Source organism: Salmo salar, chromosome 20 (assembly GCF_965601325.2).
Source record: "Salmo salar chromosome 20, fSalSal1, whole genome shotgun sequence".
NCBI classification, from domain to species: Eukaryota; Metazoa; Chordata; class Actinopteri; order Salmoniformes; family Salmonidae; genus Salmo; species Salmo salar.
This window is the reverse complement of record NC_138310.1, coordinates 96,288,734-96,360,822: the sequence shown is the minus strand read 5'-3', so window position 1 is coordinate 96,360,822 and position 72,089 is coordinate 96,288,734. Positions and strand designations below refer to the sequence as shown.

Below are 72,089 nucleotides of genomic sequence, written 5' to 3'. Positions count from 1 at the left end.
GGCCAAATCATGTGATTGTATTATTTTGAGGTCAAAATCATTCAGAATGGTTTTAAATACTTTTAAATGGTACACACATAACATATCTATCTATGTGAGATACATACTGAAGCCCCATGTCACTGGGATAAAGCATTTCTGATTTATGAGTGTTTTTATGTGTGTTTGGGCATTGGCCAGATCTGTGGGCCTGGTATAATTGTGGGTTACTAGGCCAAAAAAAAAGGGGGACAGAGCAGCCAACCTCCAGAGAGGCTGACTGCTCTGCCCCCCTTAAGGACAGTGGAACTACGGACCTCCAGGCCTCTAGGCCTTCACTCACTATCCGGGGAACACCCATCTCTCCGGGCATGAGAGTAGAGCTTACTCCCTCAAACTACTATGCCCGGATAGGGAGCACCCCATAGGCGGTCCCATACCCCCCTCTCACACACCCCCCACCCGGGATGTTCCACAAGAGGGCGCCACTGGACATTTTAAACATCAATGTAAGTTAGTGACAGAGCTTTCTTGAAAAATGACTAAGTCCAAAAATTCTCAGAAATTGCACTATGTCCAGCTGTGGGCCTGGTATTATTTTGGGTTACCAGGTAGTGATAGCCTTCACCCACTCTCCGGGGAACACCCCTCTCTATGGGCATGACCTCCAGTGGGGGATACCCCCCACCACAAGCTCTTACACCATCCGAACCAGGGCACCCACCACCATCCGAACCAGGGCACCCACCACCATCCGAACCAGGGCACCCACCACCATCCGAACCAGGGCACCCACCACCATCCGAACCAGGGCACCCACCACCATCCGAACCAGGGCACCCACCACCATCCGAACCAGGGCACCCACCACCATCCGAACCAGGGCACCCACCACCATGCGAACCAGGGCACCCACCACCATCCGAACCAGGGCACCCACCACCATCCGAACCAGGGCACCCACCACCATCCGAACCAGGGCACCCACTCTTAAGCACCCTTCCTCGGACACTAAAGCATATAGCCCCGCTGTTACGAACCGCGTGCACCTGGTGATCCAAAACGGCCTTCGTGCACCTGGTCACCCTGCAGCTTACCACTCAGAGACTAAGTCCACACCAGGATTACCAGGTGCTGGTGGTACTTTGCACCCGGGTACCCACCTTCTTTAGTCTGCTTGCCCACTCTCTCTCTGGGCCTCCGGACTCTGCCTCCTGGCCCTTCTCTGTGCACCTGGTAACCAGTTAGAAATAACGGGGGAGGTGGAGGAAGACGCCTTCTGTCCCAAAAAAGCTTGGTTCGAAGGCTACATACCCGCCGGAGATCCCTTACCCCTTGTTACTGGGGCCGACGAGCATCTTTCTGGGGAGATCGGCATGAATCGAGCCCAGCCTCATTTCACACCCTAGCCCGACCTACCCAGCCCTGCCCTTAGAACCAATCTTTACCCCGAAGTTACGGATCTGACTCATCAACTTTCCTTAACATGCATTGTTCTAACATGCCAGAGGATGTTGCCCTTGGAGACCTGCTGCGGATATGGGTACGGCCCGACGTGAGATTTACACCCTCTCTTACGGATTTTCAAGGGCCAGCAAGAGCTCACCGGACGCCGCCGGAACTGCAACTCTTTCCAGGGCTTGGGCCCCTCTCTCGGGTTTCCCGCCCAGCTTCCGTGCTCACCGCGGTGATCGGACAACCGATTTGCACGTCAGGACCGCCCAGGCATAGTTCATCATCTTTCGGGTCCTATCGCACACGCTCACGCTCCACCTCCCCGACAGAGCGGGCGAGACGGGCCGGTGGTGCGCCCAACCCCGTAGGGCCGGGATCCCACCTCAGCCAGCGCGCGCCGGCCCTCACTTTCATTGCGCCACGGGGTGTGTCGGAGAAAACACTCTGACTTGCGCGTGCGTTAGTCTCCTTGGTCCGTGTTTCAAGGGTTGGGAGTTGGGGAGGTTGCCCTCCTTTCCTCCGCCCTTCGCCAGAGCGAGAGGTCATAGTTCAAAGACAGGTAGGTTTAACTTTATGGGGGCCTCCGGGTGCTCCTCTGCCGCCGTCGCCGAAGCGCCGGTGGGGCCGGGGAGACATTAAACCCCCGCCTGCGCCGGGGCGCAGAGCGGTTGACTGGGTTCCCAGTGCCGCGCGAGGATACTGGGTGATACTCAAGCCGCTTAAAAATGTGAGACCATTTCGGGAAGTCCCGGTTCACCGGACACCCCCAGTCCCCCTCGGTAGCGGCCTACACACCCACCCATCGGTGCGTCATCTAGCCGTGCCTAACGGGGAAAGGGGATGGAGCCAGTCGGGCGCATCCCAGGCAAAAAGGAACTGCGGGGAACCGGGCTAGGACCAGTTCACCCGCGCCGAGGGAAGGGAGAGGCGGGAGGCGTGAGCCCCCTACCCTACCCGACCCACAGCAGAGTTTGGTTTGTGTCGGGAGTGGGTAATTTGCACCCCTGCTGCCTTCCTTGGATGTGGTAGCCATTTCTCAGGATCCCTCTCCGGAATCGAACCCATAACTGATTTAATGAGCCATTCGCAGTTTCACTGTACCGGCCGTGTGTACTTAGACTTGCATGGCTTAATCTTTGAGACAAGCATATGCTACTGGCAGGATCAACCAGGTAGCCACTCACAACATAGAGGTTGTACCCGGGCACACTAAGCGGAGAACAGCCAGGGACCACTCCTATCCCGTGAGGGGAGGAGGCCCTAGGTCAATCCACCGTGCGCCCAGCGGGAGGCCCTGAACTGCCCGTGGCCGGAGCCACAGGTGCCGGGGCACCGCTTAATCAGGTATCTTGTCTTAGCTGGAGGGTTAATTCGGAACGCCATCAACGTGGATAAAAGACAGGGTTTGAGAAATACATGTGTTTCTGGCGCCGGTACGGTATGGGTGAACGTCATCCGCAGGCATCGCTACCTGGGTAGTCCACTCCCCACCAATGTAGGGCCACTGAGACAGACGGGCCGGCTAGATCTCGCACGAACGGAGCGCGGCTGAAGCTTGACATTAAGACGGGGATAACCGTCTCCGACAGGGGCTCCCCCGATAGAGGCAATTCCACGTGGGGCGGGAGGAACCGTCCGTCTGAACACCGACCAATGGCCGGCCGACAGGGGCCCTCCCAGGTGGAAACAGATTGCAAATCGGTCAGAAGATGTAAAACAGGCTCGACAACAGAGGACAACCATGGATACGCAACGTGTTGGAAGCTAGGGACGGACACATTCATGGGACAAGAACCATGGTCATGGAGGACCCAAACCCACAAGGTGATAGCTGGGATAGACCACCTGTCCAGGACAGAGCTCAATATCCTCCCACCACCAAGCTGGGAAAATCGGATCAATACTTAGGACCAATCGGGCGCCGGAGGGATATGGTCCAAAGTACCCACGGTTCTGAGGGGCTTGTAACCCTCAAAAGTGTCCATAAAGCACTCCCTATTCGGCCTGAGTAGTAACGACCAATCAGGCGCAGAAGGGATATGAACCAAAGGAACCATGGTTATGAGGGACAAGCAACCCTCAAAAATGTCCATAAATCACTCCCTATTCGGCCAGAGTAGTAATCATCAATCGGTCGCCGAAGTGATAAGGACCGAACTACCATGGTTCCGAGGGGCTTGTAACCCTCAAAAGTGTCCATAAAGCTCTCCCTATTCGGCATGAGTAGTAATCATCAATCGGTCGCCGAAGGGATAAGGACCGAACTACCATGGTTCCGAGGGGCTTGTAACCCTCAAAAGTGTCCATAAAGCTCTCCCTATTCGGCATGAGTAGTAATCATCAATCGGTCGCCGAAGGGATAAGGACCGAACTACCATGGTTCCGAGGGGCTTGTAACCCTCAAAAGTGTCCATAAAGCACTCCCTATTCGGCCAGAGTAGCAACCACCTATGGGTCGCCGACGGAATGTGGTTCTCCAGTTGTCAAAAACCAGGTTTCTCAAATCGCGCCGGTACCTGTCTGCCCCACACGGCCACGAGTGTGTAAAAATAACTCTCACTCACACAGTTTCAAGGCTATTCCCGATGTCACGGTAGGACACTTTAAACTTGAATAAATCGAAAAGTACAACTCCAATCAGGATGGGGGTTTTTTTGCACGAAAGGGCACACGTAGACGAACATTTCCATCTAATTTAAACCGTTTTTCCATAACAATTTATAATAGAAAATCGAGTTTTAAGTTTGCGAAAAAAAGTTCCGTTTACCGAAAAAATATGTTCCTATGGAAGCGAAATTTTCTGACCCGGGGCTAATTGTTGCCCATCACGAGAGAGGGTATGAGCCAAAATTTGGGACCTCTAGCCCCTCAGGAAGTATTTTTAATCATTATTTGAAAATTTCAGATTTTGGTCAAAAAAGTTACAAAGTGCCAACTTTTCAGTTCGCTTCAGAGACTAAGTCCAAACGTGCACCTGGTTTTATTCTGGGTTACCAGGACAATTTTTGAAAAACGGTTTTAAATACTTATAGAGGGTATATGGACCTCCATACCCACCCTTAGAGCACCATCCTAATGGCCCAACTCAATGAGATACAGCAAGAGGGAATTATATAGCTTTTCAAAAAATCTTCAGAAAAATGACTATGTTTTTCTTCTCAGAAATTGCACTAAGTCCAAACGGGCACCTGGTTTTATTCTGGGTTACCAGGACAATTTTTGAAAAACGGTTTTAAATACTTATAGAGGGCATATGGACCTCCATACCCACCCTTAGAGCACCATCCTAAGGGCCCAACTCAATGAGATACAGCAAGAGGGAATTATATAGCTTTTCAAAAAATCTTCAGAAAAATGACTATGTTTTTCTTCTCAGAAATTGCACTAAGTCCAAACGGGCACCTGGTTTTATTCTGGGTTACCAGGACCAATTTTTTAAAAAGGTTTTAAATACTTTTAAAGGCCATCACCACCCCCAGGACACATGTTTCAGCACCCCACTGCTGTCCCATGTCAGTGGGATAAGTACATTTAAAAAGTCGCTTGATGGCGCCATAGATCAATTTATGGAGGGGTGACATTTTTAAAGGGTATACAGACCTACATGCCCACTCTGAGACCACCATAGGGGGGTTAGGGAGACCCCATAGGGGGGACCCACACCCCCCACCAAGGTCACCTGGTAACCCAATACAATTCAATGACAGAGTCATACTTCTCTCTCATTGCACTAAGTCCAGCATGTGTACCTGGTGATTGAACTGGTTACCAAGGCTTACTCTCTCTACCCTGCCTGCCCACCTGCCTGCCCTCTATCTCGGCCTGTCTCTTCAGCTCAGTGCACCTGGTACCCCATAACACCCTGGTATTTCAGACCCTCAGGCCTCCATACATTCTCAACCGTGACCAAATGACACACAAAGACATGGGTGAATTTCAAATAAATGTTCTTTATTTATCAGTGAATCATGGGTTGATTTGTCCCTCAATTAGTGACCGCGCTCGGCTGGCGTTACGAGGCAAATCATGGTACCGGTAGTACCGTGCCTGCGTTTCCAGAGAATGACACATATGGTCAGCCACAGTTCCCCGGTCTGTAACCGAGCCTTGATTAAAGTTCAATGTAGCAACGCTTCGTCGAATTGTACCGAAGGTGACTTTACTTCCAATGCCAAACTCTGCAAATATCTGGCCCACATACTCACAGAGATTGCCGTACGGTTGACCGCAGGACGTGAAAAAGAAGAGTGTTGTGTCTGAGGTGATTCCACTCAGATTAGGCCTGATCTGATGGAATCGTTTAAGCCAAGTGTATTCCTGCTCAGATAGAACAACTCTGCACTCACCGAAGCTATAGTTCGTTTTGTGGCTTGAAATGCACATCTGATAACCCCCACTTTCCGGGGTTACTTCAGTAAATTCCCTCTCACTGAAGGTGGTGACTGGGGATCGTCGAGTGCCATTAAAGATGGCCAACCGGCTGGACATGAGAGCCGCAAACCTACGTCTATCAGCGCAGGTGGCTCGGACCTCCAGCCTACTGAGAACCGAAGGAATAGCTTGATTACTTAGCTCAACAAACCGGCTTAACTCCGCAGCGCTGAGCACCTCGTCCCTGCACCGTTTGCGGAATTTTGCCCTGTGTGTTGCCTGGCTCTGCCGCGAATCCCTGTCCATCTTTGCCAAGCAGAGTAACAACTTTCGAATTCCACTGGCTTTAGCCTGCAGACCTTTTGGCCGGAACTGAATAAGATAATTCAGGAAACTTCGAACATCAGCTCGGTACATTTTTAACGTGGATGGTGCCAAACAACGGTCTTCACATTCACCATACCACTCATACACACGTCTGTAGTTATCCAGAGAACACAGTCCTTCATCGGCCTTGCCCTCTGACATATAGCGGAGGAATTGTCGTACTCTGGATAGACTGGTGCGACTATTGTCAATTCGTTTAACTGAAGGGTTTTTACCAATAGCAAAGTGTTCATATTCAGTCAAAATTCCATTCCTCCAACCTTCAATTCTGGAGGACACACCGCCGCCTTCATCACTCTCGCTCTCCGTGGAAGTCACCATGACGCAGCCTTGCTCCCTCGGTTCCGAGCATGGTTCACCACCGATCTGACTGGTTGACTGCACCGGCGCAGTCGCCGCCGCCTGCTCACTCTCGTCCCACAGCTGCTGATCCACCACCGCGGACTGCTCACCCTTGTCTACCAGCTGCTGCTCCACGGACAACTCACTTTCAACACACTGGAAATACCCAGGGTTCTCCCAGGGCTCCAGCTGCGGTGCAACACCGTTGTTAGGCTGCATACACTGCCATGATTCGGGCTGCTGTCTCTCAGTTGAACGCCGGCTAGATTGCATAGCACGCTTCCATTCTGTAGTAGCAGGCTTAAGTGCATGGACAGACTTGAAATGTCGGTCTATCCGCACGATATTCCGCTTGGAACAAAGCCCACAATCACGTTTTAGTCTACTGTTCATAGCTTCTCTCTCCTGCGTGCGTGTATGTCTCTTTGTTTGCTCCACCAAACAACGACCTAACCCTAACTAGGGCTTAATGAGCCCCAGGTGTGGGCCAATATCAGACCAATTGGACTGATTGGAAATTTGACCATAAAGATCACCTCGTTGCCTCTTTGTTCGTCAAAGCCCAGTTGGCCATGGGGGTAGCGGCTGTGGCTTACGATCTGACGATCGGTGTTCGAGCCCCGCTGGGGATCACACCGTTTTTTTCCACCGAGAGCCTGGGAACCTAAAGACCCAAGGCCCTAATGCCCTTTGACGGCCCTAATGCCCTCTGACGGCCCAAATGCCCTTTGACGGCCCAAATCCTTAGGGCATAATGCCAAGGCCAGACAGCCATGCCCTGGTACTTTCATAGGCTTCCAGGGCCTCTTTGTTCGTCAAAGCCCAGTTGGCCATGGGGGTAGCGGCTGTGGCTTACGATCTGACGATCGGTGTTCGAGCCCCGCTGGGGATCACACCGTTTTTTTCCACCGAGAGCCTGGGAACCTAAAGACCCAAGGCCCTAATGCCCTTTGACGGCCCAAATGCCCTTTGACGGCCCAAATCCTTTACTTTCATAGGCTTCCAGGGCTATACACACTTGTCAATATGCCTGAAAAGAGGCACTCTGATACGGATTCAGAGATTAGTGTACTGCCCTTGAAGGCCCAAACCCATAGGCCCTAATGCCCTTTGACGGCCCAAATCCTTAGGGCATAATGCCAAGGCCAGACAGCCATGCCCTGGTACTTTCATAGGCTTCCAGGGCTATACACACTTGTCAATATGCCTGAAAAGAGGCACTCTGATACGGATTCAGAGATTAGTGTACTGCCCTTGAAGGCCCAAACCCATAGGCCCTAATGCCCTTTGACGGCCCAAATCCTTAGGGCATAATGCCAAGGCCAGACAGCCATGCCCTGGTACTTTCATAGGCTTCCAGGGCTATACACACTTGTCAATATGCCTGAAAAGAGGCACTCTGATACGGATTCAGAGATTAGTGTACTGCCCTTGAAGGCCCAAACCCATAGGCCCTAATGCCCTTTGACGGCCCAAATCCTTAGGGCATAATGCCAAGGCCAGACAGCCATGCCCTGGTACTTTCATAGGCTTCCAGGGCTATACACACTTGTCAATATGCCTGAAAAGAGGCACTCTGATACGGATTCAGAGATTAGTGTACAGGGCAGGCGCGGAAGGGATATGGTCCAAAGTACCCACGGTTCTGAGGGGCTTGTAACCCTCAAAAGTGTCCATAAAGCTCTCCCTATTCGGCATGAGTAGTAATCATCAATCGGTCGCCGAAGGGATAAGGACCGAACTACCATGGTTCCGAGGGACAAGCAACCCTCAGAAGTGTCCGTTTCGCATTTATTATATCGGACTAGTAGTTTGCCACTATCCCCGAGCTTCTAGGCCATGGAAGTCGTGTTGTCAAAAACCAGGTTTATGATTTCGCGCCGGTACCTGTCTGCCCCACACGGCTACGAGTGTGTAAAAATAACTGTCACTCACACAGTTTCAAGGCTATTCCCGATGTCACGGTAGGACACTTTAAACTTGAATAAATCGAAAAGTACAACTCCAATCAGGATGGGGGTTTTTTTGCACGAAAGGGCACACGTAGACGAACATTTCCATCTAATTTAAACCGTTTTTCCATAACAATTTATAATAGAAAATCGAGTTTTAAGTTTGCGAAAAAAAGTTCCGTTTACCGAAAAAATAGGTTCCTATAGAAGCGACATTTTCTAACCCGGGGCTAATTGTTGCCCATCACGAGAGAGGGTATGAGCCGAAGTCTGGGACCTCTAGCCCCCCGGGAAGTATTTTTAATCATTATTTGAAAATTTCAGATTTTGGTCAAAAAAGTTACAAAGTGCCAACTTTTCAGTTCGCTTCAGAGACTAAGTCCAAACGTGCACCTGGTTTTATTCTGGGTTACCAGGACAATTTTTGAAAAACGGTTTTAAATACTTATAGAGGGTATATGGACCTCCATACCCACCCTTAGAGCACCATCCTAAGGGCCCAACTCAATGAGATACAGCAAGAGGGAATTATATAGCTTTTCAAAAAATCTTCAGAAAAATGACTATGTTTTTCTTCTCAGAAATTGCACTAAGTCCAAACGGGCACCTGGTTTTATTCTGGGTTACCAGGACCAATTTTTTAAAAAGGTTTTAAATACTTTTAAAGGCCATCACCACCCCCAGGACACCTGTTTCAGCAGCCCACTGCTGTCCCATGTCATTGGGATAAGTACATTTAAAAAGTCGCTTGATGGCGCCATAGATCAATTTATGGAGCTTTCAAATAAGGTCAAAATCATTCAGAATGGTTTTAAATACTTTTAAATGGTACACACATAACATATCTATCTATGTGAGATACATACTGAAGCCCCATGTCACTGGGATAAAGCATTTCTGATTTATGAGTGTTTTTATGTGTGTTTGGGCATTGGCCACAGCTGTGGGCCTTGTGTTATTTTGGGGTCAAAAGTCTTCAGAATGGTTTTAAATACTTTTAAATGGTACACACATAACATATCTATCTATGTGAGATACATACTGAAGCCCCATGTCACTGGGATAAAGCATTTCTGATTTATGAGGGTTTTCATGTGTTTTTAAGTTACCAGGCCAAATCATGTGATTGTATTATTTTGAGGTCAAAATCATTCAGAATGGTTTTAAATACTTTTAAATGGTACACACATAACATATCTATCTATGTGAGATACATACTGAAGCCCCATGTCACTGGGATAAAGCATTTCTGATTTATGAGTGTTTTTATGTGTGTTTGGGCATTGGCCACAGCTGTGGGCCTTGTGTTATTTTGGGGTCAAAAGTCTTCAGAATGGTTTTAAATACTTTTAAATGGTACACACATAACATATCTATCTATGTGAGATACATACTGAAGCCCCATGTCACTGGGATAAAGCATTTCTGATTTATGAGTGTTTTTATGTGTGTTTGGGCATTGGCCAGATCTGTGGGCCTGGTATAATTGTGGGTTACTAGGCCAAAAAAAAAGGGGGACAGAGCAGCCAACCTCCAGAGAGGCTGACTGCTCTGCCCCCCTTAAGGACAGTGGAACTACGGACCTCCAGGCCTCTAGGCCTTCACTCACTATCCGGGGAACACCCATCTCTCCGGGCATGAGAGTAGAGCTTACTCCCTCAAACTACTATGCCCGGATAGGGAGCACCCTATAGGCGGTCCCATACCCCCCTCTCACACACCCCCCACCCGGGATGTTCCACAAGAGGGCGCCACTGGACATTTTAAACATCAATGTAAGTTAGTGACAGAGCTTTCTTGAAAAATGACTAAGTCCAAAAATTCTCAGAAATTGCACTATGTCCAGCTGTGGGCCTGGTATTATTTTGGGTTACCAGGTAGTGATAGCCTTCACCCACTCTCCGGGGAACACCCCTCTCTATGGGCATGACCTCCAGTGGGGGATACCCCCCACCACAAGCTCTTACACCATCCGAACCAGGGCACCCACCACCATCCGAACCAGGGCACCCACCACCATCCGAACCAGGGCACCCACCACCATCCGAACCAGGGCACCCACCACCATCCGAACCAGGGCACCCACCACCATCCGAACCAGGGCACCCACCACCATCCGAACCAGGGCACCCACCACCATCCGAACCAGGGCACCCACCACCATCCGAACCAGGGCACCCACCACCATCCGAACCAGGGCACCCACTCTTAAGCACCCTTCCTCGGACACTAAAGCATATAGCCCCGCTGTTACGAACCGCGTGCACCTGGTGATCCAAAACGGCCTTCGTGCACCTGGTCACCCTGCAGCTTACCACTCAGAGACTAAGTCCACACCAGGATTACCAGGTGCTGGTGGTACTTTGCACCCGGGTACCCACCTTCTTTAGTCTGCTTGCCCACTCTCTCTCTGGGCCTCCGGACTCTGCCTCCTGGCCCTTCTCTGTGCACCTGGTAACCAGTTAGAAATAAGGGGGGAGGTGGAGGAAGACGCCTTCCGTCCCAAAAAAGCTTGGTTCGAAGGCTACATACCCGCCGGAGATCCCTTACCCCTTGTTACTGGGGCCGACGAGCATCTTTCTGGGGAGATCGGCATGAATCGAGCCCAGCCTCATTTCACACCCTAGCCCGACCTACCCAGCCCTGCCCTTAGAACCAATCTTTACCCCGAAGTTACGGATCTGACTCATCAACTTTCCTTAACATGCATTGTTCTAACATGCCAGAGGATGTTGCCCTTGGAGACCTGCTGCGGATATGGGTACGGCCCGACGTGAGATTTACACCCTCTCTTACGGATTTTCAAGGGCCAGCAAGAGCTCACCGGACGCCGCCGGAACTGCAACTCTTTCCAGGGCTTGGGCCCCTCTCTCGGGTTTCCCGCCCAGCTTCCGTGCTCACCGCGGTGATCGGACAACCGATTTGCACGTCAGGACCGCCCAGGCATAGTTCATCATCTTTCGGGTCCTATCGCACACGCTCACGCTCCACCTCCCCGACAGAGCGGGCGAGACGGGCCGGTGGTGCGCCCAACCCCGTAGGGCCGGGATCCCACCTCAGCCAGCGCGCGCCGGCCCTCACTTTCATTGCGCCACGGGGTGTGTCGGAGAAAACACTCTGACTTGCGCGTGCGTTAGTCTCCTTGGTCCGTGTTTCAAGGGTTGGGAGTTGGGGAGGTTGCCCTCCTTTCCTCCGCCCTTCGCCAGAGCGAGAGGTCATAGTTCAAAGACAGGTAGGTTTAACTTTATGGGGGCCTCCGGGTGCTCCTCTGCCGCCGTCGCCGAAGCGCCGGTGGGGCCGGGGAGACATTAAACCCCCGCCTGCGCCGGGGCGCAGAGCGGTTGACTGGGTTCCCAGTGCCGCGCGAGGATACTGGGTGATACTCAAGCCGCTTAAAAATGTGAGACCATTTCGGGAAGTCCCGGTTCACCGGACACCCCCAGTCCCCCTCGGTAGCGGCCTACACACCCACCCATCGGTGCGTCATCTAGCCGTGCCTAACGGGGAAAGGGGATGGAGCCAGTCGGGCGCATCCCAGGCAAAAAGGAACTGCGGGGAACCGGGCTAGGACCAGTTCACCCGCGCCGAGGGAAGGGAGAGGCGGGAGGCGTGAGCCCCCTACCCTACCCGACCCACAGCAGAGTTTGGTTTGTGTCGGGAGTGGGTAATTTGCACCCCTGCTGCCTTCCTTGGATGTGGTAGCCATTTCTCAGGATCCCTCTCCGGAATCGAACCCATAACTGATTTAATGAGCCATTCGCAGTTTCACTGTACCGGCCGTGTGTACTTAGACTTGCATGGCTTAATCTTTGAGACAAGCATATGCTACTGGCAGGATCAACCAGGTAGCCACTCACAACATAGAGGTTGTACCCGGGCACACTAAGCGGAGAACAGCCAGGGACCACTCCTATCCCGTGAGGGGAGGAGGCCCTAGGTCAATCCACCGTGCGCCCAGCGGGAGGCCCTGAACTGCCCGTGGCCGGAGCCACAGGTGCCGGGGCACCGCTTAATCAGGTATCTTGTCTTAGCTGGAGGGTTAATTCGGAACGCCATCAACGTGGATAAAAGACAGGGTTTGAGAAATACATGTGTTTCTGGCGCCGGTACGGTATGGGTGAACGTCATCCGCAGGCATCGCTACCTGGGTAGTCCACTCCCCACCAATGTAGGGCCACTGAGACAGACGGGCCGGCTAGATCTCGCACGAACGGAGCGCGGCTGAAGCTTGACATTAAGACGGGGATAACCGTCTCCGACAGGGGCTCCCCCGATAGAGGCAATTCCACGTGGGGCGGGAGGAACCGTCCGTCTGAACACCGACCAATGGCCGGCCGACAGGGGCCCTCCCAGGTGGAAACAGATTGCAAATCGGTCAGAAGATGTAAAACAGGCTCGACAACAGAGGACAACCATGGATACGCAACGTGTTGGAAGCTAGGGACGGACACATTCATGGGACAAGAACCATGGTCATGGAGGACCCAAACCCACAAGGTGATAGCTGGGATAGAGCACCTGTCCAGGACAGAGCTCAATATCCTCCCACCACCAAGCTGGGAAAATCGGATCAATACTTAGGACCAATCGGACGCCGGAGGGATATGGTCCAAAGTACCCACGGTTCTGAGGGGCTTGTAACCCTCAAAAGTGTCCATAAAGCACTCCCTATTCGGCCTGAGTAGTAACGACCAATCAGGCGCAGAAGGGATATGAACCAAAGGAACCATGGTTATGAGGGACAAGCAACCCTCAAAAATGTCCATAAAGCACTCCCTATTCGGCCAGAGTAGCAACCACCTATGGGTCGCCGACGGAATGTGGTTCTCCAGTTGTCAAAAACCAGGTTTCTCAAATCGCGCCGGTACCTGTCTGCCCCACACGGTCACGAGTGTGTAAAAATAACTGTCACTCACACAGTTTCAAGGCTATTCCCGATGTCACGGTAGGACACTTTAAACTTGAATAAATCGAAAAGTACAACTCCAATCAGGATGGGGGTTTTTTTGCACGAAAGGGCACACGTAGACGAACATTTCCATCTAATTTAAACCGTTTTTCCATAACAATTTATAATAGAAAATCGAGTTTTAAGTTTGCGAAAAAAAGTTCCGTTTACCGAAAAAATAGGTTCCTATGGAAGCGAAATTTTCTAACCCGGGGCTAATTGTTGCCCATCACGAGAGAGGGTATGAGCCAAAATTTGGGACCTCTAGCCCCTCAGGAAGTATTTTTAATCATTATTTGAAAATTTCAGATTTTGGTCAAAAAAGTTACAAAGTGCCAACTTTTCAGTTCGCTTCAGAGACTAAGTCCAAACGTGCACCTGGTTTTATTCTGGGTTACCAGGACAATTTTTGAAAAACGGTTTTAAATACTTATAGAGGGTATATGGACCTCCATACCCACCCTTAGAGCACCATCCTAAGGGCCCAACTCAATGAGATACAGCAAGAGGGAATTATATAGCTTTTCAAAAAATCTTCAGAAAAATGACTATGTTTTTCTTCTCAGAAATTGCACTAAGTCCAAACGGGCACCTGGTTTTATTCTGGGTTACCAGGACCAATTTTTTAAAAAGGTTTTAAATACTTTTAAAGGCCATCACCACACCCCCAGGACACCTGTTTCAGCACCCCACTGCTGTCCCATGTCAGTGGGATAAGTACATTTAAAAAGTCGCTTGATGGCGCCATAGATCAATTTATGGAGCTTTCAAATAATTCTCTGAAAAATGACTAAGTCCAAAAGTCTCACAAAAACGGCTATGTTTCACCTCTCAGAAATTGCACTATGTTTTATGTTTGGGTTACCAGGACCAATTTTTTAAAAAGGTTTTAAATACTTTTAAAGGCCATCACCACCCCCAGGACACATGTTTCAGCACCCCACTGCTGTCCCATGTCAGTGGGATAAGTACATTTAAAAAGTCGCTTGATGGCGACATAGATCAATTTATGGAGGGGTGACATTTTTAAAGGGTATACAGACCTACATGCCCACTCTGAGACCACCATAGGGGGGTTAGGGTGACCCCATAGGGGGGACCCACACCCCCCACCAAGGTCACCTGGTAACCCAATGCAATTCAATGACAGAGTCATACTTCTCTCTCATTGCACTAAGTCCAGCATGTGTACCTGGTGATTGAACTGGTTACCAAGGCTTACTCTCTCTACCCTGCCTGCCCACCTGCCTGCCCTCTATCTCGGCCTGTCTCTTCAGCTCAGTGCACCTGGTACCCCATAACACCCTGGTATTTCAGACCCTCAGGCCTCCATACATTCTCAACCGTGACCAAATGACACACAAAGACATGGGTGAATTTCAAATAAATGTTCTTTATTTATCAGTGAATCATGGGTTGATTTGTCCCTCAATTAGTGACCGCGCTCGGCTGGCGTTACGAGGCAAATCATGGTACCGGTAGTACCGTGCCTGCCTTTCCAGAGAATGACACATATGGTCAGCCACAGTTCCCCGGTCTGTAACCGAGCCTTGATTAAAGTTCAATGTAGCAACGCTTCGTCGAATTGTACCGAAGGTGACTTTACTTCCAATGCCAAACTCTGCAAATATCTGGCCCACATACTCACAGAGATTGCCGTACGGTTGACCGCAGGACGTGAAAAAGAAGAGTGTTGTGTCTGATTTGATTCCACTCAGATTAGGCCTGATATGATGGAATCGTTTAAGCCAAGTGTATTCCTGCTCAGATAGAACAACTCTGCACTCACCGAAGCTATAGTTCGTTTTGAGGCTTGAAATGCACATCTGATAACCCCCACTTTCCGGGGTTACTTCAGTAAATTCCCTCTCACTGAAGGTGGTGACTGGGGATCGTCGAGTGCCATTAAAGATGGCCAACCGGCTGGACATGAGAGCCGCAAACCTACGTCTATCAGCGCAGGTGGCTCGGACCTCCAGCCTACTGAGAACCGAAGGAATAGCTTGATTACTTAGCTCAACAAACCGGCTTAACTCCGCAGCGCTGAGCACCTCGTCCCTGCAGCGTTTGCGGGATTTTGCCCTGTGTGTTGCCTGGCTCTGCCGCGAATCCCTGTCCATCTTTGCCAAGCAGAGTAACACCTTTCGAATTCCACTGGCTTTAGCCTGCAGACCTTTTGGCCGGGAACTGAATAAGATAATTCAGGAAACTTCGAACATCAGCTCGGTACATTTTTAACGTGGATGGTGCCAAACAACGGTCTTCACATTGACCATACCACTCAGACACACGTCTGTAGTTATCCAGAGAACACAGTCCTTCATCGGCCTTGCCCTCTGACATATAGCGGAGGAATTGTCGTACTCGGGATAGACTGGTGCGACTATTGTCAATTCGTTTAACTGAAGGGTTTTTACCCATAGCAAAGTGTTCGTATTCAGTCAAAATTCCATTCCTCCAACCTTCAATTCTGGACGACACACCGCCCCCTTCATCACTCGCGCTCTCCGTGGAAGTCACCATGACGCAGCCTTGCTCCCTCGGTTCCGAGCATGGTTCACCACCGATCTGACTGGTTGACTGCACCGGGGCAGTCGCCGCCGCCTGCTCACTCTCGTCCCACAGCTGCTGATCCACCACCGCGGACTGCTCACCCTCGTCTACCAGCTGCTGCTCCACGGACAACTCACTTTCAACACACTGCAAATACCCAGGGTTCTCCCAGGGCTCCAGCCGCGGTGCAACACCGTTGTTAGGCTGCATACACTGCCATGATTCGGGCTGCTGTCTCTCAGTTGAACGCCGGCTAGATTGCATAGCACGCTTCCATTCTGTAGTAGCAGGCTTAAGTGCATGGACAGACTTGAAATGTCGGTCTATCCGCACGATATTCCGCTTGGAACAATGCCCACAATCACGTTTTAGTCTGCTGTTCATAGCTTCTCTCTCCTGCCTTCCTGCGTGCGTGTGTGTCTCTTTGTTTGCTCCACCAAACAACAACCTAACCCTAACCCCTAACCCTAACCCCTAACCCCAACCACTCTAACCACTCTAACCCTAAACCTAACCTTAACCCTAACCTTAACCACTCTAACCACTACCTTAACCCTAACCTTAACCATCCCTTAACCCGACGGACGGACGGACGGTTCTAAGCCCAACCAACGCAACCCAGGGCACGTCTACAAGTGGGCAACCATGGGGTCTGCAACTTTGGCCGGGTGCGCCCGGACCACTCTGGCCAGTGGTCCGGGCTGTGGAGTGCACCCAATGCTGTGGAGTGCACCCATTCCCTTTCCCCCCCCTTCGGCTTCCACGTGTCAGAGATGGAAGTGGATCAACTGACTCAAAACTAGAACCCTAACCCTAACCCTAACCCTAACCCTAGAAACCCCATTCCCACATTGGGTACGGGGCCGGAACCCAAGAGGCTACCAATCATCAGCACCTATTCACACATAAACCAACACATACACTCAAGACTGAAAAGCGCATTTTCTAACACACAACAGGCCTTCCCCCCACTACAACCATTCCGACCGATCTCAGCATACAGGAGGAACCCCAATCTGAAGGATCTCCTAGTCAATGCAACATTTTCAAACAGGCCCTCTCCCCCAGTACCCACTGAAAGCCACTACTACAGACAACTGACAAACATACAGAACCCATACGCACACACCGATAGCCAAATCACACAACTGATGAACACACACAGCACTAACATAGTCTATGCAATCACCTGCGCATTATGCAGAAAAATCTATGTGGGGGAAACTGGATCGACAATTCTAACACGTCTCAAACAACATCTATATACAATCACCAATAATAAACTGTCCACACATTTAGTTACACACTTCCAAACACACCATATTATACACCTCAATATCACTGGGCTAGAAACTGTCTCTACCTGGACCATAGCCCAGAGAAAGGCCGCAGAATCCAAGTGGATAGCCAACCTTAGATCTCTGGCTCCACTTGGATTAAATGGCAAAATATAAGTAGGGAAACCATTCATACATCTCACATATTCACACACACAACCCTCCCAATAAACACCAGACTGGAAACAATAACAGAGATCACAATAGGCCAGTGCAACACAGGGTAAAAAACCACCAAAAAATAGAATTTATCATAACCCTAACCCCTAACCCCTGACCCTGACCCTAACCCCTAACCCTAATCAATCCCAACAGTTTCCTGTCTGAACCTTCCCCAATACTAACCTCTCCACACACCAGATACCTCTTACCCACCCCACTTGTCTCCAAAAAATAGGGTTCCTTCAGAGCCCACTGTGAGACTCTCCCCTCTGCCTTCACCTAGACACTCTACCCCAACATCCCCAGCCACCCCCCCATTCTTGTACCAGCCAACTAGACATAATATGACAAACAGAAAAATGTATGACTGGAAAATAAAATCTCTCAAACCGATTGCCATCATTGGAGATTCAAACTTGAAAAGAATACCCTACCATCCGTACAAACACATCCAAATTGACAGTTATCCTGGAGCACAGTTCCACCACATTACTGGGGTATTGGCAAAATCTACCCCAAATCCTAACACCAAGGTGGTTGTGCTGTCTCTGGGCCTGAACAACAAAGATCAAACACAGAAACAAACACCCATAGGACAACTACAATCACTTCACAGTAAAGCAACAGTGATGTATCCCAATGCAACCATTTACTTCCCCATCATTAACTACTCTCCCCACCTGTCAGAGAAACAACAAACCATGTTGAAATATATTAATTCACACATCGCCACACACTACAACCCTCTACTAGAAATCCACCATTTAGATTTTCACACAGAGAAAGACAACATACACTGGACACCAGATACAGGGGCAAAAATACTCCAACATTGGATGGAACAGCTAAAATAGTGGGGGAGGGTATGCCTATATCACAGCCCCTCCACCAAGACACAAACATCCTTAATCTTTCATCCACATTTCACTTATCACCTTCTGAGACTCGGCTGCTGGAGAAGGGACTCACTTTTATCCCCACACCACTGCATTCTGACAATGGGGACCTCCAGAGGGACATCTACAGGTATCATAGAGCTCTGAAGCTTTTGGACCACTTTGATTATACATCTGATTACCAAACCCTACCATTCACAGCTCCATCCAGATGGGAACCAAAATCACAGACAATATCAGCACCAATTAGGAAACTCATTAAAACCAACACACACATCATCAGAGAATTCCATACCGCCACCATAACTTCACAACAGAATATCACAGTAGAAGAAAGACGAGCCATAGCTAAATTAAGGAAACACAAACATATAACCATAAAACCAGCAGACAAAGGCTCAAAGATAATTATTATGGACAACCAACAGTACCTCTTTGAAGCCCACCGCCAACTCTCTAACACACAACACTATACTTCTATCCCTGCTTCTACACAGATCCAGACACAAATAAAAATTAGACAGATAATATCAGATCTTTATAAAAATAAATACATTACATATAGACAAAAGGAATATCTAGATGGGCCAGACTTACCCAGACAGAGACTCTTCTATCTCCTCCCTAAGATACATCAAACACCAGATACCTGGACAGTCCCTTTTGAGGTCCCGAAGGGAAGACCTATTGTGTCGGACTGTGGGAGTGAGTCCTCGCCAGCAGCGGAGTTTATTGACTACTTCCTCAACCCCATTTCACAAAGGCACCCCAGCTACCTGAAGGACACATACCACTTCATAGACGCTCTTCACAACATTCCAGTCCCAGCAAATGCATACCTATTCACCATAGATATAGACTCTCTCTACACTAACATAGATATCTTGTCAGGTTTAACAGCGGTGAAATCTGCACTCCGGAGATACCCAGATCCAGACAGATCAGACTCACATCTCCTACAGCTTCTAGAACTTGGATTAAGAAACAATGACTTCACATTCAATAATAAACACTACTTACAGATTCATGGGACGGCGATGGGTAAAAAGTTTGCCCCAGCCTATGCTAATATTTATATGGCGGACTGGGAGTTGACAGCCTTAGATAAATGCCCATTGCGTCCCATGTTTTATAGACGATACCTGGATGATATCTTCGGAGTGTGGGAACATGATCTGTAACATTTCAAAACATTCATTGAAATACTCAATAACCATCATCCGACCATAACTGTTAAATATGTAATTCACCCACATACAATCAACTTCCTGGATACAACAATATTCTTTCCAGATACTGACACACACATATTCTCTTTACAAACAAAAGTATACTTTAAAGACACAGACACACATGCCTTACTTCACAAGTCCAGTTATCACCCAAAACATACATTCACTGGTATTGTAAAATCACAACTCATTCGATTCCATAGACTATGTACACAACAGAAAGACTTTCATCTAGCCACACAGACTCTTTTTAGTGCACTGAGGAAGAGGGGATATTCAAAGAGATCACTGAGGTACATTAAGGCTAATACACTGGCGGGCTTCCCCCAGAACAGATTGCCTGATCCTCCGTACCCCACCTCTAACACTAACCTTAACCTTAACCCAAACCTTAACCTTAACCCTAACCTTAACCCTAACCCTAACCTTAACCCTAACCTTAACCTTAACCTTCATAACGCTCCCATTAGAACTCTGGACCAGGTACTGACTCCTGACCTGGGCGAACAGCCCACGCCTATCCTTATCCCTTTCCCGATTCTGGGTCCGTATCCCTATCCCCCCCATCCTATCCCTGTCCTCCACCCTCAGACCTTTCCCAGACCCCCTGCTCCCACTCCCCCAACAGACACAGAACCCCACATTATACCCATTATCAGCACCTTCTCTGACGTAAACAGACTCCTTCACTCCAGACTGAAAGCCGCTTTCACCCAAACACAACGCACACTTCCCCCACTTCAGGAATTCAGACTCATATCAGCTTTCCGCAGAAACCCCAATTTAAGGGATCTCTTAATTTTTGCAAAATTTTCCAATAAACCCACTCCTAAACTACCCATTGAACAACAGTATTATAGACAACTTTCACACATTCAAAATCCAAATGCACAAACCTCCAGTCCGATCTCACAACTCATGACCACTCAAAGCACTAATATTGTCTATGCCATAACATGCACACTATGCCATAACATTTATATAGGAGAAACCGGTCACACAGTCTTGACACGCCTGGAACAGCACCTCTATACAATTGGAAAAAACATATTACAAACACACCTGGTCCAACATTTTCAAACCCACCCAACAACCTCCCTCCGCATTACCGGTCTGGAGATGAAATCCACCTGGACCACAGGCCAGAGGAAAGCGGCCGAATCCAGGTGGATTTCAAAACGTAATGCTTTGGCTCCACTGGGTATGAACATGAAAGAATAATAGAAAACACTAATAGTGGGAGGGGGTGGGGACCTAATTAAGGGGGCTGGAGGGGCCACTGGAACGAGGAGGAGGTTAAAATAATAAAAAAGAAGCATTTGATTGCTGAACCTGGTGGTGTCTATTTTTGTATTTTGTGCTGAATTTTATTATATTATACATTTTAACACGACAGGTGATTCCTTCATCTTATTTACCTGATTATTTATTCAACTATTTAAAAAATAAATGTTTTTTTCTTATCTAATTGATCTGGTATGCATGTTCAACAGTCACTCTTGGATCAACTTAATCGAAAGATTTTAGAGCAATGTAATTACTTACCTGAGATCAGTAAACTTAGGTTTCACACATTGCCACGGGACCCAGTACATTGGACACCTGAAACAGGAAATACCATCTTAAACTTTTGGTTGGATAATTTAAACATGTAAGGGGAGAACAGTGCTTTGATACAGCTCCATATTCAAATATTACTAATCTCTCACACTCATATATGCTTTCTGAGATAGAAAGAAATGTATTGGAACGGGGATTGTCTTTTATCCCCACTCCCGGAATTTTAGACCGGATGGAGCTTCGTAGGGACCTACACACATATCATAGAAGGCTGAAATTGTTGGATCATTTTAATTATGATACTGACATTCCTTTTGTACCGTTTACAGATCCCTCAGTTTGGGAACCCAGAATACAATCAATATCTCAATCCATCCAAACATTGATTAGGAAGGATCTCGAGGCATTTAGGTGCTTCCGACCTGGGCAGGTAACTGGGGGGAATATGACGGTATTGGAGTCAGAAACCATCAAATTGTTGGGGTCAAACCGGAATATAGTTATTAAGCCGGCAGATAAAGGATCACAGATTGTAATCATGGATAGAGTACAGTACTTATTGGAGGCTAATAGACAACTGAATAACCCAAAAAATTATGTCGCATTAGATCACTCTATTCAATCTGAGACCAAAAACATGATTAAGATGATATTGTTGGAATTGCTTGAAAAAAAGTTTATTATTCCAAAGCAATATACCTATCTTCTGGGCCCAGATGTACCAAGACCGCGACAATTCTATCTCCTCCCAAAAATCCATAAACCTTTGGAAGAGTGGTCGGTGCCATTTCAGATCCCGAGTGGACGCCCAATTGTTAGTGACTGTGGATCGGAATCATACCGAATTGCTGAATATATTGATTATTTCATCAATCCACTATCACAGAAGCATGCTTCCTATGTAAAAGACACATATGATTTTGTTGGTAAACTTAAAGGTCTTGAACTACCATTGGGGGCGTTCTTATTTTCAATAGACATCAACTCACTATATACAAATATTGATACCCCTTTGGGACTGCGGGCAGTTAAACGGGCCTTTGATAGGTTTCCTGACCCTCAGCGCCCGGATAAAGAAATCTTAGAGTTGCTGGAGTTGAGTTTATTGAGGAATGATTTTAATTTTAATGATAAGTTTTACCTTCAGATCCATGGAACGGCCATGGGGAAGAAGTTTGCTCCAGCCTTTGCCAACCTATATATGTGTTTTTGGGAGGAGACAGTGTTTGTGAAGTGTCAGACCCTTCCCTCTTTGTATCTTAGGTATTTGGATGACATCTTTGGGATTTGGGTGAATTCTATGAGGGAGTTTGAGTGTTTCTTGGAATCCCTAAATACACATCATCCTGCAATTACAATATCCCACAATATACAAAGAGAAAAACTAGAGTTTTTAGACACTCAGGTTTTCTGTGTACCTTCGGAGGGGCAGACTAAATCATTGGCTACTAAAGTCTTCTTTAAGGAGACAGATAGGCATGCTTTGCTACATAAGGCAAGTTATCATCCAAAACATACCTTTAGAGGGATAATTAAATCCCAGTTGATCCGGTTCAACAGAATTTGTACATTGGGTGAGCATGTGGAGGACTCAACAACCATTCTCTTTGGAGCTTTGGGGCCACGGGGATATTCAAAACGTTTCCTTAGGGAGATAAAAGCAGAGGTAGGAAAATTATTTGGAAGGGAAGAGGGTTACAACGAAACAGCAGAAACACATAATCTGATACCATTTGTTGCTACATACTCTGGGAGTCTGGGTGGACTTAGCAGGACGTTGAGGTCTAACTTCCGGGAAGCGCAACAAGCGGTGGAGGGGCTGTTGAATTGTAGAATAATCTCAGCATATAGGAAAAATAAAAACCTTGGGGATAAATTAGTCCACTCTGCCTTCCGGCAGAAAGAGGTACCTAACAAATTGGAAAAATACCTGGAGAGACCAAAATATATTACTAATGCCTTCTCGGGTTTGGGGTTTCCTATAAGACAGAGAATCGAATTGTCAACGACAAACTTGATTTATGTAATCAAGTGCAAATTGTGCCAAAAAATGTATATAGGAGAAACCAAGAATGCACTACAGGCTAGACTAAAACAACACCTATACAATATGGCAAAAGGTAATAAGAGCACGGGGTTGTATTTACATTTTAGCCTTCATGCCAGTGATAATTTGAAAATCTTTGGTCTGGAGACAAACGGGGGCTGGTCTAGGAAACAACGACAGGGGATGGAAAGAATTTGGATTGGGCGCCTCCAAACAATAGATCCCAAGGGCCTGAATGAAAAATATTAAATTTATTCTGGCTTACTTACCTGATGAGAGGTGCCATCTCCAGTGGGATTGGATGAGTGGGGTTTCGCTTAGGGATGGGATGGTGGGGGGCTGTGGGAGAACCGCCCAAGATAAATGTTCGTTTATCAAATAATTTAATTATTTATTTATTTTTACATATATTTTCTAGCACTTATGATCAATATTATGGCACTTATTTTATTTATAGGATTATATTTATGTTATTATTATTTATTTAGTGTGGTGTGGTTTTATCTTTCTATATATACCCCCATAGCACTTATTTTGAGTTTAAAGCACTTGCATATTTAGTGGGGTGTTTGTTTATCTATTTATTTATTTATCAAAGCACTTATTTTTATATGTACGTCTTCTTTTTTTTATTGTTTATTTATGATTTACGTTTATTTTTATATGTTTTTTTAACATTTATGATGATATTTATTGTATGTACATTAATTTTCTGCATCTTTTAGTGTGGCGTGGTTTTATTTGACTTTCTTTGGTATATATTTTTTGAGCACTTATCTTAATTCAATAGCACTTATTTTTACACTCAGTGTGGGACGTCGATCCGTCTATTGTGGTCTTGCCTTTGTGTAGTAGCACTTATTATTGCCCTGTATCGGTACTTTTTATTTGTGTGTTTGTCGGGCGGTTCCCCACTCCTGAAATTCTACTCCTCGAAATCCTGATTCCCTATCCTAGACCCTTATATTCAACCCTAATTCTAAAATCCTAATTATCTACCCTAATTTATAGATCCTCATGCCTAACCTTAACCCCTAGACCCTAGATCTAAACCTGATTCTTGGATTGATCCTAACTTTAACCCCAACCCCTGGTTATTAGGTCCCAACCCTTATTTTTCCATTTTCACCTCAATCTCTGCACCTTTCTTACCTAACCCCTACCCGAACCCTCATATCCCTTTATCTAATCCTCATACCCCTCTAGTTCTGATCTTAACCTTTATATCCCCTTATCTAACCCTAACCTTTACACCTGCTTACCTAATCCTAACCTTGATACCCCGTTATCTAACCCTAACCCTTATACTCCCTTATAATCCTAACCTTAACCTTTTGTATCCCTTTATGTAACCTTTATATCCCCTTAGCTCTAACCTTAACCTTATACCCCTTATCTAACCCTAACCCTTATACCTGCTTATCTAACCCTAACCTTGATACCCCCTTACCTACCCTAACCTTTACATCCCCTTATCTAACCCTCAGTTTACCCTTTATATTTCTTTATTAAACCTTTACATCCCCTTAGTTCTAACCTTAACCCTTATACCCTTTTATCTAACCTTAACCTTTATACCTTCTTATCTAACCCTAACCCTTATACCCCCTTATCTAACTTTCATACCCCCTCATCTAATTCTAACCCTTATACCCTCTTGACCCTTATATCACCCCGTTTGGCCCTAACTCTTGGAGCTGGTGTGCCGAACTTCAACCCCTGTATGTCTATGACCATCCTAATTTCAGGCTGGTGGTCTTGACCTTGGGTTTTGGCTTCTATCCCTTAGGGATTGCATCTTGGGTTGCAAACCTAGGTTTTATCTTCCGGGTAATCTGTTTATAAATATTTGTTATTTTCCTTCTTCCCCCCCCCCCCGCTCTTTTTTTCTTTTTTCCCTCCCCTGTTCTTAATTAAGGTATTTTATACTAGGTTTTTACCATTTATTTAAAGTTTTGCCTGTGCCAGTGCATATCAGATTCGTCTGTTTTTTTTCAAACCTAACCCTAACCCTAACCTTCCTAGAACAACAAACTTGGACATTGACCCCCTCCGGAACCACAATCCTGTTTCCTCCTCTTGTTCCCCTTCCGAGCAGCAGACAATTCTCATCCCCCTAGTTACTACATTCTCACATAGGATCAGACCGTTACATCAGGCGTTCAAACACCATTTTTCCATCACCCAACAGGCACACACCCCCCTCCAGCCGTATAGAAGGAACATTTAGGAGGAACAAGAGTCTCCAAGACATCCTCATCCAAGCTAAATACAGTACCAAGCCCCCACAACCACCCAAACCCTACACGGCCCACTTCAGACAAAGAAAATTCATTTCAAACTCATACAGCAAGACCTCCACTCCAGTTTTAGACTCCATTTCACTCTACACTCCAAATGTCATATATATAATCACGTGCACATTTAGCAAAAAACACTACATTGGGGAAACCCAGTATACAATAGAAAATAGACTTAAACAACATCTATACAATATCAAACGGGCCCATCTACATACAGAACTAGTCACTAATTTCCAGGATCACCCCGTCACCTACCTTTAATATATCAGGATTACAGTCGTGTTCTGGGTGGACCAGTGGGCGGCGAAAGGCAGTGGAACGTAGGTGGATAAGAGACCTACAAACAATTACACCCAGCGGTCTGAATGAGCGGTTTTAACGGATCAGATAGGATCCATGGAAAGGGACAGCACTTGTTTACAGGGTTCTCAAGGAGCTGGAAGAAGGATGCACCATAAAACAAAAAACACAATAAATAAAGTTTGTGTGGTTTTTCTTATATTCAACAGGTGCATGCTTATTTATAATAGTTTTATTCCTTTTGTTTGTATGTATTTGAATTTGTTTTTACAACTCAGCACTTGACCATATAGCACTTTTATAGATAAATGGGCTTATAACTGTGCATATGTACTAATAAAGCATCTATCCCCTGATCCCTTGTATATTTTAACACCTTAGTCCCTTCATGGTCCTAGATAACCACTCAGACTATCCTTTTTAGAAGCAATATTAACCTACTTACGTTTTGTAAAGGTTTTTAGGAGTCAATCTAGTGGATTTTAACAGTAGAATTTATTCAGATTGGAGGGGTACACAGCAATAGGCCTGCGCACCACAAGACAAATCAGTCTCTTTTTAACCCTGCTTCAATTTAAAACCCAACCTTACCCCTAACCCCTAACCCTAACCCCTACCCTAACCTTAACCATCCCTTAACCCGACGGACGGACGGTTCTAAGCCCAACCAACGCAACCCAGGGCACTTCTACCAGTGGGCAACCATGAGGTCTACAACTTTGGCCGGGTGCGCCCGGACCCCTCTGGCCAGCGCGTCAATGCTGTGGAGTGCACCCATTCCCTTTCCCCCCCTTCGGCTTCCACGTGTCAGAGATGGAAGTGGATCAACCGACTCAAAACTAGAAACCAAACCAATAGCCCATCACCGTGGCATTGCTGGCCGCTGGGTCTGGACGCATCAAGCCATTGACCTTCTACCCTGGAATTTTATCCGGGATGTTATTACAATTTTATAACGTTTTTTATCTTTTTAGATAATTTCATCTGGCCTTTTTATAGGGGTGTATTTTCATCCTTATTTAGGAATGATGGGTTGGTGAAAAAGGTTCAAATTAGTTATTAGGTTTATCATATAAAACATATCTTAGGCAACTTAAAATTCACTCCATATGGACTCCTCAGGATATCACTTCTGGAATCTTCAAAAACCTCTACTTTTTTAACCTGGAAATCTACTACAACGGACGACACTTCTAGATCCACTCACTCTCAAGCTTTCACCACTCCCAATTTTTTGGAAACAGATCCTTATTTTTCACCAAGGATCCATGATTCAACCACCATATACTGTTTTCTCAACGGATTTTGGAAGAAAATATCACTGGATACAGCGCAAAAAGTTTTTCCGGATCCGTACTTCTTATTCCTCAATGTGGACTTCAACACAGCAAAATGGGACACTCAACCGCAATTACGGGAAACCAAATTCAACTGAACGCGACAAATACCAACCCCGCTAAAATACATCGACAAAGTCGATAAAAAACATCCTTTTTAAATATAATAAAGGGAACACCTCTCTGGGACGCCAACCTACAATTACCTCTGCAAAAAAGAAATCAGGACCAAGATCTTAGCATCACTAAAGAAAAAATGCCATGCACACAAACTCTCTCTGCACATCGCACCCTACTGTAATGCGACCTCGAAGTGACGCTACTCCAATAGCGGAGGGAAAATAGTCCAACTATATTAGAAAGACCCATAACCAGACGAGTTGGATAACATACACCTCAAACTATAAATCCATTATATACCAACAGATGTCCACCTTACCACCCACCCCCTCTGGTACAACAGTATTCAACATTAGGGATTGGAGCCGAATATCCCTAAACCAGAGAAGACCATTCCTACGTTTACATACCAGTCAATAACACAGCAGGGATAAAACACACCATTATCACAGGAGGACCTAATAACCTTCCACACATCACAGGACCTTCTGGAATGGATTATTCTAACCCTTGGGACTTCTAGTCTTATCCAAAATTCACCTTGAACTCCCCGGATACCCACAACGAAAACAGTACCCCAAAATGTAAGAGGCTACCACCCTAGATAATTCCCCATAGGAATCAATGGAGGAGGTTTCTACCAACACAAACGGGCTACAGGCCCTACACCTTGAAAAAAAACGGAGCAATCCCATTGGATGACAAGGGCCATACCTCTCACATGTACAGTGCATGCACGCCTCAGGGACCAATAGGATTCGACCAAACCTGGTGACCACACCCCCCTCCTCTCCTATAAAAGAAGAGCATCCCTCAATATCAGCACCATTCGGTCGAAAAACTTTTTTGAAGACGCTTCTACTGGAAGAACAGGCAACTTGGATCTTTCAACCTTCAGCGAATACACCATACTCTGGACCACCACCTTTCAACATACCACCAGGCTCCAGCCCCATTCTACACCCAGAACTTGGACAACTCCAACCTACTTTAGGAACTTCCAGACCACAGAGCCTCCACCTCCACGACACTCACCCTCATACACACATACACACAAACGATTTTTTTTGTCAAAAGAAACGTTTTTTTACCGTACTACGACCTAGTGCATATTTTTGGCACAGTTTTACTTTTTATCTCCCTGCTACCTGAAGAAGCCGAGTAAGGCAGAAACGCGTCGTGGCTGGGATACCTCTAGATCCGTTGTGTAGCTGTAAGGAAGGCAGGATCCACATGGACGTCGGAGGTATCTCCTTTTGGCTACTTATTTTACTTTGTACTTTTCTCTCCCCTTACTTTGAGTTTTACACAGGGACACACAGCATGGAAAATCCACGACATAGCTGGGACTCTAAGGTCCACCTCGTACCACGAAACAGGCCCAGAAGTTTCGACGGGGCAGAAAGATTAATTTAAGCCCTCTACATCTTTTAAGAGGAGACGCATAGAGGGGCCGGCAGAAAAAAGTTTCGACCGGTAACCGAGTCTCACTGCGGATACGTCGCATCCATTACGCTCATAGCCATATTTCCAGGCTACAACACACCTAGAAACCCATCCCACACCGGATGAATCTTACCCCTACCTGGACCAAAATTTTTACCAACACCACCTAAGGAAAAATATTTCCCCAACAAAACGAAACCTTTCCAAGAAAGCGGCAAACCCCCACCATACCCGGGGACCCAGAGACCCGGCCATACCCCGACCAGGGTGGCACAGGGAGGGCTCCTTTTGGGGAAACAAACCCTCCTAACCTACCCCCACATCATACCCTGACCAGGGTGATTGAGGGAGGGGAGCAGAGGTAGAGTGTTAAGGTGGCCTCAACTTTCATTTCCATCCCATACCCAGACCAGGGTGGTATGGAATGAAAATCAGCAGGAGCAGGTTACAACTCCCCAACCATCTACTTCCATATACTCTTCAAAGTCAACAAAATTATAACAATCATTATGACCTACAACTCATCAAGCTGCCGGGTGGCGACCAGAATTAAGAAGAGGCTACTCTCATAGCAACTACTTCCTCTCCACACACCCATCCTGACCTACAAATGAAATACCAACCTGAGGGATTCCTAGGTACGCAGCCGTCTCCAAAGCTCCCACAAAGAACCAAAGAATCTCAACGGGTGACAAATATTTCACCAACTTACAGAGACTGATGAGACTGAGCAATACCATTACAACACCCCAACATCATCTAAAAATTGGATGGAAGAAATAAAAAAAGACCTCCCCAGTTGGCAACAGGACCCCACAGCAAATGTAGGCAACCACCTCTAAAGCTCCAACAAGAAACCAAAGAATCTCACCGGGACCTACAGGCCTAGGAGGGTCCTCCTAAAAATGTCTAAACAACAAAGCCTCCTGGAAACACACTACACCTACAGAACCCATACTCCACACCTCATAAAAAAATCTCTCTACTTGGGGTTACCATGACCATGGACCCCTGGATGAATAGGATAATATAAATATTGACCTATAACATCCTCTCACCAACCTACCATCTTCAGAAAACATTTTTGTAAACTTCTTTTTGGACATACCCACCTACACCCCCAACGGACGAGAAGTATTTTTTCTCCAACAACTCTGGGGACCCTGACCTTGGGGACGCACAACTCTGGGGACCCCGCAGCGATTGCTCTTCTAAGCAAAATAGGCCCTTCCACTCCCCGAAGGAAATCGCAGGGTAAAGTGGATAGACTGGACTCCTTCGGGACCTCTCCGAGACCCGTTGTGCAGACCGACAGGCCAACAATCTCAACCCCGCCAAATGAGGGCTCACGTACCGCGCTGGACGACTACCTACCCCAGTTTAGAATTGGATTGGTAGTATGTCCAGTAGCGCGTGTTTACTTCGTGTGGGTAGAGTTCTTTTAAGTTAACCTCTATGGGCTAGGTGGGACGCTAGCGTGCCACCCGTGGTGCACTCCATCAACAGCAGGTGCATTTCAAGAGCGGCAAATTTGAATCCAAATAAATGTCAAAATTCAAATTTTTCAAACATACAACTATTTTACACCCTTTGAAAGATAAACATCTCCTTAATCTAACCACGTTTTACGATTTCAAAAAGGTTTTACGGCGAAAGCATAAATTTAGAGTATGTTAGGACAGTACATTTACAAGAGTTGTGTGTAATGTTTTGTCAATTCAAAGACAGGGTCACCAAAACCATAAAACCAGCTAAAATGATGCACTAACCTTTTACAATCTCCATCAGATGACACTCCTAGGACATTATGTTAGACAATGCATGCATTTTTAGTTCTATCAAGTTCATATTTATATCCAAAAACAGCGTTTTACTATGGCATTGATGTTGAGGAAATCGTTTCCCTCCAATAACCGGCAGTCAAGTCAGCGTCACAAATTAAATAATTAAAATTAGAAAACATTGGTAAAATATTATATTGTCATTTAAAGATTTATATCTCTTGAACGCAATCAACTTGCCAGATTTAAAAATAACCTTACTGGGAAATCACACTTTGCAATAATCTGAGCACTGCGCCCAGAAAAATACGCGTTGCGATACAGACTAGACGTCATGCTGGGGAGATCTAAAATCGAAAATACTATGTAAATAATCCATTACCTTTGATTCTCTTCATCAGATGTCACTTCCAGGTATCACAGGTCCATAACGAATGTAGTTTTGTTCAAAAAAGCTCATCATTTATGTCCAAAAATCTCCGTCTTGTTAGCACATGATCTAAGCCAGCCGGACTTCTCGTCATGAACGAGGGGAAAAAATATATTTACGTTCGTTCAAACATGTCAAACGTTGTATAGCATAAATCATTAGGGCCTTTTTTAACCAGAACATGAATAATATTCAAGGTGGACGAATGCATACTCTTTTATAACGTATTGGAACGAGGGTACCCAACATGAACTCGCGCGCCAGGTGTCTAATGGGACATCATCGTTCCATGGCTCTTGTTCGGTCAGATCTCCCTCCAGAAGACTCAAAACACTTTGTAAAGGCTGGTGACATCTAGTGGAAGCAATAGGAAGTGCCAAAATATTCCTCAGCCCCTGTGTTTTTCAATGGGATAGGTTTAAAGGCAATACAACACATCAGGTATCCACTTCCTGTCAGAAAATGTCTCAGGGTTTTGCCTGCCAAATGAGTTCTGTTATACTCACAGACACCATTCAAACAGTTTTAGAAAATTTAGGGTGTTTTCTATCCATATGTAATAAGTATATGCATATTCTAGTTACTGGGTAGGAGTGGTAACCAGATTAAATCGGGTATGTTTTTTTATCCAGCCGTGTCAATACTGCCCCCTAGCCCTATTAAGGTAAAATGGTGCTTTGGGAGGTGGGCGGTGCCGCTGGAATTATCCCCGGGCCGGGAGATCCCTGGGGTGCCCAGATGATGTCTGGCGGAGCGTTTCATCCCACAGAACAATTTTTCACTGGGGGAGACCTCGCCCCGCCGTACTCCGCCTGGACAACCGAAACACTTTTTGACCTTTCTGACTACGAAGGATCAGATGGGGAGTAACTCCTAGGTTGAACTATGCTTTCCACTTCCGTTGACAAACAGACCTTGAAAAGACTCACTAACCTTAACCCTTACCCTAACCACTCTAACCCTAAACCTAACCTTAACCACTCTAACCCCTACCCTAACCTTAACCCTAACCATCCCTTAACCCGACGGACGGTTCTAAGCCCAACCAACACAACCCAGGGCACTTCTACCAGTGGGCAACAATGGGGTCTACAACTTTGGCCGGGTGCGCCCGGACCCCTCTGGCCAGCGCTTCAATGCTGTGGAGTGCACCCATTCCCCCCCCCCCCCCCCCCCTTCGGCTTCCACGTGTCAGAGATGGAAGTGGATCAACCGACTCAAAACTAGAAACCTAACCCTAACCCCTACCATGGTAATAACCTATACTGTTGGTTCATGTCTAAACAGACCAGGGTAATAACCTATAATGTTGGTATATGTCTAAACAGACCATAATAACCTATAATGTTGGTATATGTCTAAACAGACAATAATAACCTATAATGTTGGTATATGTCTAAACAGACCAAAATAATAACCTATACTGTTGGTTCATGTCTAAACAGACCATAATAATAAGCTATAATGTTGGTATATGTCTAAACAGACCATAATAATAACCTATACTGTTGGTATATGCCTAAACAGACCAGGGTAATAACCTATACTGTTGGTATATGTCTAAACACCCAATGGACAGGTAATAAAGTATACATGGCTACATGAGCAAATATATTGGTAATTACTTTAAAGTGGGTCAGTTTCTTGACTCAAAACAGAATCATTGTTTCCCTCTAGTGTCCGGATGCAGACCCTGTGTACTGACATTTCAACAACAAAAATATTTCATTCAAAATCATTGGACTTAAAGTTTTTTATTGAATCACTTTTTTCCCCCAAACATGTACACAGAATGTATTTTAAATGATACAGTATATATATATACACACACATACATACACTTCAGTGTATAGAATGATCTAAAAAGTTGAGGGGACACGGCAGCTGGACGTCTGAGCCATACATCTGCAAATGGGCAAAGTCACTGGTAGACTAACAGTGGAGCGGATTGGAGCATCACACCAGTGCTTGGCCTTGTAGCAAAGCAGGTCGGGAGAGAAGAGGGGTTGTGCAGGAGCTACCAGGATACTGACTGGCTGAGCTGAAGAGTTAACATGGAGAGCAGCAACAGGTAGAGAAAAGGGGAGAGAAGAGGTGCAGCAGTGCAAAAATAACAACAGAACAAGGATCAGCTTTGTTGAATGTGAAGACCAACATACATGTAGAGCATGTGTCTAAACCATCTGACTAGTAGGAATTAACAGCACCGTGCAGAGTGAGACGAGCCAAATAACCAGGTTCATGTTTTCTCCTGAAGATGGAATCATAGCTACATTTTCTACTGTAAAAAACAAGACTTTAATAAAACTATGTACCAATACTGTAGTACATACTGCTCTCACTCCCAACCAGACACTATAAACTGAACAGTATAGATATACTGCTCTCACTCCCAACCAGACATTATAAACTGAACAGTATAGATATACTGCTCTCACTCCCAACCAGAGACTATAAACTGAACAGTATAGATATACTGCTCTCACTCCCCCAGACACTATAAACTGAACAGTATAGATATACTGCTCTCACTTCCCCAGACACTATAAACTGAACAGTATAGATATACTGCTCTCACTTCCCCAGACACTATAAACTGAACAGTATAGATATACTGCTCTCACTCCCAACCAGACATTATAAACTGAACAGTATAGATATACTGCTCTCACTTCCCCAGACACTATAAACTGAACAGTATAGATATACTGCTCTCACTCCCCCAGACACTATAAACTGAACAGTATAGATATACTGCTCTCACTCCCCCAGACACTATAAACTGAACAGTATAGATACACTGCTCTCACTTCCCCAGACACTATAAACTGAACAGTATAGATATACTGCTCTCACTCCCCCAGACAATATAAACTGAACAGTATAGATATACTGCTCTCACTCCCAACCAGACATTATAAACTGAACAGTATAGATATACTGCTCTCACTCCCAACCAGACATTATAAACTGAACAGTATAGATATACTGCTCTCACTCCCAACCAGACATTATAAACTGAACAGTATAGATATACTGCTCTCACTCCCCCAGACACTATAAACTGAACAGTATAGATATACTGCTCTCACTCCCAACCAGACACTATAAACTGAACAGTATAGATATACTGCTCTCACTCCCCCAGACACTATAAACTGAACAGTATAGATATACTGCTCTCACTCCCCCAGACACTATAAACTGAACAGTATAGATATACTGCTCTCACTCCCCCAGAGACTATAAACTGAACAGTATAGATATACTGCTCTCACTCCCCCAGAGACTATAAACTGAACAGTATAGATATACTGCTCTCACTCCCCCAGACACTATAAACTGAACAGTATAGATATACTGCTCTCACTCCCCCAGAGACTATAAACTGAACAGTAGGTCAACCAACAGTATGTTTTACAGTAGCAGAACAGTTTTACTGCTGTGACAGTGCGGATCATTCCAGTTCTTTGGTCCAAACCAGCTCCATACAGTATCAAAACTGTACCATGGAGTCTGCTGAGGGGAGGAGAGCTCATCATGATGGCTGGAACGGCATCAACCACGTTACCCTAATCAACCATTATGATACAGTATGATTAGGGTCAGAGTCAGTATTGAGCCATCCTCCCCACATACAGTATGGTTAAGGTTAGGTACAGTATGATTAACCAGTCTAATCACTACAAACCCAGCAGCTCCAAAATGGATGCTTCAACACCATCCTGGCAGGGGTGGTTGGTTATCAATAGCCAGGAATTGGCCACGACCCTACCATGTTGTCTCTTCCTACCTACCATGTTGTCTCTTCATACCTACCATGTCTCTTCCTACCTTCAATACCATGACCCTACCATGTTGTCTCTTCCTACCTTAAATACCACGACCCTACCATGTTGTCTCTTCCTACCTACCATGTTGTCTCTTCCTACCTTCAATACCATTACCCTACCATTTCTCTTCCTACCTTAAATACCATGACCCTACCATTTCTCTTCCTACCTTAAATACCATTACCCTACCATTTCTCTTCCTACCTTAAATACCATTACCCTACCATTTCTCTTCCTACCTTAAATACCATTACCCTACCATTTCTCTTCCTACCTTAAATACCATTACCCTACCATTTCTCTTCCTACCTTAAATACCATTACCCTACCATTTCTCTTCCTACCTTAAATACCATTACCCTACCATTTCTCTTCCTACCTTAAATACCATTACCCTACCATTTCTCTTCCTACCTTAAATACCATTACCCTACCATGTCTCTTCCTACCTTCAATACCATGACCCTACCATGTTGTCTACTCTGAAAGAAACAGGAGGGATTATCGGAAGTGGACACAATTCACTTCCCATTTCTTCCCCTTAACAATGACCCTTTGATTTCTGCAGAGCAGTAAGGTGACAGTCATATGGTGAAAGCTCCATCACTACAGTGCTGATCTACAAAGATCAAAGAGTTTGGGCCAAGGGGAAGGGAGCTGCTCAGGACTGGCTGGGTGAGAGAGATCCCATGGAGCACCGTATGGACCAGTAGATAAGGGCATGTTGTTGTGGAAGGGCTGGAGGGAGTGGTGGCTGTTGTTGTGGAAGGGCTGGAGGGAGTGGTGGCTGTTGTTGTGGAAGGGCTGGAGGGAGTGGTGGCTGTTGTTGTGGAAGGGCTGGAGGGAGTGGTGGCTGTTGTTGTGGAAGGGCTGGAGGGAGTGGTGGCTGTTGTTGTGGAAGGGCTGGAGGGAGTGGTGGCTGTTGTTGTGGAAGGGCTGGAGGGAGTGGTGGCTGTTGTTGTGGAAGGGCTGGAGGGAGTGGTGGCTGTTGTTGTGGAAGGGCTGGAGGGAGTGGTGGCTGTTGTTGTGGAAGGGCTGGAGGGAGTGGTGGCTGTTGTTGTGGAAGGGCTGGAGGGAGTGGTGGCTGTTGTTGTGGAAGGGCTGGAGGGAGTGGTGGCTGTTGTTGTGGAAGGGCTGGAGGGAGTGGTGGCTGTTGTTGTGGAAGGGCTGGAGGGAGTGGTGGCTGTTGTTGTGGAAGGGCTGGAGGGAGTGGTGGCTGTTGTTGTGGAAGGGCTGGAGGGAGTGGTGGCTGTTGTTGTGGAAGGGCTGGAGGGAGTGGTGGCTGTTGTTGTGGAAGGGCTGGAGGGAGTGGTGGCTGTTGTTGGCCAGGGTCAGGGGTCAGACTGAGTGACTTGGGCTTGGCCTCTACATCATCCCCATCTGCATCAGGGAGTTGGCGTACGCCATGGGCTTCACATTCGGATGAGGCTGTGGAGGGGAGAGAGACCGAGACAGAGACAGAGAGAGAGACAGAGACAGAGAGCGCGAGAGAGAGGTTCATGAGAGTAAGGAGATGTACTGACCACAGCAGTGAACTGGGTTAGTATGGACTGGCTCACAGTAAGGACATATCATTATATAATAGATGTACTGACCACAGCAGTGAACTGGGTTAGTATGGACTGGCTCACAGTAAGGACATATCATTATATAATAGATGTACTGACCACAGCAGTGAACTGGGTTAGTATGGACTGGCTCACAGTAAGGACATATCATTATATAATAGATGTACTGACCACAGCAGTGAACTGGGTTAGTATGGACTGGCTCACAGTAAGGACATATCATTATATAATAGATGTACTGACCACAGCAGTGAACTGGGTTAGTATGGACTGGCTCACAGTAAGGACATATCATTATATAATAGATGTACTGACCACAGCAGTGAACTGGGTTAGTATGGACTGGCTCACAGTAAGGACATATCATTATATAATAGATGTACTGACCACAGCAGTGAACTGGGTTAGTATGGACTGGCTCACAGTAAGGACATATCATTATATAATAGATGTACTGACCACAGCAGTGAATTGGTGAAACTGTGATTTGAGGTCTGATCCACTGAGATGGATGTACGCCCCTTTGTTACACATCTGATCACTTTGGTGGTGGTGGGGGTTGGGGGGGACGAGAGGGAAGGAGAGAGTGGAAGGGTGAGAGGTGAATGGGAGGGAGAGAGAGAGGAAGGGAGGGGAAGAGAGGAAGAGAGAGGAGGAAGAGAATACTGTTACTGTCATCTTAAACTAAGGCTTTAGAGGGGGGTGACATTTGAAAGTCTTACAATACATGTTATTATTTTAAATATGGCAATGCAGATGGAATCACTAAAGTTGGATTGAATAGTGAGTCTGTTGCCATAGTTACCAGTAGTTGGGCGCTGAGAAGACTGTGATGCACTTCCCTGAGTGTGTGACCTCATAACCCTCTGCCTTGACCTCGTGACTGCGGACGATATAATCCAGATTGTTCTGGTCTAGGAACCGCTCGGTGACGTCAGGCCCAAACTGACAGCTCACACCTCGCTTAGAGACACACCGGCCATTCTGAGACAGATGGAGGGGAGGAGAGAAAATATTCAGGATTATCATTTAAGTAGATAACTGTACTGCATGATGTCATCTATTTGAAGCAGATTATTGTTGATGACAGTGTATTTCGAGTGTGGTGCTGGACACCAAACCTGTGGCTGTGGATCTGACCAGAGAAGATCACACATAGGACCTGAAGAAAACAACAAACAAGCTTATTCCTAGGTACAGGACAATAAAGATATTGATAAAGATATTGATTCATTGATTGATTTTACCAGAGTCTGGGGGCTGTCTGTTCCTGTCGATCTTCCTCAGATCATCCAACGTCACGCCGTCCTCACTGAAGAGCCCCCCGTGCATCACCTGGCACAGACAACACAACTATAGAACCTACCATGTCCAGGTATACCACTGGAAGCCTAACAGGGAACCTACCATGTCCAGGTGTACCACTGGAAGCCTAACAGGGAACCTACCATGTCCAGGTGTACCACTGGAAGCCTAACAGGGAACCTACCATGTCCAGGTGTACCACTGGAAGCCTAACAGGGAACCTACCATGTCCAGGTGTACCACTGGAAGCCTAACAGGGAACCTACCATGTCCAGGTGTACCATTGGAAGCCTAACAGGGAACCTACCATGTCCAGGTATACCACTGGAAGCCTAACAGGGAACCTACCATGTCCAGGTGTACCACTGGAAGCCTAACAGGGAACCTACCATGTCCAGGTGTACCACTGGAAGCCTAACAGGGAACCTACCATGTCCAGGTATACCACTGGAAGCCTAACAGGGAACCTACCATGTCCAGGTATACCACTGGAAGCCTAACAGGGAACCTACCATGTCCAGGTATACCACTGGAAGCCTAACAGGGAACCTACCATGTCCAGTTGTACCACTGGAAGCCTAACAGGGAACCTACCATGTCCAGGTGTACCACTGGAAGCCTAACAGGGAACCTACCATGTCCAGGTGTACCACTGGAAGCCTAACAGGGAACCTACCATGTCCAGGTGTACCACTGGAAGCCTAACAGGGAACCTACCATGTCCAGTTGTACCACTGGAAGCCTAACAGGGAACCTACCATGTCCAGTTGTACCACTGGAAGCCTAACAGGGAACCTACCATGTCCAGGTGTACCACTGGAAGCCTAACAGGGAACCTACCATGTCCAGGTATACCACTGGAAGCCTAACAGGGAACCTACCATGTCCAGGTATACCACTGGAAGCCTAACAGGGAACCTACCATGTCCAGGTGTACCACTGGAAGCCTAACAGGGAACCTACCATGTCCAGGTGTACCACTGGAAGCCTAACAGGGAACCTACCATGTCCAGGTGTACCACTGGAAGCCTAACAGGGAACCTACCATGTCCAGTTGTACCACTGGAAGCCTAACAGGGAACCTACCATGTCCAGTTGTACCATTGGAAGCCTAACAGGGAACCTACCATGTCTAGTTGTACCACTGGAAGCCTAACAGGGAACCTACCATGTCCAGTTGTACCATTGGAAGCCTAACAGGGAACCTACCATGTCCAGTTGTACCACTGGAAGCCTAACAGGGAACCTACCATGTCCTGTTGTACCACTGGAAGCCTAACAGGGAACCTACCATGTCCAGTTGTACCACTGGAAGCCTAACAGGGAACCTACCATGTCCAGTTGTACCACTGGAAGCCTAACAGGGAACCTACCATGTCCAGTTGTACCACTGGAAGCCTAACAGGGAACCTACCATGTCCAGTTGTACCACTGGAAGCCTAACAGGGAACCTACCATGTCCAGTTGTACCACTGGAAGCCTAACAGGGAACCTACCATGTCCAGTTGTACCACTGGAAGCCTAACAGGGAACCTACCATGTCCAGTTGTACCACTGGAAGCCTAACAGGGAACCTTCCATGACTGTTGTTGTTGTTACACTGTGCCAGAGATCAGGTGTCGGAGGTTAGAGGTCAAGGTTACCTACCAGGGGAGAATCTCAACTGCATACTCCTCACCTCCTTTTCAATAGAGAGGTTCAGAGGGACCACTGGCTTTCTCATCTAATGGGTTTTGAGGAGGAGGCGAGTAGAGAGGATGCGAGGAGTATGCAATTGAGATTCTTCCCAGGACTTGTGAGAAAACAACTGCTTCAAAGGGGGTGTGACAGTTATCAAAACTTCTGTGAAGGACTCCTATCCTCGATGAGGGGAGGACTTCTGCCCTTCGCCTACTAACAAATTGACACTCTTCTTGACTATTGGACTACTATTTGTTTCCGGGTCACGGAGGAGAGACGGACGGACCTTTGCCCAAATGAGAAAAGGCCCAGGACTTTGCCATTGATGCATTGTGCCAAAGGTTAGGGGTCAGAGGTTAAAGGTCAGGGTAATGCTGCTTTCACAACATCTCGTAAATACCAGCATACGACTGGGAAAAATCCACTTGAACGGCCCTCCAACTGGTGATTACTAGTGAGAAACTCCTATCATCCAACAAGTTTACTACTTGCAGCTCTTCGATGTCATTTGTCAACAAAAAAGACAGCAAGCATGGTGGCATCTTCAGCAGTTGTTTATGGTAAGAACAAAATACAGATGGTTGATACATTTATTGTTATTTCTTTCTTCTGATTTAGAAAGCAGCTTGAGATATACTTATGGTTAAAGCTAAATTGTAATTATTTAATGCCTTACCTCCCTACTCTTCTACATTTGCACACACTGTACATAGATTGTTCTATTGTGTTATTGACTGTCCGTTTGTTTATGTGTAACTCTGTGTTGTTTTTGTCGCACTGCTCTGCTTTATCTTGGCCAGGTTGCAGTTGTAAATGAGAACTTGTTCTCAACTGGCCTACCTGGTTAAATAAAGGTGAAATTAATTAATGAATTGTAAAAAACAAGCAAAACAATCACAAGCCTTCATGTTTGACAGTATTTCCCCGGGCTCCCGAGTGGCGCAGCGGTCTAAGGCACTGCATCTCAGTGCAAGAGGCGTCACTACAGTCCCTGGTTAGAATCCAGGCTGTATCACATCCTCCCGTGATTGGGAGTCCCATAGGGCGGCGCACAATTGTCCCAGTGTCGTCCGGGTTAGGCCATCATTGTAAATAAGAATTTGTTCTTAACTGACTTGCCTAGTTAAATAAAGGTTAAATAAAAAAATAAAATGAGGGTTGTCAACCTTGGCTCTATGGCAATAAAGTACCCATAAAAACACTGAAATACCATGGTATCGGCCCCTTTTTAAAATGTTGTTTTTAAAAAGATGTCAAAAGGAGACAGCTAAAAAGGAGCGCTATCGTAAGCTTGCCTGCTATGGGAGGGACGAGAGGAATCATGACAAAATATATTTTGGAGCCAAATCTGTTTATTTGCGCAAGTGGCCTCACTGGCTGTGCGTTGAGTGATGGGTTGTAAATCATCAAGGGCCCGGCTGCAGAGCACACAACTCTGCTGTCCCCAGAACTGGATCATTATTCAATGATATGCATTTTTATCTAATCTTCCTCTCTTATTAGGCCTAGGCATCTGTATGTTGTAGGTAGGTTGTAGCCTACATTGTTAATAATGGAAATAGGCCTACTATACACGTTGTTCCTTCATAAGCTTTGCTCAGCTTTAAGTTCTTTGGACAAATCATTCCAGATGTCTTCATATTGTTTGCTCAATTTCACTTCTTGTTACCTGTAATATTTGTAATTCAAAATAAAGCTGTGAGAGAGGCTTGCCAAAAGACTGACTTTCAGAATTGTTCCTATTTGAAAGCGGCAACTTTAGGAAAATACCTTTAACTTGTCTTAATGCTTTTGATAGGCCATTTAAAATTAGCACGATTTGGCTTTTGGCCGTTTGGTTAGGGTTAGGGTGGAGGAGGAGGGATGCATGATTAACTGTAAGGTTTGTTCAAACTACTCGTTCGATTTTTCTATCTTGCTATTGTTTGTTGTACCCCTCATTATTACCTTAGGCCTATCATGTTTTTAGGTTATTCAAAAACAACTTCAACTAAAGAGCCCAAAAGTCTATTAGAAAAATTGTTTGCCGGCATGCATAAAAACTTCCCTCATATTCATATCAAATGGAGAGAAAATACAAAATGTAGCGTTTAAAATAATAACACATCAGCAAAAAAAAATAAATGTATCTGTCCGAGATCATCCGACATCATAGAAAAAGACTTCTGACTGGGCATTCTGCTCTGCTTTAGGGAACAGTTTAGCTCCGCCTACATTGTTCTCCGGAATTCTGTAAAAGACTTACGCCATATTTATTCAAATAGGTTATGCAGGTTATAGCAAAGGAATAAGCCACTTGACATGGCCCTGCTGTGGGCTGCCTGGCCAGCTCTTTAATGTGCGGTGCCAGACAAGTTGAAATACGCTATACACCGTCTGTCACATCACGATATCGGACAGTCATCTTCGATATCCGATATCGTAATATGGCCCAACCCTATTTCCCAGTTGAAAACGTGAATGTACCAACTCGTATTTCCGACATTCCCACTTGGTTATGAACGCAGCATCACCTACCAGGACTTGCCGTTGATGCACTGGGCTAGAGATTAGGGGTCACAGGTCAGGGTTACCTACCAGGACTTTGCCATTGATGCACTGGGCTAGAGGCAGCCACTGGAAGACCTCACTGAAGAGCGTGAACATCTGAGCGGTGTACTTGGCCTTCACCTCCCCCTCAAAACCATACATCTGGTTCATGTTGTCAGTCTCGTGGTTACCTAGTTACACAGGAACATATGGACATTAGTTAAAAATACAATTTACCCTTCTCTAAGCCCCGCCCCAGAATTTTGGGCAAAATTAAAAATGGCAATGCTCTGATGGATACCAACTGTCGTCGAGTCCGACACCTCAGACAAGCTCACATTTCAAACCCTTGGAAGCACAGGAGGGCAAAAACAGAGTTTTCATCCCAAAATAAATGGTTTAAAAATGGCTAAATAATTGAACAGTGCATATAGTTAAATACATAAAATACAGCCTGTTGAAGCGTTTTTTTTTAATCCTAAATGATACTGTTGAATTGTTTGTTAGCTAGCTGGTCAGCTAGCTCTCACTGAAAACAATGCCAGTGCTAGTAGCTAGCTAGCCATAGTTAATATAACTTGTTTTTCTCCAAATGCATGTTAGCTAGCTAAATTGGCTTTATTAGGAATAGAACTTTCATCTGCTGTCGACATGGACAAACAATTTAAGAGAAGCTCCAAAATGAGTTAGTCGTTTGACTGCAGTGCATTGAGCCATCCAGTGGCTAGCCACACTACAAACTTAATTTGACCAGGTTCCCGTGAAGTAATTGTAATGACAGTCCACCACAACATACCCAAGAGTCTCCTGATCGGCAAGGGGTAATCTGTGTTTCATTTCATTGTGTATTAAAAACACCATTTGAGATCATTGTGAGGGGTTTTCTCCAGTGGTTTGAAAGGGGAATTGGGTTTCCTGGGAAAATGTTGACCAAGGTTGCAACAGTAACCAAGGGGGGCAGGGCTTAGGGAAGGGTCAATTACACATGGGAATAGAAGACTGGACACTGACATACAACACTTTTTATCAACTTTAATGTAAGAGCAGGTAGAATGAGTCAGGGAGCAGTATACTGACCACTGAGGAGGTAGGAGGAGTCAGGGAGCAGCATACTGACCACTGAGCAGGTAGAAGGAGTCAGGGAGCAGCAAGGTAGGAGTCAGGGAGAAGCAAGGTAGAAGGAGTCAGGGAGCAGCAAGGTAGAGGAGTCAGGGAGCAGCATACTGACCACTGAGGAGGTAGAAGGAGTCAGGGAGCAGCAAGTTAGGAGTCAGGGAGAAGCAAGGTAGAAGGAGTCAGGGAGCAGCAAGGTAGAGGAGTCAGGGAGCAGCATACTGACCACTGAGGAGGTAGAAGGAGTCAGGGAGCAGCAAGGTAGGAGTCAGGGAGAAGCAAGGTAGAAGGAGTCAGGGAGCAGCAAGGTAGAAGGAGTCAGGGAGCAGCATACTGACCACTGAGCAGGTAGAAGGAGTCAGGGAGCAGCATACTGACCACTGAGGAGGTAGGAGGAGTCAGGGAGCAGCATACTGACCACTGAGCAGGTAGAAGGAGTCAGGGAGCAGCAAGGTAGGAGTCAGGGAGAAGCAAGGTAGAAGGAGTCAGGGAGCAGCAAGGTAGAAGGAGTCAGGGAGCAGCATACTGACCACTGAGGAGGTAGAAGGATTCAGGGAGCAGCATACTGACCACTGAGCAGGTAGAAGGAATCAGGGAGCAGCAAGGTAGAAGGAATCAGGGAGCAGCACACTGACCACTGAGCAGGTAGAAGGAGTCAGGGAGCAGCATACTGACCACTGAGCAGGTAGAAGGAATCAGGGAGCAGCAAGGTATAAGGAGTCAGGGAGCAGCACACTGACCACTGAGCAGGTAGAAGGAATCAGGGAGCAGCATACTGACCACTGAGGAGGTAGAAGGGATCAGGGAGCAGCATACTGACCACTGAGCAGGTAGAAGGAGTCAGGGAGCAGCATACTGACCACTGAGGAGGTAGAAGGAATCAGGGAGCAGCATACTGACCACCGAGGAGGTAGAAGGAATCAGGGAGGAGCACCCTTTAATGGTTCAAACAGCCGACCAATCAGCCTGTTACAATTGCTTAGTAAACTTTTGGAAATAATTGTGTTTGATCAAATAAAGTTATTTTACAGAAAACAAAATAATAACACTTTCAGCATGCTTATAGGGAAGGGCACTCCACATGCTCGGCACTGACACAAATGACTGATGATTGGGTGAAAGAAATGTATAGAAGATAGGGGAGCTGTTCTGTTAGACTTCAGTGCAGTTTTTGAGGTCATTGATCATAAGCTATTGCTGAATTTTGTTTTTAGGTGTTATGGATTGCGAGTTACCCATCTAATAGAACACTGAGGGTTTTGTTTAATGGAAGCCTCTCTCATGGAAATTTGAGTGTGGTGTACCGCAGGGCAGCTGGTTAGGGCCATTATTTTTTTTTCTATTTTTATTAATGACCTTCCACTGACCTTGAATAAAGCCTGTGTGTTTATGTACGCTGATGACTCAACAGTATACACGTTGGCTGCAACAGTCAAATAAACAGACACTTAACATAGAGCTCCAGTCCATTTTAGAATGGGTACCTAGCAATAGGCCAGATGTGTAGCAAACTCACCAGAAGTGGTATTAATAAAGCCTCACTTGAAAAAGCCAAACCTTGACACAGAAAATATTAAAAAATAATAATAAATAATACATCCGCCTGTATCGAATCTCCCATTACTCTGAACTTTTTTTTGAAAAAGCTGTTGAGCAGCAACTCACTGCCTTCCTGAAGACAAACAATGTATAAAAACGCTTCAGTCTGGTTTTAGACCCATTATAGCACTGAGACTGCACTCGTGAAGGTGGTCAATTACCTTTTAATGGCATCAGATCAAAGCTCTGCATCTGTCCTCGTGCTCCCAGACCTTAGTGCTGCTTAGTGATACCATCCATCAACACATTCTTTTGGAGATATTGGAAACCCAAATTGGTCTACACGGACAAGATCTGGCCTGGTTTAGATCTTATCTATCGGAAGGTCGCAGTTGTAAATGAGAACTTGTTCTCAACTGGCCTAACTGGTTAAAGAAAAGGTGAAAAAAAAGATGTTTGCCTCTGATGAGCCTCTGAGAAATTAACTTTAAATTTCGGTGTTCCTCAAGGTTCCGTTTTAGGACCACTATTGTTTTCACTATATATTTTACCTCTTAGTGATGTCATTCGGAAACATAATATTAACTTTCACTGCTGTGCGGACGATACACAGCTATACTTTTCGATGAAACATGGTGAAGCCCTGTTCCCCTCTCTCCACTGGGATTCTCTGCCTCTAACCCTATTATGGGGGCTGAGTCACTGGCTTACTGGTGTTCTTCCATGCCGTCCCTAGGAGGGGTGCGTCACTTGAGTGGGTTGAGTCACTGACGTGATCTTCCTGTCCGGGTTGGCGCCCCCCCTTGGGTTGTGCCGGGGCGGATATCTTCATGGGCTATACTCGGCCTTGTCTCAGGGTAGTAAGTTGGAGGTTGAAGATATCCCTCTAGTGGTGTGGGGGCTGTGCTTTGGCAAAGTGGGTGGGGTTATATTTATATCCTGCCTGGTTGGCACTGTCCAAGGGTATCGTCGAACAGGGCCACAGTGTCTCCCGACACCTCCTGTCTCAGCCTCCAGTATTTATGCTGCAATAGTTTATGTGTCGGGGGGCTAGGGTCAGTCTGTTATATCTGGAGTATTTTTCCTGTCTTATCCAGTGTCCTGTGTGAATTTAAGTATGCTCCTGCTAATTCTCTCTCTCGCTCTCTTTCAGAGGACCTGAGCCCTAGGACCATGCCTCAGGACTACCTGGCCTGATGACTCCTCGCTGTCCCCAGTCCACCTGGTCGTGCTGCTGCTCCAGTTTCAACTGTCCTGCCTGCAGCTATGGAACCCTGACCTGGTACTTTGTCCTGGATCTGCTGTTTTCGACTCACTCTCTCTACCGCACCTGCTGTCTCTAACTCTGAATGATCATCTATGAAAAGCCAACTGACATTTACTCCTGAGGTGCTGACCTGTTGCACCCTATACAACCACTGTGATTATTATTATTTGACCCTGCTGGTCCTCTATGAACATTTGAACATCTTGGCCATGTACTGTTATAATCTCCACCCGGCACAGCCAGAAGAGGACTGGCCACCCCTCAGAGCCTGGTTCCTCTCTAGGTTTCCTCCTAGGTTCCAGCCTTTCATGGGAGTTTTTCCTAGCCACCGTGCTTCTACACCTGCATTGCTTGCCGTTTGGGGATTTAGGCTGGGTTTCTGTATAGCACTTTGTGACATCGGCTGATGTAAAAAGGGCTTTATAAATACATTTGATTGGTGCTAAATATCTCAAACGAAAAGTATAATGTTTGGGACAAATCACTCGCGCAACACTAAACCTCGTTTAGATCTATTATTGAATAATGTGGTGATTGATCAAGTTGAGGAGACTATACTGCTGGGTGTAATCCTAGATAGCAAGCTGTCATTGTCAAAACATATAGACTCAATGGTGGCTAAAATGGGAAAGAAGGACATAGGTAAATTGCAGTTGGTCCAGAATAAAGCAGCACCTATCACACTTAGATGCACACAGAGGGAAAGTAACATGCATGTCAGTCTCTGCTGGCTTTAAAGTTGAGGACAGATTGACTGCATCACTATTGGTCTTTGTGCGAGGTATTGATGTATCTAAAGGTACCGAACTGTCTGTTCACGCAATTGGCACATACAGTACCAGTCAAAGGTTTGGACACACCTACTCATTCAAGGGTTCTTCTTTATTTGTACTATTTTCTATATTGTAGAATAATAGTGAAGACATCAAAACTATGAAATAACACATGGAATCATGTAGTAACTAAAAAAAAAGTTAAACAAATCTAAATATATTTTAGATTCTTCAAAGATGCCACCCTTTGCCTTGATGACAGCGTCGCACACTCTTGGCATTCTCTCAACCAGCTTCATGAGGAATGCTTTTCCAACAGTCTTGAAGGAGTTTCCACATATGCTGAGCACTTGTTGGCTGCTTTTCCTTCACTTTGCTTTCCAACTCATCCCAAACCATCTCAAATGGGTTGAGGTCGGGTGATTGTGGATTCCAGGTCATCTGATAAAGCACTCCATCACTCTCTTGGTCAAATAGCGCTTACACAGCTTAGAGGTGTGTCTGGTCACTGTCCTGTTGAAAAACAAATTATAGTCCCACTAAGCGCAAACCTGATGGGATGATGTATCGCTGCAGAATGCTGTGGTAGCCATGCTGGTTAAGAGAGCCTTGAATAAAAAAAAATTGTATTTGTTTTTTTTTTAAATCACTGACAGTGTCACCACAAAACACCCCCACACCATCACACCTCCTCCATGCTTCACGGTGGGAACCACACATGCAGAGATCATCTGTTCACCTACTCTCACAAACACACGCAGGTTGGAACCAAAAATCTCTAATTTGGACTCATCAAACCAAAGGACAGATTTCCACTGGTCTCGTGTTTCTTGGCCCAAGCAAGTCTCTTCTAATTGGGGTCCTTTAGTAGTGGTTTCTTTGCAGCAACTCGACCATGAAGGCCTGATTCACGCAGTCTTCTCCGAACAGTTGAAGTTGAGATGTGTCCGTTACTTGAACTCTATGAAGCATTTATTTTGGCTGCAATTTCTGAGGCTGGTAACTCTAAAGAACTTATCCTCTGCAGCAGAGGTAATTCTGTGTCTTCCTTTCCTATGGCGGTCCTCATGAGAGCCAGTTTCATCATAGCGCTTGATGGTTTTTGCGACTGAACTTCAAGAAACGTTCAAAGTTCTTGAAATTGTCCAGATTAACTGACCTTAACGTAATGATGGACTGTCGTTTCTCTTTGCTTATTTGAGCTGTTCTTGCCATAATATGTACTTGGTATTTTACCAAATAGGGATATCTTCTGTATACCACCCCTACCTTGTCACAACACAACTGATTGGCTCAAACACATTAAGAAGGAAAGAAATTGCACAAATTAACTTTTTGAAACTGGTTGAGAGAATGCCAAGAGTGTGCAAAGCTGTCATCAAGGCAAAGAGTGGCAACTTTGAAGAATCTAAATGAATAGGTGTGTCCAAACTTTTGACTGGTACTGTAGTTTTGACACTAATCGGTACAACAAGACATACAACCAGATGTCTCTTCACAGTCGCCAGGTTCAGAACAGAGGCTGGGAAATGCACCATTTTTAAATAGAGCCATGAATATATGGAACTCTGCCAGCCCAGGTAACGCAAGCTAGCAATAAAAACAGATAAAAAAAAACTGATAAAAGAACACCTTACGGCACAAAGGGGACTTTAGAGAGACAGCCATTTTATATTCACTATCGTTCAAAAGTTTGGGGTCACTTTGCTTTTCTTTCAAAAACAAGGACATTTAAAAAATGTTGTCCATTAAAATAACATCAAATTGATCAAAAATAACAGTGCTGACATTGTTAATGTTATAAATGACTATTGCAGCTGGAAACGGCAGATTTTTTATGGAATATCTACATAGGCGTAGAGGCCCATTATCAGCAACCATCACTCCTGTGTTCCAATGGCATGTTGTGTTAGCAAATCCAAGTTTATCATTTTAAAAAGGCTAATTGATCATTAGAAAACCCTTTTGCAATTATGTTAGCATTGAAAACTGTTGTTCTAATTAAATCATATCACCTCCACCCTACCTGACACCCTAGACCCACTCCAATTTGCTTACCGACCCAATAGGTCCACAGACGACGCAATCTCCATCACACTGCCCTAACCCATCTGGACAAGAGGAATACATATGTAAGAATGCTGTTCATCGATTACAGCTCAGCATTTAACACCATAGTACCCTCCAAACTCGTCATTAAGCTCGAGACCCTGGGTCTTGACCCCACCCTGTGCAACTGGGTCCTGGACTTCCTGACGGGCAGCCCCCAGGTGGTGAGGGTAGGTAACAACATCTCCAACCCGCTGATCCTCAACACTGGGTCCCCACAAGGGTGCGTTCTCAGCCCTCTTCTGTACTCCCTGTTCACCCACGACTGCGTGGCCATGCACACCTTCAACTCAATCATCAAGTTTGCAGACGACACTACAGTGGTAGGCTTGATTACCAACAACGACGAGACGGCCTACAGGGAGGAGGTGAGGGCGCTCGGAGTGTGGTGTCAGGAAAATAACCTCGCACTCAATGTCAACAAAACAAGAGATTATCGTGGACTTCAGGAAACAGCAGAGGGAGCAGCCCCCCATCTACATTGACGGGACAGTAGTGGAGAGGGTGGAGAGTTAAGTTCCTCGGCGTACACATCACGGACAAACTGAAATGGTCCACACACACAGACAGCGTGGCGCCTCTTCAACCTCAGGAGGCTGAAGAAATTCGGCTTGTCACCAAAAACACACAAACTTTTACAGATGCACAACCGAGAGCATCCTGTCGGGCTGTATCACCGCCTGGTACGGCAGCTGCTCCGCCCATAACCGGAAGGCTCTCCAGAGGGTGGTGAGGTCTGCCCAACACATCACCGGGGGCAAACTACCTGCCCTCCAGGACACCTACACCACCCGATGTCACAGGAAGGCCAAAAAGATCATCAAGGACAGCAACCACCCGAGCCACTGCCTGTTCACCCCGCTATCATCCAGAAGGCGAGGTCAATACAGGTGCATCAAAGCTGGGACCGAGAGACTGAAAAACAGCTTCTATCTCAAGGCCATCAGACTGTTAAACAGCCATCACTAACATTGAGTGGCTGCTGCCAACATACTGACTCAACTCAAGCCACTTTAATATTGATAAATAAATTGATGTAATCAATTTCACTTGCCACTTTATATTAGATAATGTTTACATAACCTACATTATTCATCTCATATGTATATACTGTACACCATACCATCTACTGCATCTTGCCATCTTGATGTAATTAGATGTATCATTAGCCACTAAACAATGCCACTTCATATAATGTTTTCATAACCTACATTACTCATCTCATATGTATATACTGTACTCCATACCATCTATTACATCTTGCCTATGCCGTTCGGCCATCACTCATTTATATATTTTTATGTACATATTCGTATTCATTCCTTTACACTTGTGTGTACAAGGTAGTTGTTGTGGAATTGGTAGATTACTTGTTAGATATTACTGCATAGTCGGAACTAGAAGCACAAGCATTTCGCTACACTCGCATTAACACCTGCTAACCATGTGTATGTGACAAATAAAATTTGAAGAAGCAATAAAACTGTCCTTCTTTAGACTAGTTGAGTATCTGGAGCATCAGCATTTGTGGGTTCGATTTCAGGCTGAAAATGGCCAGGAACAAAGAACTTTCTTCTGAAACTCATCAGTCTATTCTTGTTCTGAGAAATGAAGGCTATTTCATGCGATAAATTGCCAAGGAACTGAAGATCTCACACAATGCTGTGTACTACTCCCTTCACAGAACAGAACAAACTGGCTCAAACCAGAATAGAAAGAGGAGTGAGAGGCCCCGATGTACAACTGAGCGAGAGGACAAGTACATTAGAGTGTCTAGTTTGAGAAACAGACGCCTCACAAGTCCTCAACTGGCAGCTTCATTAATTAGTACCCGCAAAACACCAGTCTCAACGTCAACAGTGAAGAGGCGACTCCAGGATGCTGGCCTTCTAGGCAGAGTTCCTCCGTCCAGTGTCTGTGTTCTTTTGCCCATCTTAATCTTTTCTTTTTTATTGGCCAGTCTGAGATATGGCTTTTTCTTTGCAACTCTGCATAGAAGGCCAGCATCCCGGAGTCACCTCTTCATTGTTGATGTTGAGATTGGTGTTTTGCAGGTACTATTTAATGAAGCTGCCAGTCGAATTTACTTTTCTTTCAAAAACAAGTGACACCAAACTTTTGAACAGTAGTGTATATTGTGTTGTAATTTACACTGTACCATGTATTAGACCTAGATATTGTGTGTACTGATATGTAGGCTGTGTGTGACATTTTAAATGTATGTATTTCAGTCCTTGACTAATAATGTTCTGTACTATGTATTATGTCATGCCTCATGTGGACCCCTGGTAGAGTAGCTGATGCTTTTGCAGCGGCTAATGGGGATCCTAATGAATACCAAAAATCAAAATACTGACCTCTGAGGAGGTAGAAGGAGTCAGGGAGGAGCAGCTTGAAGCCAAACAGAGTCAGGATTACCTCTAGGGAGAACGAACCACGGTCCACAAAGTCTCCATTAAATAGCTGTGTTTTATTGTTAAGTGTTATAATGTACATTTCAATGAATACTAACACACACAGTTTTACTGCACATGTCACTGTGACTGAACAGGATACATAGGGGTTGGTCTCAGAGGGTAAGCCGTTCAGCTCAAAGATGTTTATAAGATCGTAGAACTGTCCATGTGTGTCACCACAAATGGTTATCTTTTCTGTCTGTTGGGGAGAAAACAGAGGACAGGTTTAGACACAGGGACAGTTCATCTGCTGAAGGGATAATCATCTTGACAATTGGAGGACAGGAGAGGAGGCAGAGCAATACCAGGAAGTCAACATATATCATGGATGTCTCACCTCTTTTAATGTGATCTCAATTAGACTGGGTAGTTTGGATAAGAGTTCTTTGACTTGGATCAGAATCTGAAAGGATACATTTTATTAGGAAACACAAATACAGGATTACATGTTTTATAGAAGGATTTTTATTTCATAAGGTTTAGGGCAATGCGTAAGTTTAGTAAACTAGGGGCCTCCCGAGTGGCGCAGTGGTATAAGGCACTGCATCGACAGTGCTTGAGGTGTCACTACAGACACGGGTTTGATCCCAGACTGTGTCACAGCCAGCTGTCAACGGGAGACCCATGAGGCGGCGTACAATTGGCCTCAGTCTACACACAATACCCCATAAAGACAAAGCAAAAACACTTTTTAGGAATTTTAGAAAATGTATACAAAAAAATACGGAAATATTACATTTTAATAAGTATTCAGACCCTTTTTTCAGTACTTTGTTTTAGCACCTTTGGCAGCGATTACAGCCTCGAGTCTTCTTGGGTATGACGCTACAAGCTTGGAACACTTGTATTCTCTGCAGATCCTCTCAAGCTCTGTCAGGTTGGAAGGGGAGTGTTGCTGCACAGCTATTTTCACGTCTCTCCAGAGACGTTCGATCGGGTTCAAGTCCGGGCTCTGGCTGGGCCATTCAGAGACTTTTCCCGAAGCCAATCCTGCTTTCTCTTGGCTGTGTGCTTAGGGTTGTTGTCCTGTTGGAAGGTGAACCTTGGCCCCAGTCTGAGGTCCAGAGAGGTATGGAGCAGGTTTTCATCAAGGATCTCTCTGTACTTTGCTCCGTTCATCTTTCCCTCGATCCTGACTAGTCTCCACGTCCCTGCCGCTGAAAAACATCCCCACAGCATGATGCTGCCACCACCATGCTTCACCGTAGAGATGGTGCCAGGTTTCCTCCAGAAGCGACGCTTGGCATTCAGGCTAAAGAGTTCAATTTTGGTTTCAACAGACCAGAGAATCTTGTTTCTCATGATCTGAGAGTTCTTTAGGTGCCTTTTGGAAAACTCCAAGTGGTTTGTCGTGCCTTTCACTGAGGAGTGGCTTCCATCTGGCCACTCTACCATAAAAGCCTGATTGGTGGAGTGCTGCAGAGATGGTTGTCCTTCTGGAAGGTTCTCCCATCTCTAGAGCTCTGTCAGAGTGACCATCGGGGTCCTTGGTCACCTCCCTGAACAAAGTCCTTCTCCCTCGATTGCCCAGTTAGGACGGGCGGCCAGCTCTAGGAAGAGTATTTGGTGGTTCCAAACTTCATCCATTTAAGAATGATGGAGGCCACTGTGTTCTTGGGGACAGAAATGTTTTGGTACCTTTCCCCAGATCTGTGCCTTGACACAAACCTGTCTTGAAGCTCTATGGACAATTCCTTCGACCTCATGGCTTGGTTTTTGCGCTGACATGCACTATCAACTTTGGGACCTTATATAGACAGGTGTGTGCCTTTCCAAATCATGTCCAATCAATTGAATTTACCAAAGGTGGACCCCAATCAAGTTGTAGAAACATCTCAAGTATGATCAATGGAAACAGGATGGACCTGGGCTCCATTTCAAGTCTCATACCAAAGGGTATGAATCATTCTGAAAAATGTTTTCGCTTTGTCATTATGGGGTATTGTGTGTAGATTGATGAGGAAAAACATTTATCTAATACATTTTAGAATACGGCTGTAACGTAACAAAATGTGGAAAAGGGGAAGGTCTCTGAATACTTTCCAAATGCACTCTATATTATTTAGCAAATGTAAAGACAACATTAAAATTAACAAGTCTGACAATATTAGCCCATCACTTGTGAATGATGTATTTCTCCTGTCTTATCTGGTGTCCTGTGATCTTAACTGTATATCTCTCTCTCATTTTTTATTAATTTGGAAACATTTCTAAAAACATAATTCCACTTTGACATTATGGGGACTTGTGTGTAGGTAAGTGACACAAAATCTCAATTGAATCAATTTTAAATTCAGGCTATAACACAACAAAATGTGGAAAAGGTCAAGGGGTGAGAATACTTTCTGAAGGTACTGTATGTGTACCTGATAAGCACACTTTCTGTGCAGTTTCTTCTGGTCTTTGAAGCACTCCATCATCTCTTTCATGAACCTCATTGTCACCTTCCCTTCTTCCAGCTTCGGTCCTGTGTACTGGTCCTCAATCACTGCATGGTGGCACAATCAATCAAACCATCAAATGTATATAGCCAATTTTAAAGCAACATTTGTCACTAAGAGCTTTACAGTAACTTAGCCTCGAAGGGTCGATTAAGCACCATGTATACAGGCAGTAGCCCATTATTTCTAGACATTAAAATGACTGGTGGATAATATATAGTTTTACAAGAGTTACGACAACAAATATTTTACAAAAGTAATTAATCATAAAATATGAGATAAGAAACCACTCACTCATGTTTTCAATGTCTAGGGAGTCTACGACTGATCTCTTCATCTCGTCGCTAGCAATGGCTCTCTCGAAGGCTTTCTGTTTCACGATCTTGTTGCACTCCTGGTACTTCATCTTAGCGTCCTTATCGTTGGGCCGCACACGCACTACCTAACCCCACACCAACAGTCAGACACACAGGGACAGGGTGAGGAGCAGAATTAGTCAGTCTCTCACACAGCAGCATAACACCCTGCATCCCACTGCTGGCTTGCTTCTGAAGCTAAGCAGGGTTGGTCCTGGATGGGAAACCAGATGCTGCTGGAAGTGGTGTTGGAGGGCCAGTAGAAGGCACCCATTCCTCTGGTCTAAAAGAATATCCCAATGCCCCAGGGCAGCAATTGGGGACATTGCCCTGTGTAGGGTGCCATCTTTCGGATGGGACATTAAACGGGTGTCCTGAGTCTCTGTGGTCACTAAAGATCCATGGCACTTTTCATAAGAGTAGGGGTGTTAAACCCGGTGTCCTGGCTAAACTCCTAATCTGAACCTCATACCATCATGGTCACCTAATCATCCACAGCTTATAATTGGCTCATTCATCCCCCCCCTCCCCATAGCTATTCCCCACATCGTTGCTATAAATGAAAATGGGTTCCCAGTCAACTTACCTGGTAAAAATAAGGGTAAAAGCACTACTACATAAAAGGGCAGTCTCACACATAAACAGTATAACATAAGGTCAGTCTCATATAGACAGTATTACATAAAGGTTAGTCTCACATAAACACTATGACAGTATAACATAAGGTCAGTCTCATATAGACAGTATTACATAAAGGTTAGTCTCACATAAACACTATGACAGTATAACATAAGGTCAGTCTCATATAGACAGTATTACATAAAGGTTAGTCTCACATAAACACTATGACAGTATAACATAAGGTCAGTCTCATATAGACAGTATTACATAAAGGTTAGTCTCACATAAACACTATGACAGTATAACATAAGGTCAGTCTCATATAGACAGTATTACATAAAGGTTAGTCTCACATAAACACTATGACAGTATAACATAAGGTCAGTCTCATATAGACAGTATTACATAAAGGTTAGTCTCACATAAACACTATGACAGTATAACATAAGGTCAGTCTCATATAGACAGTATTACATAAAGGTCAGTCTCACATAAACACTATGACAGTATTAAAGGTCAGTCTCACACATAAACAGTATTACATAAAGGTTAGTCTCATTAACACTATGACAGTATTACATAAGGTTAGTCTCATACAGACAGTATTACATAAAGGTTAGTCTCATACAGAGAGTATTACATAAAGGTCAGTCTCATACAGACAGTATTACATAAAGGTCAGTCTCATACAGACAGTATTACATAAAGGTCAGTCTCATACACAGTATTACATAAAGTCATAAACACTATGACAGTATTACATAAAGGTTAGTCTCATACAGACAGTATTACATAAAGGTCAGTCTCATACAGACAGTATTACATAAAGGTCAGTCTCATACACAGTATTACATAAAGTCATAACCACTATGACAGTATTACATAAAGGTTAGTCTCATTAACACTATGACAGTATTACATAAAGGTCAGTCTCATAACCACTATGACAGTATTAAAGGTTAGTCTCATAACCACTATGACAGTATTACATAAAGGTCAGTCTCATAACCACTATGACAGTATTACATAAAGGTCAGTCTCATAACCACTATGACAGTATTACATAAAGGTCAGTCTCATAACCACTATGACAGTATTACATAAAGGTCAGTCTCATAACCACTATGACAGTATTACATAAAGGTCAGTCTCATAACCACTATGACAGTATTACATAAAGGTCAGTCTCACATAACCACTATGACAGTATTACATAAAGGTCAGTCTCATAACCACTATGACAGTATTACATAAAGGTCAGTCTCATTAACACTATGACAGTATTAAAGGTCAGTCTCATAACCACTATGACAGTATTACATAAAGGTTAGTCTCATAACCACTATGACAGTATTACATAAAGGTCAGTCTCATTAACACTATGACAGTATTAAAGGTCAGTCTCATAACCACTATGACAGTATTACATAAAGGTTAGTCTCATAACCACTATGACAGTATTACATAAAGGTCAGTCTCACATAACCACTATGACAGTATTACATAAAGGTCAGTCTCATAAACCACTATGACAGTATTACATAAAGGTCAGTCTCACAACCACTATGACAGTATTACATAAAGGTCAGTCTCATAACCACTATGACAGTATTACATAAAGGTCAGTCTCATAAACCACTATGACAGTATTAAAGGTTAGTCTCATAACCACTATGACAGTATTACATAAAGGTCAGTCTCACATAAACCACTATGGCAGTATTACATAAAGGTCAGTCTCATAACCACTATGACAGTATTACATAAAGGTCAGTCTCACAACCACTATGACAGTATTACATAAAGGTCAGTCTCATAACCACTATGACAGTATTACATAAAGGTCAGTCTCATAACCACTATGACAGTATTACATAAAGGTCAGTCTCATAACCACTATGACAGTATTACATAAAGGTCAGTCTCACATAACCACTATGACAGTATTACATAAAGGTCAGTCTCATAACCACTATGACAGTATTACATAAAGGTCAGTCTCATTAACACTATGACAGTATTAAAGGTCAGTCTCATAACCACTATGACAGTATTACATAAAGGTTAGTCTCATAACCACTATGACAGTATTACATAAAGGTCAGTCTCATTAACACTATGACAGTATTAAAGGTCAGTCTCATAACCACTATGACAGTATTACATAAAGGTTAGTCTCATAACCACTATGACAGTATTACATAAAGGTCAGTCTCACATAACCACTATGACAGTATTACATAAAGGTCAGTCTCATAAACCACTATGACAGTATTACATAAAGGTCAGTCTCACAACCACTATGACAGTATTACATAAAGGTCAGTCTCATAACCACTATGACAGTATTACATAAAGGTCAGTCTCATAAACCACTATGACAGTATTAAAGGTTAGTCTCATAACCACTATGACAGTATTACATAAAGGTCAGTCTCACATAAACCACTATGGCAGTATTACATAAAGGTCAGTCTCATAACCACTATGACAGTATTACATAAAGGTCAGTCTCACAACCACTATGACAGTAGTACATAAAGGTCAGTCTCATAAACCACTATGACAGTATTAAAGGTTAGTCTCATAACCACTATGACAGTATTACATAAAGGTCAGTCTCATAACCACTATGACAGTATTACATAAAGGTCAGTCTCATAACCACTATGACAGTATTACATAAAGGTCAGTCTCATTAACACTATGACAGTATTACATAAAGGTCAGTCTCATAACCACTATGACAGTATTACATAAAGGTCAGTCTCATAAACCACTATGACAGTATTAAAGGTTAGTCTCATAACCACTATGACAGTATTACATAAAGGTCAGTCTCATAAACCACTATGGCAGTATTAAAGGTCAGTCTCATTAACACTATGGCAGTATTAAAGGTCAGTCTCATTAACACTATGACAGTATTACATAAAGTCTCTAATACTACATCAATACGCTGCTCGTCCTAGCATGCGCAGTTCAAAAACACTGCTATAACTCTGACGAATGTGTTTACATGTCCTAATAATTCAGTTTAATATCTCATTATTAGTGTGCAGGTAAACATACTCAATAATGTCATCTTGAAGTAGTACCTTTAAGCCTCCTCTCCTGAGTCTAACTTTAACTCTACTGTCTCGTCTAACCTTGTCCTGTCTTACCGTCTCGTAGTCTTTGAGTGCAGCCTTGAACTTTCCCAGGGCCATGTTGGACGTGGCTCGGCGGTAGTAACCCTTGATGTAGTTCTGGTCAATCTCCAGACACTTGGTGGCGTCGGCCAGGGCGTAGCCATAGCACTCTGTCCGCAGGTACGCCAGGCTGCGGTTGGAGAAGTAGATGGCGCTGGACGGGTTGAGCTCCAACGCCTCCGTGTAGTATTTGATCGCATTCTCATAGTCTCTCTCTAGAAAACAACATCACATTCATTCTCATAGTCTCTCTCTAGAAAACAACATCACATTCATTCTCATAGTCTCTCTCTAGAAAACAACATCACATTCATTCTCATAGTCTCTCTCTAGAAAACAACATCACATTCATTCTCATAGTCTCTCTCTAGAAAACAACATCACATTCATTCTCATACTCTTTCTCTAGAAAAGGGTTCAAAGGTTGCATTGTAATGTATACCACTGCGAGACACATACCCACAGTAGGAAGTAGGGATGCACAATATATCGGTGAACATATCGGAATCAGGTGATATTAGCTCAAATGGCCAACATCGGTATCGGCCCGATGTCTAGTTTAATGCCCATGTGAAAAACCAATGTCAAAGCATACATGCATACCTAAACTCAGCAAAAAAAGAAACTTCAAAGATAATCCAAATAACTTCAGATCTTCATTGTAAAGGGTTTAAACACTGTTTCCCATGCTTGTTCAATGAACCATAAACAATTAATGAACATGCACCTGTGGAACGGTCGTTAAGACACTAACAGCATACAGACGGTAGGCAATTAAGGTCACAGTTATGAAAACTTAGGACACTAAAAAGAGGCCTTTCTACTGACTCTGAAAAACACCAAAAGAAAGATGCCCAGGGTCCCTGAACATCTGCGTGAACGTGCCTTAGGCATGATGCAAGGAGGCATGAGGACTGCAGATGTGGCCAGGGCAATAAATTGCAATGTCCGTACTGTGAGACGCCTAAGACAGCGCTACAGGGAGACAGGACGGACAGCTGATCGTCCTCGCAGTGGCAGACTACGTGTAACAGCACCTGCACAGGATCGGTACATCCGAACATCACAACTGCGGGACAGGTACAGGATAGCAACAACAGCTGCCCGAGTTACACCAGGAACGCACAATCCCTCCATCAGTGCTCAGACTGTCCACCATAGGCTGAGAGAGGCTGAACTGAGGGCTTGTAGGCCTGTTGTAAGGCAGGTCTTCACCAGACATCACCGGCAACAAGGTAGCCTATGGGAACAAACCCACCGTCGCAGGACCAGACAGGACTGGCAAAAAGTGGTCTTCACTGACGAGTAGCGGTTTTGTCTCACCAGGGGTGATGGTCGGATACGCATTTATCGTTGAAAGAATGAGCGTTACACCGAGGCCTGTACTCTGGAGCGGGATCGATTTGGAAGTGGAGGGTCCGTCGTGGTCTGGGGCGGTGTGTCACAGCATCATCGGACTGAGCTTGTTGTCATTGCAGGCAATCTCAATGCTGTGCGTTACAGGGAAGACCTCCTCCTCCCTCATGTGGTACCTCATGTGGTACATGTCCGGGAACTTGCAGGTGCCTTAGTTGAAGAGTGGGGTAACATCTCACAGCAAGAGATGGCAAATCTGGTGCAGTCCATGAGGAGGAGATGCACTGCAGTACTTAATGCAGATGGATGCCACACCAGATAGACTTACTTTTGATTTTGACCCACCCTTTGTTCAGGGACACATTACTCCACTTCTGTTAGCCACATGTCTGTGGAACTTGTTCAGTTTATGTCTCAGTTGTCGAATCTTGTTATGGTCATACAAATATTTACACATGTTAAGTTTGCTGAAAATAAACGCAGTTGACAGTGAGAGGACGTTTCTTTTTTGCTGAGTTTAAATAACGTAGGTACATGACGTAATTACGCCATGTAAGATTTTGCACTACACGTGCAACACAGCATTCCTAACCTAGCCCACAATGTCTGCTGTGTGGATCGAGCAGTCAAGTCGAGCAGTCATTTGAAAGAGTAAGAAAATTTAAGCAAGACAACTCAAAAGGCGAAATCCATTAACGCCAAGATCATGGAATTCATTGCCCTTGACAATCAACGAGAGGTCAACCGATTAGCCGGAATGGCCGATTAATTAGGGCCGATTTCAGGTTTATATAACAATCGGTAATCGGCATTTTTGGACACCAATTGTGGCCGATTACACTGAACTCCACGAGGAGACTGCGTGGCAGGCTGACTACCTGTTACGCGAGTGCAGCAAGAAGCCAAGGTAAGTTGCACGCTAGCATTAAACTTATCTTATAAAAAACTATCAATCTTAACATAATCACAAGTTAACTACACATGGTTGATGATATTACTAGTTTATCTAGCTTTTCCTGCTTTGCATATAATCGATGCGGTGCCAGTTAATTTCTCATCGAATCACTGCCTACTTCGCCAAACGGGTGATGATTTAACGAGCACATTCGCGAAAATATCACTGTCGTTGCACCAATGTGTACCTAACCATAAACATCAATGCCTTTCCTTATAATCAATACTCAAGTACAGTGATTTCCCTCATTAAAATGCAAATCATTTTATAACATTTTTGACATGCGTTTCTGGATTTTTTGTTGTTATTCTATTTCTCACTGTTCAAATAAACCTACCATTAAAATTATAGACTGATCATTTCTTTGTCAGTGGGCAAACGTACAAAATCAGCAGGGGTCAAAAATACTTTCCCCCCCTCACTGTATACATTTTTAAACATGCATATTTAGTTAATATGGCCTGCTAACATGAATTTCTTTTAACTAGGGAAACTGTGTCACTTCTCTTGCGTTCCGTGCAAGCAGAGTCAGGGTATATGCAGCAGTTTGGGCCGCCTGGCTCGTTGCAAACTGTGTGACGACCATTTATTCCTAACAAAGACCGTAATTAATTTGCCAGAATTTTACGTAATTATGACATAACATTGAAGGTTGTGCAATGTAACAGCAATATTTAGACTTAGGATGCCACCCGTTAGATAAAATACGGAACGGTTCCGTATTTCACTGAAAGAATAAACGTTTTGTTTTCGAAATGATAGTTTCCGGAATTGACCATATTAATGACCTAAGGCTCGTATTTCTGTGTTATTATGTTATAATTAAGTCTATGATTTGATAGAGCAGTCTGACTGAGCGGTGGTAGGCTGCAGCAGGCTCGTAAGTATTCATTCAAACAGCACTTTCATTAGTTTGCCAGCAGCTCGTCGCTGTGCTTCAAGCATTGAGCTGTTTATGACTTCAAGCCTATCAACTCCCGAGATTAGGCTGGTGTAACCGATGTGAAATGGCTAGCTAGTTAGCGGGGTGTGCGCTAATAGCGTTTCAAACGTCACTCGCTCTGAGACTTGGAGTAGTTGTTCCCCTTGCTCTGCATGGGTAACGCTGCTTCGAGGGTGGCTGTTGTCGATGTGTTCCTGGTTCGAGCCCAGGTAGGAGCGAGGAGAGGGACGGAAACTATACTGTTACACTGGCAATACTAAAGTACCTATAAGAACATCAAATAGCCAAAGGTATATGAAATACAAATCGTATAGAGAGAAACAGTCCTATAATTCCTATAATAACTACAACCTAAAACGTCTTACCAGGGAATATTGAAGACTCATGTTAAAAGGAACCACCAGCTTTCATATGTTCCCATGTTCAGAGCAAGGCACTTAAACGTTAGCTTTCTTACATGGCACATATTGCACTTTTACTTTCTTCTCCAATACTTTGTTTTGCATTATTTAAACCAAATTGAACATGTTTCATTATTTATTTGAGGCTAAATTGATTTTATTGATGTATTAAGTTAAAATAAGTGTTAATTCAGTATTGTTGTAATTGTCATTATTACAAATAAATAAATTAAAAATAAAATATTGGCAGATTAATCGGTATCGGCTTTTTTTGGTCCTCCAATAATCGGTAACGGCGTTGAAAAATCATAATCGGTCGACCTCTACTGTGTACTGTAGCGTACCAGTGTAGTATAGCGGGGTACTGTTGTGTAGCAGGGTAATGTAGTGCACCTGTGTACTGTAGCAGGGTACTCTAGCATACCAGTGTAGTAAAGCAGGACACTGTACTGTTTCAGGGTACCATAACAGGGAACTGTAGTGTACCAGTGTACTGTAGTGGACCAGCTTGTCTAGCTTTACATATTTTCTCATCTATTTACCAATAAACTTAGATGGTTGATATGACAAATGTGCAGACACTTGCATATCAAGTTATGGCCATGTAGCTAGTTAGCTATTTCAATCAGTGCACTTTAATGTTTTGGAAACTCTGATTTGCCTTTAACATAAACCATGATCTAGCCATTCACTTCAACCTATTGACGTGGTATCCCGAGTTACTCTGAACACACTGCAAGAGAACAGCGTTACTTGTATTACTTAATTTGCTAGATAAATACCAGAGCTTATCCTCCTGTTAGCTACAGAAGTAAAGGCAGCGAGCTAGCCAACGTTAGCCGATCATTATGCGGGAGATAAGCTATGTGCCAAGCTACCACTAGTAACCATTTGTTGTGATTTAAGCTATTACGTGCAAAGTTAATGATTTCTCGGGTGAGACAGGTTTTGTTTTCAAAGGGCAAAGATATTTTGACGGGTGTCAAATTCCAAAATGAAAACCAAAACAGTGCTAGCTACAGTAGCTAACGTTGGGAATGAATGACTTGATATGTGTGCACGCGCCAGTGTGATAAAAGTTTCTGATACAACACATACCGTTAGCTAGAAAATTCTGGTTGGTGTCATCAAGATAAACTACGATATACTGGATGATCATATCATTTCACACAATTATAAATATTACATGGAATATGAATGGATCGTGTTTTTTTACAAGACCCGAGCTGACGACAACGCCACCACACAACTCTGAGGTACTTTTTCACAAGCGTTGGCTAGCATAGCATACCGCAACTGTCCATTAAAATCAATGCGCCGTTCGGCTAGTTAGCTACTTAACGTTAGCATAGCAACCGTCTCATGTGTGCTAGAAAAATCCACTGTTGTTGTCCATATGAAGGGCACTGGATTTGGATCATTACAGACTTTGTCCATATTGAAAGATAGGATTTCAACCATGTAAAGTTACCTTTAAAGTAAGTATTCGCTTTCTCCTTGAATTTCTCTGCATTTGTATCTTCCTCCGCCATCTTCTCCCTTCTACCCCTTGCGGACGTTGCCGTATCGTTCGCCATTGACAGTATAGTCGCAAAGGGCGTACGCTGCAGTCCTATGGTCTCAAACTGTACACAGAGTTTCTAAACCCAGAGGTGCTACACCACGAGACTTCCGGGAACGCTAACGAAACAGACCAGGTTGGGGTTTGACAAGTAAAAATGATTCCTTGGTTGTTAATTTTCTCAAAATCTTAAGGCACAACCTAGATTCGAGTCAATGCAGCCAAGTAGTTGAACATGTTATTATTACATCATCGTGAGTGACAAACTGACACGTTTTCATTTTCGTCAAAAACAACTATCGAACGAGTGCCTTTGATTTTTGACGGTTTGCTCATGCGCAGTTTGTTGCGAGACGACCGGGCGACGTATCTACGCATGAATTTCGCTAGCCAACGTCACCATAAAAACGCCTACAAATGTGATCAGGGGATTCTATTGGAGAAGCAGTTTAAGCTTATCTTCATACTGTACTGTCTTTTTTTGCTATACTTTTCCAATGAGGCCAGATCCGGGGTCAGTTTTCAATCGCTTCCCTAAAGTGTGAACTGACTGGGGTACCAGAGTTGTCCTAATTTAAAAAATAAAATAACAATAATTATCTAAATTATTGAGACTAGGTTTTCCCAGAAATAAGCAGATTTTTTGGGATGTTATTTTTTAAAGAAGTGAAACTGAAAGAATGTGTAGTCTACAATGACGTAACAGATTGGAATTTGCCAAATGTTACATCCACTGTAGCTGCCTGTCATTTCATGATAATTCAGAATAAAACAACAGCCTTTACTGTTTTGTATATATTACCTATACTAGCTCATTATTAGGCCATACAGAATTATCACAGAGGCTGCAAGTAACAGGGGGAAACAGTGCGAATCAACCTCCAGGGGGCAGAGATCTGCAGAAGATAAACCTGGACAGATTGTAACGTGTGGAGGTTAGCTATAGGTTTAGAGAGGGTGGAGCAGGTAAAGAAGATACACCTGACCAGATTGTAGTGTGTGGATATGCCCCTTACCCCATGTCCTACCCCTTGCCCCATCCATGACCCCTCTACCTCCTTTTACATTTTAGTAGACACTCTTATACAGAGCGATTTACAGTAGAGTGCATACATTTTATAACATTTTTTTTTTAAGTACTGGTCCCCCATGGGAATCGAACCCACAACCCTGGCGTTGCAAGCGCCATGCTCTACCAACTGAGCTACAGTGAGACCGTACCTCCTACCCCATGTTCTACCCCTTACCCCCTCTACGCCTGCCCATTACCCCCGTCTACCTCCTGTCTTATGTCCTGACCCCTCTACCCCATGTCCCTTACCCCCTCTCCATTACCCCTCTACCCCCTGTCCTACCCCCTATCCCTTACTCCCCTCTACCCCATGTCCCTTACCCCCCTCTACCCCCTGTCCTGCCCCATGTCCTACCACTTACCCCTTCTACACCTTGTCCTACTTCTTACCCCCTCTACCCCTGCCCCATGTCCTGACCGCTCTACTCTGTGCACTGTACATTTTAAGAATTACATATTTGTACAGAAAATGCAATGTTTACTTGCTTTTTGCCATTTCAAAATAGAAGGTAAAATATAGTCAAATTACAGAGATGATTATTTAAAAATAATAACAATTTGGTGTGTGCTTGTATTTGTACCCGCGTCTATTCATATGCATGTGTGAAAACAGATATACCCAAATTTCATTACAATTATATTGTATGTGAGAAAAATGTGAATTTACGTTTGGTACACAAGAAGCACATCATGCCCAAACTAAAATGTGCATGATTGCGGCTATTAAAATGTTCACTTAGCGAGCAGTTTTGATAAACAAACATTCTTTCAATTTTTTTACTCAAACTGCAAAATATTGTCAAACTTACTTTTGGTACTTCTTAGTTTTTGTTATCCACAACCTACAAATGTGGATATTAGTTATTAGCCAATTTAGCTATATCGCTAATAACAGTAGCTAGCAATTTATTTTTTATTTTACCTTTATTTAACCAGGTAGGCCAGTTGAGAACAAGCTCTCATTTACGACTGCGTCCTGGCCAAGATAAAGCAAAGCAGTGCGACAAAAACATAGAGTTACACAAACAAACGTACAGTCAATAACACAATAGAAAAATCTTTGTACAGTGTGTGCAAATGACGGAACATTAGTTGTGGTTCAAAGCTCCAATGGTCATTTTGATTTTGGCACCGTAGGACCAATTTTATGTTTGAATTTTTTACACAAGTGCAATTTACAACAATAAGCAAAATAGTATTATCACAATTATTTCACATAAAAAAAATGCCTGATCAGGACTTGCACACAAAATATCCAAATGCCTGAGCAGGACTTACATACAAAATAAATAAAATAAAAGTGGGGCGACAGTGCATTACTGTAAAATAAAACAAAATAAAACAGTGCATTACAGTGTATCACAACATGAACAAAGGTTCCAAAAACCCCCAAATACATCCTTTTAGGAACAGCAATGCTTTGCAGCCATACTTGTGAACTTTTGTTTAAAACATGGTTTATACCCTGTGGTCTAAAATAGCTAAGGCTGATAGCTTTTCCCATAGGCCAACCTGAAATATTTATCCACGATGCTGGGGCCAACCAGCTGAGCAGATAATTATATCCGGTAACAAAATGCTGTCTATCCAACACTTTTTCACTAAAGCATTCTTACCATAAGTCCACTGGCACGTTCTGAAAATGTATTTAACTACTACATCGCTAACCCTAACCAGAAGTCCGATGGCACATTCTGAAACTTTAATTAACTGCATCACTAACCCTAACCAGAAGTCCACCAGCATGTTCTTAAACTTTAATTAACTGCATCACTAACCATAACCAGTAGTCCACCAGCATGTTCTTAAACTTTAATTAACTGCATCACATGCACAAATGTGTCTTGACAATTAGCTTACAGTGTTAGATGCCTAGTTTCTGAAAATGTTCCCCACTTGTGGCATAAGTTCAAATCCCCCATGGAGTGATCCTTTTTCATTGGACATGTGGACTATCCTTCTCAACACAATACGTCTCATCATCCCCTTCAATCAATCAAATGTATTTAGAAAGCCATTTTTACATCAGCAGATGTCACAAAGCGCTATACAGAATCCCTGCCTAGAGCCCCAAACAGCAAGCAATGCAGATGTAGAAGCACCTGGCCATTTAGCCGAGATCATTCTTCAAGATGTTCATAGATGATCAGCAGGGTCAAATAATAATCACAGTGGTTATATAAGGTGCAACAGGTCAGCACCTCAGGAGTAAATGTCAGTTGGATTTTCATAGCTGAGCATTCAGAGGTCGAGACAGCAGGTGCAGTAAAGCAAGAGAAAGAGAGCGAGAGGGAGAGCGGGTGAGGGTTAGAGAGGGTCAAAACAGCAGGTCCGTGACACGGTAGCACGATCGGTGAACAGGTCAGGGTTCCATAGCCACATACCCCCTGTCCCATGTCCTTAACCCTCTTAACCACATTCCTGTAAAGTTGAGACGGTCTCTTGTTAAATACCCCCGGTCTTCACCCCTCTACCCCCTGTCCTGACCCCTCTACCCCTCTACCCCTGTCCTCACCCCTCTACCCCCTGTCCTCTGTTCTGACCCCTCTCCCCCATGTTCTGACCCCTCTGCTCCTGCCCTTGCCTTGACCCCTCTTCCTCCTGCCCTGTCCTGACCACTCTCCTCCTGTCCTGAGCACTCTACCCCAATTCCTGACCCCTCTACCCCCTGTCCTCTGTCCTGACCCCTCTACCCCCGGTCCTCACCCCTCTACCCCCTGTCCTCACCCCTCTACCCCTGTCCTCACCCCTCTACCCCCTGTCCTCACCCCTCTACCCCTCTACCCCTGTCCTCACCCCTCTACCCCTCTACCCCTGTCCTCACCCCTCTACCCCCTGTCCTCACCCCTCTACCCCTCTACCCCTGTCCTCACCCCTCTACCCCCGGTCCTCACCCCTCTACCCCTGTCCTCACCCCTCTACCCCCTGTCCTCACCCCTCTACCGAAAATACAGAAATGCCAACGGGGACGTGTTGTCTATATTCAGAACCACATTCCTGTAAAGCTTAGAGACGATCTCTTGTTAAATACCCCAAACCTGACTCCTCTACCCGTCCCATGTCCTGACCCCTCTACCGCCTGTTCTCTGTCCTGACCCCTTTACCCCCAGCCCTGCCCCCTTTACCCCAGACCTGAACCCTCTACCCCCTGTCCTGACCCCTCTCCTCTGTGCTGAACCCTCTACCCCCTGTCCTGACCCCTCTCCTCTGTGCTGAACCCTCTACCCCCTGTCCTGACCCCTCTCCTCTGTGCTGAACCCTCTACCCCCTGTCCTGACCCCTCTCCTCTGTGCTGAACCCTCTACCCCCTGTCCTGACCCCTCTCCTCTGTGCTGAACCCTCTACCCCCTGTCCTCTGTCCTGACCCCTCTCCTCTGTGCTGAACCCTCTACCCCCTGTCCTGACCCCCTCTCCTCTGTGCTGAACCCTCTACCCCCCTGTCCTGACCCCTCTCCTCTGTGCTGAACCCTCTACCCCCCTGTCCTTGACCCCCTCTCCTCTGTGCTGAACCCTCTACCCCCTGTCCTGACCCCTCTCCTCTGTGCTGAACCCTCTACCCCCCTGTCCTGACCCCTCTCCTCTGTGCTGAACCCTCTACCCCCTGTCCTGACCCCTCTCCTCTGTGCTGAACCCTCTACCCCCTGTCCTGACCCCTCTCCTCTGTGCTGAACCCTCTACCCCCTGTCCTGACCCCTCTCCTCTGTGCTGAACCCTCTACCCCCTGTCCTGACCCCTCTCCTCTGTGCTGAACCCTCTACCCCCAGACCTGACCCCTCTACCCCGTCCCATGTCCTGACCCCTCTGCCCCCTGTCCTAACTCCTCTACCTTCTGCCCCTCTACCTCCTGTTCTCTGACCTGACCCCTCTACCCCCTGTCCTAGCCCCTCCACCCACTGTCCTGGCCCCTCCACCCACTGTCCTGGTCCCTCCACCCACTGTCCTGGTCCCTCCACCCCTGCGCCATGTCCTGACCCATCTATCAATCAAATGTATTTATAAAGCCCTTCTTACATCAGCTGATGTCACAAAGTGCTGTCCAGAAACCCAGCCTAAAACCCCAAACAGCAAGCAATGCAGGTGTAGAAGCACGTGGCTATTTTTTTATTTATTATAACAGAACATGGCCAAGATGTTGAAATGTTCATAGATGACCAGCAGGGTCAAATAATAACCACAGTAGTTGTAGATGGTGCAACAGGTCAGCACCTCAGGAGAAAATGTCAGTTGGCTTTTCATAGCTGATCATTCAGAGTATCTCTACCACTCCTGTTGTCTCTAGAGGGTTGATGTCACACCCTGACCTTAGAGAGCCGTGTTATTTCTCTATTTGGTTAGGTCAGGGTGTGGGGTGGGGTGGGCATTCTATGTCATGTATTTCTTTGTTTTGGCCGAGTATGGTTCCTAATCAGAGACAGCTGTTTATCGTTGTCTCTGATTGGGAATCATACTTAGGCAGCCTTTTCCCACCTGTGTTTGTGGGTAGTTGTTTTCTGTTTTGTAGTCTTACCTGACAGAACTGTGGACTTTTTGTGTCGTTATTTTTGTTTGAGTGGTTTCATTGAGTAATAAAACTCATGAACACTTACCACGCTGCGTTGGTCCACTCCTTCCGACGAAGCCCATGACAGTTGAAAACAGCAGGTCTGGGACAAGTTAGCACGTCCGGTGAACAGGTCAGGGTTCCATAGCCACAGGCAGAAAAGTTGAAACTAGAGCAGCAGCACGACCAGGTGGACTGGGGACAGCAAGGAGTAATCAGGCCAGGTAGTCCTGAGGCATGGTCCTAGGGCTCAGGTCCTCCGAGAGAGAGAGAGAGAGAGAGAAAAGAGAGAGAGAATTAGAGGGAGCATACTTAAATTCACACAGGACACTGGATGAGACAGGAGAAATACTCCAAATATAACAGACTGACCCTAGTCCCCAGACACAAACTACTGCAGCATAAATACTGGAGGCTGAGACAGGAGGGGTCAGGAGACACTGTGGCCCCATCCGATAAAACCCCCGGACAGGGCCAAACAGGCAGGATATAACCCCACCCACTTTGCAAAAGCACAGCTCCCACACCACTAGAGGGATATCTTCAACCACCAACTTACTATCCTGAGACTAGACCGAGTATAGCCCACGAAGATCTCACCCACAGCACGAACCCAAGGGGGGGCGCCAACCCGGACAGGAAGATCACGTCAGTGACTCAACCCACTCAAATTGGGCACCCCTCTGTCGTGTCTTTGGCTATGCCGGATTAAGTGATATGACATGCTATTCTATAAAAATAATTTCTCTGTAATTAATATTACCTGATTAAGCTAATCAAGTAAATGTAATTAACTAGAAAGTCGGGGCACCACGAAAGAATGTTTACAGAGCTGTTATCTTCCGAACAAACTCTTAAAGACCTGGTAATCTTTTACATCAGTAGCAGTAAATATTTAATCCTCACCTTATTCAGTCTCATCTGAAAGTTGTAAATGCTTGGTTATCTTCACGAACCCTGGCTAACAAGTTGAATCAGCAATACAACATTTTGTTTAATTATTTATTTACTAAATACCTAAATAATCACACAGAATTACATCTACACAGAATGGATCATACATTGATTACAAATTATGTCAGAAAGTGTCACAGTATCTAACGAAGGTGGCGCCCCTCCTCGGTCGGGCAGCGCTCGGCGCTCGTCGTCGCCGGCCTATTAGCTGCCACCGATCGTTGTTTCTGTGTCTTTTGGTTTTGTCTGTCTATCTCGCACCTGTTTTGTGTTTGTCATTAGTGGGGGGTTATTTAGTGTGTATTTTCAGTTGGGGTTCTCGTGCGGGATTGTTTATTGTCCACTCAGGACAGTTGTGATTGTAAACTGTTATTGTCTATTATATTGCCGGGCTGCGCCCCGTGCGCTTTTTTTTCCAGTGCGCTTATTTTGGGAAGGTGTTTTCCCCTGGCAGACTTCGCCACGCGCCTGGTGCCCTACGGCTATTGCGTGTTACTATTATTATTAAAACATAGTTGCTCCGGCCCTCTGTCTCCTGCTCCTGATTCCACATCTCCACTGGTCCTAGACGGTCGTGACAGAAAGGAAAACGTCCCTGGGGGATGGAACAGATATGATGGCTGGTTACACAAAGAAAGGGGGCTGGGTTTTGAGTGAAAAAGCGGGAAGACTGAGGAACAAAAATATTTTGTGTCTCTATCGGGCCATAGGCAGCTATGCTATCGTAAATACAGTATCTTATGCATTCTAAATAACCGCACATTTGAAAAAGGAAAATGCAATAAATATTTACTCTGAGCTGCGCTTCGGTAGATTGGTCGTAGATAGAAGGCCGGGTTGTCCAGCATGGATCTCTGGTCCTCTGAAGAATGTCTAGTGGTGAACTGGAGCGTGGTAGAATGGATACTCTGTCCGTTCTCTCCTAGCCACGTTTACAGCTGCAGTTGCTAACGCAATGGCTAGGAGGTATCACTTCTTTAGTGAATAACAGTTCAAAATTCATACCAAGTTGCCATACTTTAAGCTCATGCTATATTCTGGCTAGTATAGTCGAAATTCATCCTTTCGGCGTGTTGATCGTCATCTTCACGTTGCCATTCGATGCTAATTTCGTTAGGTTCTTGTCGTTCAACCAGAGCTCACGCTGAGGTTGGCTTAGTTCTGTTGGTGAGCTTGTCCTTTTAACATGAGGACCGCCATCCTCTCGTCCTTGGAACAGAAAGTTGAATTTCCATCAACGGGTTTATATAGTGGTGAAAGAAGGGCGTGTTTCATAGTTTACAACCAATGTCTGTTCACTTGGGCGGGGCCTTTGAGTGAGCAGAGTTTCTCCACGACAAACTGTTCTCTCATTTAAGAAGCTAAAATTACATTTAATCTTTTCACAAATAGTTTCATATTTAAACATTTAAATTGCACAACAATTCCATGTGAATCTGATAACTAGAATGTGTCGACTTTCCAAGATACAGTTTATGTCATCCTGTCATTAGTATGAATGGTGTCTGTGAGTATAACAGAACTCATATGGCATACCACAACCTGAGAAGATTCCATGCAGGAAGTGCCCTGTCTGACAATTTGTTGTCCTTCTGTTGCATCTCTATCAAAAATACAGCATCTGTGCTGTAACGTGACACTTTCTAAGGCTTCCATTGGCTCTCTAAAGCTGCCAGAAAGTGGAATGGGGTGTCTGCTGTCTCTGGGCAAAGTACAGCAGCAGAGTTTGTAAGTGGTCAGCCTGGGGACAGTGAGACTGGAGATGCGCGTTAACGAGACTTCTCTATTTTTTTCTTTCAGTCTTTGAATGAATACAACATTGCCCGGTTGGAATATTATCACTATTTTACGAGAAAAGTAGCATAAAAATTTATTTTAAACAGCATTTGACATGCTTCTAAGTACGGTAATGGAATATTTCGAAATGCGCTCGCGCGTTACCCTTCGGATAGTGACCTGAACACATGAACAAAAAGGTATTTGGATATAACTATGGATAATTTGGAAGCAAAACAACATTTGTTGTTGAAGTAGAATTCCTGGGAGTGCATTCTGATGAAGAACAGCAAAGGTAATCCAATTTTTCTAATAGTAATTCTGAGTCTAGGTGACCCTGAAGTTGGCGGATGTCAAAATAGCTAGCCGTGATGGCCGGGCTATCTACTCAGAATATTGCAAAATGTGCTTTCGCCGAAAAGTTATTTTAAAATCTGACATAGCGATTGCATAAAGGAGTTCTGTATCTATAATTCTTAAAATAGTTGTTATGTATTTTGTCAACGTTTATCATGAGTAATTTAGTAAATTCACCGGAAGTTTTCGGTGGGTATGCTAGTTCTGAACATCACATGCTAATGTAAAAAGCTGGTTTTTGATATAAATATGAACTTGATTGAACAAAACATGCATGTATTGTATAACATAATGTCCTAGGAGTGTCATCTGATGAAGATCATCAAAGGTTAGTGCTGCATTTAGCTGTGTTTTGGGTATTTGTGATGCATGCTAGTTGCTTGGAAATGGCTGTGTGTTTTTTTTGTGTCTATGTACTCTCCTAACATGATCTAATGTTTGGCTTTCGCTGTAAA

The 72,089-nt window shown here is 44.9% G+C and overlaps 1 protein-coding gene across 6 annotated transcripts; it reads right to left on the bottom strand.

The window, feature by feature from the left end:
- Window positions 1–32,676: 32,676 nt before the first annotated feature.
- Window positions 32,677–63,203, bottom strand: LOC106572628 (serine/threonine-protein phosphatase 5). Of its 6 annotated transcripts, none has more exons than XR_006761077.2 (14): window positions 62,846–63,203; window positions 57,693–57,934; window positions 53,846–53,993; window positions 53,477–53,598; window positions 51,448–51,513; window positions 51,211–51,309; window positions 51,012–51,117; window positions 41,902–42,044; window positions 37,587–37,674; window positions 37,461–37,501; window positions 37,145–37,323; window positions 36,799–36,880; window positions 34,871–36,199; window positions 32,677–34,810 (listed from the first exon to the last, which is right to left on the bottom strand). XR_006761077.2 is itself a non-coding variant. In XM_045704183.2 (13 exons), the coding sequence occupies exons 1-13, from the start codon at window positions 62,949–62,951 to the stop codon at window positions 36,137–36,139; spliced, it is 1,485 nt and encodes a 494-aa protein (XP_045560139.2). In that variant the 5' UTR covers window positions 62,952–63,203; the 3' UTR covers window positions 32,677–36,136. The 6 variants fall into 6 exon arrangements, 1 of the variants encoding a protein (XP_045560139.2); XR_014381966.1 differs by having other exon boundaries at window positions 32,677–34,772; XR_014381965.1 differs by having other exon boundaries at window positions 32,677–34,848; window positions 34,906–36,199.
- Window positions 63,204–72,089: the final 8,886 nt, after the last annotated feature.

Excerpts from the sequence above, each read along its gene's own strand:
- LOC106572628 (XM_045704183.2), bottom strand. The coding sequence starts at position 62,951 with ATGGCGAACGATACGGCAACGTCCGCAAGGGGTAGAAGGGAGAAGATG. Across the intron at positions 37,675-41,901 it reads GCATCAATGGCAAAGTCCTG|GTGATGCACGGGGGGCTCTT; the intron begins GTAGGTAACCCT and ends TGTCTGTGCCAG. Across the intron at positions 37,324-37,460 it reads GGTCAGATCCACAGCCACAG|AATGGCCGGTGTGTCTCTAA; the intron begins GTTTGGTGTCCA and ends CATCTGTCTCAG.